Source organism: Xenopus laevis, chromosome 2S (genome assembly GCF_017654675.1).
Source record: "Xenopus laevis strain J_2021 chromosome 2S, Xenopus_laevis_v10.1, whole genome shotgun sequence".
In the NCBI taxonomy this organism is placed as follows: Eukaryota; Metazoa; Chordata; class Amphibia; order Anura; family Pipidae; genus Xenopus; species Xenopus laevis.
Genome location: NC_054374.1, coordinates 8,481,336 through 8,540,232, shown reverse-complemented (window position 1 = coordinate 8,540,232; position 58,897 = coordinate 8,481,336). Strand labels below are relative to the sequence as shown.

At 39.9% G+C, this 58,897-nt stretch overlaps 4 protein-coding genes across 5 annotated transcripts; all 4 read left to right on the top strand.

Moving 5' to 3' along the window:
• The first annotated feature begins 478 nt into the window (after positions 1-478).
• On the top strand, positions 479-29,413 carry LOC121400394 (acrosin-like). Of its 2 annotated transcripts, none has more exons than XM_041583348.1 (5): positions 479-733; positions 18,586-18,784; positions 19,575-19,843; positions 27,873-28,018; positions 28,280-29,413. In XM_041583348.1, exons 1-5 carry the CDS (start codon positions 706-708, stop codon positions 28,802-28,804), a joined length of 1,167 nt encoding a protein of 388 aa, XP_041439282.1. In that variant the 5' UTR covers positions 479-705; the 3' UTR covers positions 28,805-29,413. The 2 variants fall into 2 exon arrangements, with proteins under 2 accessions (XP_041439282.1, XP_041439281.1); XM_041583347.1 differs by lacking the exon at positions 479-733 and adding an exon at positions 18,120-18,370.
• Positions 29,414-30,655: 1,242 nt separating this feature from the next.
• LOC121400376 (acrosin-like) lies at positions 30,656-33,747 on the top strand. The gene is made up of 4 exons (XM_041583287.1): positions 30,656-31,329; positions 31,538-31,736; positions 32,527-32,795; positions 33,698-33,747. The coding sequence occupies exons 1-4, from the start codon at positions 31,245-31,247 to the stop codon at positions 33,745-33,747; spliced, it is 603 nt and encodes a 200-aa protein (XP_041439221.1). The 5' UTR covers positions 30,656-31,244.
• A 1,978-nt stretch (positions 33,748-35,725) lies between these two features.
• On the top strand, positions 35,726-36,978 carry LOC121400392 (acrosin-like). The gene is made up of 2 exons (XM_041583346.1): positions 35,726-36,119; positions 36,560-36,978. Exons 1-2 carry the CDS (start codon positions 35,822-35,824, stop codon positions 36,754-36,756), a joined length of 495 nt encoding a protein of 164 aa, XP_041439280.1. The 5' UTR covers positions 35,726-35,821; the 3' UTR covers positions 36,757-36,978.
• Positions 36,979-39,340: 2,362 nt separating this feature from the next.
• LOC121400391 (acrosin-like) lies at positions 39,341-43,312 on the top strand. Its single transcript, XM_041583345.1, has 5 exons — positions 39,341-40,015; positions 40,224-40,422; positions 41,212-41,480; positions 41,921-42,066; positions 42,330-43,312. The coding sequence occupies exons 1-5, from the start codon at positions 39,931-39,933 to the stop codon at positions 42,834-42,836; spliced, it is 1,206 nt and encodes a 401-aa protein (XP_041439279.1). The 5' UTR covers positions 39,341-39,930; the 3' UTR covers positions 42,837-43,312.
• Positions 43,313-58,897: the final 15,585 nt, after the last annotated feature.

Genomic DNA, 58,897 nt, shown 5'->3' with positions numbered 1-58,897 from the left:
TGCCCCCATGGCTACACAGCAGCTTGTGTATATAAACTATAGTAGTACTTATCTGTTATCTACTGTGTTTCCTGTGCTTGAATGCCTGCCCCCATGGCTACACAGCAGTTTGTTTATATAAACTATAGTAGTACTTATCTGTTATCTACTGTGTATCGTGTGCTTGAATGGCTGCCCCCATGGCTACACATCAGCTTTTTTAGATAAATTATAGTAGTACTTATCTGTTATCTACTGTGTATCCTGTGCTTGAATGGCTGCCCCCATGGCTACACAGCAGCTTGTTTATATAAACTATAGTAGTACTTATCTGTTATCTACTGTGTTTCCTGTGCTTGAATGCCTGCCCCCATGGCTACACAGCAGTTTGTTTATATAAACTATAGTAGTACTTATCTGTTATCTACTGTGTATCCTGTGCTTGAATGGCTGCCCCCATGGCTACACAGCAGCTTGTTTATATAAACTATAGTAGTGTTTCTGAAGCAAACACACCAGTTTTACCAGTGCAGACCAACACTACATTATATTGTCCTTTCTTTAAAGCACTTTCATATTTTGGTTTAACTGTTCCTTTAATGTTACCCCTGTAGTGCATCAGCTTGCTTATTATCCAATGGGAGTACAGCCTATCCATCCATCTGTGCAGTTAGAAGTCATTGCTGCCTCATACTGTCCCAAAGACAAACTGCCCAACCTCTGGCAATGAAGGAGGTCTCTGTATTTATGGAATGTAAGTTATGGATATTGCACTTACTTTATAGTTCTTTAGTAGCAGTGGGAAGGGTGTAGGTATGGTAACAAGAGGAACCTTTTAATCCACAGATGTGTGTACAGTAGTCACATGTGGGCAATGTTTATCAAGTTGTGTTAAAGTGAGGTTTGCCCTGACCCCTGTCTTTAAAGGAGAACTAAAGCCTATCTAGTAGAAGTAGGTAGAAATGTACATTATGTTTTGTGCTTCTGTTCCAGCCCAAGGCAACCACAGCCCTTTAGCAGTAAAGATCTGTCTCCAAAGATGCCCCCCAGCCCACAATATAAGGCTGATTAGTAAATAATACACATAATTACTACATGGCAGCACAGAAACCAGTGCAATTAGCATCAGAATTGAATAATCAGCAAACCTGTAGCATCAGCTTATATTACAGCCAGGGAAGCTCATTTTCTGCTGGATAATTAGTGACGAGCCCTAAGCTTAGCTTCTCAACAGCCAATCAGAGCCCACTGAGCATGTGAGTGTCACAGACACTTTCCAAGATGGTGACCCCCTGTGACAAGTTTGAAGTCCTGGATCATTGCTGCTATTGACAAGCTCAAACTTTAGCCTCGTGCAATAAGTTCTGTAGATAAAATCTGGCATTTTTAGCCTTATTCATTTTTAGGGTTTAGTTCTCCTCCAAGCACTAGAACTGCTATTTTCCCAACGTCCAATCTCTGTTTATCCAACCCACCTGGGATTGGGACAGTCGACGAGATTACATTTTAACAAAGGCAACAAGAAATGTTCTTTAATGGGTGTTAATACTGACCTTGAGAAGAAAATTCTATTTTTTTACAACTCAAAAAGTCAATTGTCTGATGGTTATTTTTGGATAGAATCTTGGTTTTTCAATCTTGGTTTTTCCGTGTTTGTGTCTAATACTAAGTAGGTGGATTAACATGCAAGTGTTCTTGCAAAGCAGATTCAGAAGTAGTTAAATCCAAGTCTTTACTAGGACGTGTCAGTGCCACTAGTGTTGTATATACGATGCTCTGCTGGGTTGGAAAGTATCACTGCGTATTGCAAAAGAAAATATAGTTGTTTCAGGCCCCAGGGTAATTAATTGTAAGTTAAAGGTGAACAGTCCTTAAAGGGGAAAAAATAAAATCCAATTTTTACTTTCATTAATGAAGAAGAAATCTATCTCCAATATACTTTAATTAAAAGATGTGTACGGTTTTAACAAAAACCTTTCTGTATGCAGTGAAATTCCCCCTTCATTTACTGCTGTGGATAGGAATTGTCAGACGGCCCCTAACTGCTCTGCAGGGAAACAATCATACTCATGAACAGCAGGGGGAGCCCCCGCCTTACTTCCCAGCCATGCAGAACTCAAGCAGCTTTGTTTGTTTCCCTGTAGAGCAGTCGGCGACTGTGTAGAGATTTGTATTGGATTTTATTTTTGCCTTTACATCCCCTTTAGTGTTTCCAACTCCAGCTGCAGGGACAAAGATCATGGAACCAGATAAACTGGAATTCTAATTGAAGGGTTATTTATATAAAAAATATAATAAAAAAATACCCAAGGCTGAGGGGATCACTTCACTTTATGAGATGGTACAGCCCCAAACATTGGGCCATTTTCTAATATGCATATGCGTATCGCGTAACTTTTTGTCACAAAACAAGGAATTAAAAAATGTTGTCCCCTTCTCACCCCTAATTTGCATATGCAAATTTGGATTTGGTTCGGTATTTGGCCAAATCTTTCACAAAAGATTCAGGGGTTTGGCCAAATCCAAAAAAGTGGATTCGGTGCATCCCTAAAAATTAGAAAAAAAAGTTGTCTCTGTCCAAAGATTTATGGAACTATCTGTATATTACTGTTTTTATTGAGGTCTGAAGAGCAGAATATTTTATTGGATTGTGATACTGACACTAAGGGGCAGAATTATTAAGGGTCGAATTGAAAAATCTGATTTTTTTTTTTTTATAACCAAAACTTTCAAATTATCCAAACTTGATTCGAATTTTTAAAGAGCCAGAGTTAATTTGACTATTCGCCACCTAAAACCTGTCGAGTTCATGTATAAGTCAATGGGAGAGATCCAGGGACAAATTTGGACGTTACTAGCCTTCCTGACATTCAAGTTTTTTTCAGATCGAGTTTAGTCTAATTCGATTTGAGTTTGTCTGTAAAATTTGTGCGTGTTTTAGATATTCGGTTTTTTTATTAAATAACACCCCAATCAAATTTTTAGTATATTCAAATTTATTACAGTTAAAAAATTCACATTAATTAGAAATTTGGCCTTTAATAAGGGTCATGATGAAGGTTGAGGTCAAATCCTAGTAACTTGACGAAAGAAAATGTAATTTCCTTGGAATGGGAACATTAGATCATTTCTACAAAAACATTTGGAAATTCAGAGTGCCCGAGAGCCATTCAAACCAAAATCCGTATGCAGTACTCCACTAGAGTAATTTTTGGTTCTTTATCAATTCTCTCAAGCAATAACATTTCCTATCTAATGGAGAGGAAATAAATGCAAGAAATGCTTCCCGTGCAAATGAGTAAAATTGAGAAAAGTCTTCCTCCCATAGATCAGATATTTTAGATAAATAGCAATCGTTCTTGTATATTTTCTAGATATTCCGGTTTATCAAATGTGAGCCGAGTACAATGTTCATGTAACCAAGACTTAAACCTCATCACCTCAGTTAGACACTCTCTCTCATTAAATGAATGTGCATATTTTTTATATTTTACATGGTTTTATTACTCTGGGAACGTCTTTATTATAATGGAATGGATTTTCCAAGATGAGTCCCATGTCCATTTGTAGGAGAGTAGGGTTCATAAAGGGGTTGGCAGACCTTGGCCCATGTCTAATTGGGTGTGATACTGTCAGGCTACATACCAACTTGCTGTGATGTATGTAACCCCCTATATCAATATACAATTTCCTCGGCACCCCACATACTTTATTTAGGTGCATTCAACTCCTTGGGCTACTTCCAAACCCGTCATCATATTCGATATCCCATAGGGAGGAAGCACACCAATACTTTCGGCAATGACTTTACAATCATATGAAAAAGTTTGGGAACCCCTCTCAGCCTGCATAATAATTTACTCCACTTTCAACAAAAAGATAACAGTGGTATGTCTTTCATTCCCGAGGAACATCTGAGTACTGGGGTGTTTTCTGAACAAAATTTTTTATTGAAGCAGTATTTATTTGAATGCATGTTACTGCTCAATATTTATTACTGACAACACCAAATTGGTTGGATTGGCTCATTAAAATAATCCAAGGCAGGTGTGTCCAGTCATGAGAAAAGGTATTTAAGGTGGCCAATTGCAAGTTGTGCTTCTGTTTGACTCTCCTCTGAAGAGCGACAGCATGGGATCCTCAAAGCAACTCTCAAAAGATCTGAAAACAAAGATTGTTTAGTTTCATGGTTTAGGGGAAGACTGGAAAAAGCTGCAGAAGTTTAAACTATCAGTTTCAACTGTAAGGAATGTAATGAGGAAATGGAAGGCCACAGGCACAGTTGCTGTAAAACCCAGGTCTGGAGGCCAAGAAAAATACAGGAGTGGCATATGCAGAGGATTGTGAGAATGGTTATAGACAACCCAAAGATCACCTCCAAAGACCTGCAAGAACATCTTGCTGCAGATGGTGTATCTGTGCATCGTTCTACAATTCAGTGCAATTTGCACAAAGAACATCTGTATGGCAGGGGGATGAGAAAGAAGCCATTTCTGCAGTCACAGAAAACACAGTCGCTTGTTGTATGCAAAAGCTCATTTAGACAAGCCACAGTCATTTTGGAACAAAGTGCTTTGGATCTGATGAGACAAAAATTTAGTTATTTGGTCATAACAAAAAGCACTTTGCATTGCGGAAGAAGAACACCACGTTCCAAGAAAAACACCTACTGTCACATTTGGTGGAGGTCTCATCATGCTGTGGGGCTGTGTGACTAGTTCAGGGACTGGGGCCCTTGTTAAAGTCGAGGGTCTGATAAATTCAACCCAATATCAACAAATTCTTCAGGATAATGTTCAAGCATCAGTCACAAAGTTGAAGTTACACTGCAGGGGTTGGATATTCCAACAAGACAATGACCCGAAACACACTTGGAAATTTACAAAGACATTTATGCAGAGGGACAAGTACAATATTCAGAAATGGCCGTCACAGTCCCCCAACTTGAATATCATGGAAAATCTATGGGATGATTTGAAGCAGACTGTCCATGCTCGGCAGCCAACAAATTTAACTGAACTGGAGAGATTTTGTATGGACGAATGGTCAATAATACCCACATCCAGAATCCAGACACTCATCAAAGGCTAAAGGAGGCGTCTAGAGGCTGTTACATTTGCAAAAGAAGCTCAACTAAGTATTGATGTAATATCTCTGTTGGGGAGCCCAAATTTATGCACCTGTCTAATGTTATGATGCATATTGCATATTTTCTGTTAATCCAATAAACTTTGTCACTGCTGAAATGTTATATATGAAATGGAAGTTGCTACTTTGAAAGCTCAGCCAATGATAAACAAAACTCCAAAGAATTGAAAGAGGTTCCCAAACTTTTTCATATGACTTTCAATTGTTTATTCAGCAGAATGTGGCACAAGCATTTGGGGCTCAACCTCTTCTTCAGGTGCAATATATATCCAATAAACACAATTGTATTAAAAATGTATTGCACTTGAAGAAGGGATTGATCCCCAAAAGCTTTTTCCACATTCTGCTGAATAAATGATTTAAAGGCATTGCCGAAGGTATTGGTGTGCTTCCTCCCTATGTATGTAACCCTGTCTCTTATGGAGGATGCTGGGATTTTGTACTTGAGCACAGCGAGAGGGCTGCATATCCAACATCCCAGCCCTGTAGCGATTCTTCCATTTCACTGTCAAATATGTTGCTGAACTTTCACTTTCCATGTGTCGGAGCTGGGAATTGATCCATTTATCAGAACCGCCAATCCGCTTTTAGTCAAAACAGAGACTATGGAAAGGATCCCCAAGTCTTACCGGTTTATTGAACTACAACTTCCAACATCCCTTGTCATGCAGCGGTTACAAGAGTCCTGCAGCGGGTCGGGTACCCACGGGTTACTTGCAAAAACATGTGGTATCCTGCGGGTTGCAGGTAGAAGGTTGGATATGCAAATTAGGAGTGGGAAGGGGAAAACATTTTTTACTTCCTTGTTTTGTAACAAAAAGTCATGTGATTTCCCTTCCCATCCCTAATTTGCATATGCAAATTGGGATTTGGCTGGGCAGAAGGATTCTGCCAAATTCTACTGAAAAAGGCTGAATCCTGGATTCAGTGCATCCCTAGTATAGACGCGGGTTTGTGGATCGAGGGTTTTCTCAATAGCGAGTTTTACTCCTTTTTTTCTGATCAATGATGTCGCTTCCGGTTTACAATGACCGCACTTCCTGTTTTACTCCTTTTTTTTTCTGATCAAGCCTACTTCTAATGATGTCACTTCCGGTTTACAATGACAGCACTTCCTGTTTCTTGATGGTCAGCTGGGCGCGGATAAGTTACTTGCGGGTCCAATCGGGTAATTATGCAGGTCCGGGTTGCGGGTCACGAGTCGGGTTCGGGTTTAACAAATTGGTTCCACGCAGGACTCTAGCGCTTAAGTCTCCATTTCTGAACTATTGATGTGATTATGTTACAATACCGACTTGGTGCACTTTTCATGACCCCTCACCTGCACCGTATTTATCAAATGAGAGTTTTTATTATTTAAATTTGTATATTTTTTTTTTTTTAAAGATTAAACATGGCATCAGACTTTGCTTGTAAAAACACTGCTTTCAGTTTATTCAGGTACTGAAATGAACAAGGCGCCTCCTTTAATAGTTTCCAGAAGAGGAGGCGAGATCAGGTGCCTGTGGGTGGAGCACATACTCCTTGAATGTAATTTCCTTTCAAATCAGCATGTACTGTAGACACATTGTATTTGTATATGTGGTTAGAGTCTAGAGTGTATAAATGAGAAATTCTATGTTTGTGTTCTGAAAGCATTGGGAATAAATTTCAAGAAATGTGTTCTTCTCAGGCTGGTCTTTATCCTAAAATCCATTTGATGCTTTATAATATTCGCTTTCCTCTGGGGACAGATGCATTGAAGCCATGTAATTGGCAGTTTCTATTCACCAAGTGACTACATTAAAGGTGAACTAAACCCTTAAGTTGAAAACCCCTACCCTACATAGACCCCCTTCCACCCAACCTAGTTGTAGTTACGCCGGGCAAATGCCCCATAATCTTAACTTACCCCTCCGTGCAGATTCAGTGCAGCGGAGTTCATGGCGCCATCTTATCCTCGGAATGAGACCTCTGTATCGGCGCATGCTCAGTTGGAGCAATTTTCTGTTTCGCGACAAATTCGTATATGCCAAAACTCACAAATATTGCCGAAGCGCCGGTCTCATTCCGAAGTTTACTGAAGCGGCTGAAGATGGCGCCCGTGAACTTCACTGGACTCGACAATTCGCCGGCATCAAAATTGGCACCTATCAAAGTCAATGGGTGTCTATTAATCGTTGCCGATGTCTAAATTGTCGCAGCAAATTCGCGCCTGGCATATAAATTTGCCCATCACTAATCTGTAAGGCTACAAATATATCGTTATTGTTACTTTTTATTACTCATCTTTATATTCAGGCCTCTGCTATTCATATTCCAGTCTCTTATTCAAATCAATGCACTGGACCCTGGCAATCACATTGCTGAAACTGCAAACTGGAGAGCAGCTGAATAACTCAAACGACAAATAATAAAAAATTAAAACTTATTAAAGATTGTCTCGGAATGTCACACTCCACATCATACTAAATGTTAATTTAAAGGTGAACAATTTTTAAAGGGAATTTAATGATGATTTTTATGATATTTTTATTTCTAGATTACACTGTTTACATTGCAAATATTTCACTCTACAATATCTCCTTCTCAATGTAACTGAATCTGTCTCAGTGGGACCTGGATTTTACTATTGAGTGATGCGTCCCGTTCGATATCTGGCCAAAATTCGGCCAGATGCTAAACAGGCGGGTTAGAAAATCCCGTCGGATCGCAGCCGTATCTTTTCACTGTCCCGTGATCTGACCAGCCGTTTCGCCTCCATTCTGATCCGATCGTTGGGCCCATCAGCCAGATATCGCCACTTTAATGTGGGCTTATCGGGAAGAGATCCGGTTGTTTGTGGACAACGCCAAATGAGTGAATGGCCACCTTTAGATCTACCAGGCAGCTGCTATCTGGTTACCTTCCCATTGTTTTGTTGTTTGGCTGCTGGCAGGGGAAAAGGAGGGGGGTGATATAATTCCAACTTGCAGTAAAGAGTGACTGAAGTGTATCAGAGCACAAGTCACATGACTGTGGGCAGCTGGGAAACTGACAATATGTCTATCCCCGTATCAGATTTCAAAATAAAATATAAAAAATCTGTTTGCTCTTTTGAGAAATGGATTTCAGTGCAGAATTCTGCTGGAGCAGGTGCATTTTTAAAAAAACATTTTTTTTCCCATGACAGTATCCCTTTAAGAGATCTAATGTCCTTGCCATATATTCAGAATGTTTTACCGTTACTCACATTACTTGCATTCATTTTGTTGTTTCAATTTACAATCACCCCATTCGTTGCGGTGTCAGACAGATTGGATTTGGGGCATTGTGTCTCCAAGAACATATTATTCTCTAGGAACATATTATTCTCTTTACAACTAGGAATGTTTTCAGACACCTTGATGGTCAGTGAACTCTCCAGTTGTCCCTCTGTATTTGATCCCCCTGACAATGTACCAGTTTGGATGCACCCGTGAGGCTGTTGTTCACTCAGGGTGCAAGTATTTAGCATCGCCTCTGGGTTGCCTGTTTGACCATGTTACCTGCATCTCTTATACCGTTTACTGACTTGTACAATTCTGCAAATACTTCCCCTACTGGGTCCCTTGGCTCAAATTTCTGGGAGGGCAAAATCCCTGGACCTGGGGTTTTTAGAAGCTCCCGACCAGTGTGCAAAATATTCCCAGGAGAGGGGTACACAGAAACCTTTGCTTTGTGACTGTTTTTTTAGAATAACATTTCCAGGCCATTCTCCTGCTCCTCACTGCTATTCAACTCGGTGGATTCTTTCAGGAGATTTGCCACTTCCTGCTCATCGAGGGCAGTTTTAGAGCATTTCCATCCAGTCAATGTCTTTTCTATACTTTGCATAGACATGGCCTGAAAGAAAGTTATTATTAGAATAGTGTGCATCACACAGAGCTGTGTATCCTGTGCTTGAATGTCTGCCCCCATGGCTACACAGCAGCTTGTTTATATAAACTATAGTAGTACTTATCTGTTATCTACTGTGTATCCTGTGCTTGAATGGCTGCCCCCATGGCTAGACAGCAGCTTGTTTATATAAACTATAGTAGTACTTATCTGTTATCTACTGTGTATCCTGTGCTTGAATGTCTGCCCCCATGGCTACACAGCAGCTTGTTTATATAAACTATAGTAGCACTTATCTGTTATCTACTGTGTATCCTGTGCTTGAATGGCTGCCCCCATGGCTAGACAGCAGCTTGTTTATATAAACTATAGTAGTACTTATCTGTTATCTACTGTGTATCATGTGCTTGAATGGCTGCCCCCATGGCTAGACAGCAGCTTGTTTATATAAACTATAGTAGTACTTATCTGTTATCTACTGTGTATCCTGTGCTTGAATGGCTGCCCCCATCGCTACACAGCAGCTTGTTTATATAAACTATAGTAGTACTTATCTGTTATCTACTGTGTATCCTGTGCTTGAATGGCTGCCCCCATCGCTACACAGCAGCTTGTTTATATAAACTATAGTAGTACTTATCTGTTATCTACTGTGTATCCTGTGCTTGAATGGCTGCCCCCATGGCTACACAGCAGCTTGTTTATATAAACTATAGTAGTACTTATCTGTTATCTACTGTGTATCCTGTGCTTGAATGGCTGCCCCCATGGCTAGACAGCAGCTTGTTTATATAAACTATAGTAGTACTTATCTGTTATCTACTGTGTATCCTGTGCTTGAATGTCTGCCCCCATGGCTACACAGCAGCTTGTTTATATAAACTATAGTAGCACTTATCTGTTATCTACTGTGTATCCTGTGCTTGAATGGCTGCCCCCATGGCTAGACAGCAGCTTGTTTATATAAACTATAGTAGTACTTATCTGTTATCTACTGTGTATCATGTGCTTGAATGGCTGCCCCCATGGCTAGACAGCAGCTTGTTTATATAAACTATAGTAGTACTTATCTGTTATCTACTGTGTATCCTGTGCTTGAATGGCTGCCCCCATGGCTAGACAGCAGCTTGTTTATATAAACTATAGTAGTACTTATCTGTTATCTACTGTGTATCCTGTGCTTGAATGGCTGCCCCCATCGCTACACAGCAGCTTGTTTATATAAACTATAGTAGTACTTATCTGTTATCTACTGTGTATCCTGTGCTTGAATGGCTGCCCCCATGGCTACACAGCAGCTTGTTTATATAAACTATAGTAGTACTTATCTGTTATCTACTGTGTATCCTGTGCTTGAATGGCTGCCCCCATGGCTAGACAGCAGCTTGTTTATATAAACTATAGTAGTACTTATCTGTTATCTACTGTGTATCCTGTGCTTGAATGGCTGCCCTCATGGCTACACCGCAGCTTGTTTATATAAACTATAGTAGTACTTATCTGTTATCTACTGCGTATCCTGTGCTTGAATGGCTGCCCCCATGGCTAAACAGCAGCTTGTTTATATAAACTATAGTAGTACTTATCTGTTATCTACTGTGTATCCTGTGCTTGAATGGCTGCCCCCATGGCTACACAGCAGCTTGTTTATATAAACTATAGTAGCACTTATCTGTTATCTACTGTGTATTCTGTGCTTGAATGGCTGCCCCCATGGCTATACAGCAGCTTGTTTATATAAACTATAGTAGTACTTATCTGTTATCTACTGTGTATCCTGTGCTTGAATGGCTGCCCCCATGGCTAGACAGCAGCTTGTTTATATAAACTATAGTAGTACTTATCTGTTATCTACTGTGTATCCTGTGCTTGAATGTCTGCCCCCATGGCTACACAGCAGCTTGTTTATATAAACTATAGTAGCACTTATCTGTTATCTACTGTGTATCCTGTGCTTGAATGGCTGCCCCATGGCTAGACAGCAGCTTGTTTATATAAACTATAGTAGTACTTATCTGTTATCTACTGTGTATCCTGTGCTTGAATGGCTGCCCCCATGGCTAGACAGCAGCTTGTTTATATAAACTATAGTAGTACTTATCTGTTATCTACTGTGTATCCTGTGCTTGAATGGCTGCCCCCATCGCTACACAGCAGCTTGTTTATATAAACTATAGTAGTACTTATCTGTTATCTACTGTGTATCCTGTGCTTGAATGGCTGCCCCCATCGCTACACAGCAGCTTGTTTATATAAACTATAGTAGTACTTATCTGTTATCTACTGTGTATCCTGTGCTTGAATGGCTGCCCCCATGGCTACACAGCAGCTTGTTTATATAACTATAGTAGTACTTATCTGTTATCTACTGTGTATCCTGTGCTTGAATGGCTGCCCCCATGGCTACACAACAGCTTGTTTATATAAACTATAGTAGTAATTATCTGTTATCTACTGCGTATCCTGTGCTTGAATGGCTGCCCCCATGGCTACACAGCAGCTTGTTTATATAAACTATAGTAGTACTTATCTGTTATCTACTGTGTATCCTGTGCTTGAATGGCTGCCCCCATGGCTACACAACAGCTTGTTTATATAAACTATAGTAGTACTTATCTGTTATCTACTGTGTATCCTGTGCTTGAATGGCTGCCCCCATGGCTACACAGCAGCTTGTTTATATAAACTATAGTAGTTGTACCAGTGCAGGGCAACAGACTATTATAGTTACACTTTCAGTTGTTGGTGTTACTGTTCCTTTAATGTAAATATCAGCAAGGACAACATCCCTATATAGGTCAGACTAAGAGTTATATGGAGGTGTATATAAGTATTGCACCACTAGACAGATCTGATAAATGCCACTTCCTATGATATTGGATCTCAATTTGATATTCTCTCTGTATTACATAACATATATATATATATAACATGGTGATGTAACAATTGTTATAATTACACGTCAGTCACGTCATGCGCTTCCCTCCCAGTTACTGCCGCTCATGAGATCACATTACCCACAGCTGAAGGTTTCCGGGAGTTGTAGCACAAATACAACTGACTATATTGTTTATTTAAACATCACTAATATACGAATTGCCGCTTTGAGCCTTTCTGTATTGCCTGGAGCTCCCGTCTGCTTTAGCTCTTCCAACCCGACACAGCTAAACTACATCCAAAGTTCTTTAGAGGATGCTGGGAACCACAGTAAAGCTGCAATTGAGAGGCCTCACGGCCACCGTATCCTTCAAACACTACTCTCCTCCAGCCCTTCCTAGCAAGTTTACATTTTTAAATATCGCGCTACTTCCGAATAAGAACGGAGTCGTGATTGGCTGACAACAACCACGTGCTGAATTGTTATTATCGGCGCCCTCTAGTGTTCGAGAGGAGAACGTTCGCTTCCAACTGACGTTGCGTAACGTCTTATGTGCGCCAAACTAGTACTCCCGCCTTTATTCCCTCAGAAGCTCAGTCAGCGCTCGGTGGCGCCTAGTTTTGCTGCATCTCTAAATAATGTGCTTAACATGGAATCTATTATACTAGTGATATTCACTGTATAAATATACTGCTGCATATATGTACTTGAACATCTTCTTGACGGTACAATTCAATGAGGGGAGTTCAGGTTTAACCAACTTTACCTCAGAGCAGTGACCTGCAGTCAGAGAGGCCGCCAATATTAATCTTGGGGGGGGGGGAAGACAAAGATTCTGGAAAGCTTTCATTTAGATGTACTTAAAGCACCTTTTAATTAACTTTTAGTATCTTACAGAATGGCTAATTCAATTGGCCTTTATTGTTTTTTATACTTTTTGAATGATTTGTCTTTTTCTTCTGACTTTCCAACTTTCAAATGGGGGTCACTGACCCCATCTAAAAATTAAATTTTCTGTAAGGCTACAAAGGTATTGTTCTTGCTACTTTTTATTGCTCTTTCTATTCAGGTCTCTCCCGTCTCTTATTCAAATCATGGTTGCTAGGGGGATTTGGACCATAGCAACCAGTACTTAAAATGCAAATTGAAGAGCTGCGAATAAAAAGCTAAATAACTCAAAAACTTTAAATAATAAAAAACAGCTTCAAGGAAGTTTTTTTTCAAACTGGAAGTGTTTTTTCTTTTTGTAGCCTTACAGAGTGTTTGCTTTTTAGAAGGGGTCAGCGATGCCCAATTGAAAGCTGCAAAGAGTCAGAAGAAAAAAGCAAATAACTATTAAACTACAAAAAATAAATAATGAAATCCCATTGAAAAGTTGCTTAGAATTGGCTACTCTATAACATACTAAGAGTTACCTTAAAGGTGAACCACGCCTTTAAAGGATGAAGTTAAGTAATTATAGAAAATCCATTATCCAGAAAACCCCAGGTCCTGAGCATTCTGGACAGCTCTCATGCCCTTTTATATAAAAGTTCTAATCTCTGGCTTTATGCCACTTAATTCCACAAGTTTTTGCAAAATGCAAAAAAAACTTTTTTTAAAATTTGTTTCTATTCAGCCTCAGCAAAAAAAAAGGATATCACATGATTGCAAGGGGCAAGTGAATTCAATATCCAAACGCAGATTCATTCATTTTATTTAAGCATTTTTCCAGTCTGTTATTTACACCTCTGGCCCAGTTCGTAGTGCCGGGGAGCCTTGCAACCTGACATTTTAAAATAGATCTATTTAGGTGATTACTGTAGTTTGAAGAAACAAATCTTTTTTTTTTTTTTTTCAACTTAAAATTTTTATTGGATAAAGGTGCATACATATCGTAGTTATACAAACAATATGAATTGAAAATGAACACTGTATAACAGTTTAGTATATTTCAAGGAGATAAATTACATTCAGAAACAAAAGGAGAAGTTATCCATTTTTCTTTTAGAGCAGAGAATCATACATTAAGTAGTGGAAGGAGTAGAATATAGGTAATTCCTACATATCCTCAAGTTAACCAACAATCCACTGAAGATTGCATGGCAAGTTGTGTAATGATGGGAAGAAGCAGGGGAAGAAGCCAAAGAACAATCAAATCCGGGTGTGTCTATATAAGGAGGTCAAAGTCTACTGTTTAGGTTTAGGCCCTTTTTTTCAGAAAGCCCGACAGTGTACACATCCCATTTTGACCACACTTTCTCCCATTTACATCTGTTACCCCTAATGTTGGCCGTCATATATTCCATCTCTCTCATATCCTTCACCCTATAGATAACATCTTCTATTTTTGGCGGGGAGGCCGATTTCCAAAGGGCTGTAATAGCCAATCTGGTAGCAGTTAGAATAAAATTTGTAAGTCTTTGTTCTGCAAAGGTGATATCTGGGAATGGCCTGCCCACCAAAGTAGTATAGATGTCAAGATGGACGTTTTTAGAAAGAACATTCGTTAGTAGCTCCTCTACTTTGTGCCATAGTGATGTTAATTTGGGGCACTCCCACATTATATGTTGCTGCGTTCCTCTAAGACCACAACCTCTCCAACACAACGAGGAAGTGCCTGGAAAAATACGGCTAAGCTTAGCTGGAGTGTCGTACCAAAAGAACAATGATTTATAGATGCTTTCTTTCTGTCTGACACATGTTGCACTTCTGTTTGCATTTTCCCAAATTTCGGACCAAACTTCCATAGGGAGAGGATCGGAAGTGATTTCCTCCCATTTTAACATATAAGGATGCTTGGGGAAAGGGCTGGCTGAAATAGTCATAATATTATTGTATAAAGTAGAGATCAAGGCTTTCCTAGGTAGACCTTTTAAGCATAACCTCTCAAATTGGGTTAGGGAGGGGGATGATGTGCCTCGGGGAAGGCCTTGGCCGATGAAATAAAGTATTTGTACCAATTCATACATCCTATTTGGTGGGATAGAGAACTTAATCTTAAGTTCCTCAAGAGTTCGTTGCTTGAGAGTTAGGGGATTTAAAAAATCATAAGTTCTGGATAGATCCTGTGCACCCCAGTAGTTTCTAAAGTGCATCAAAAGACCAGGAGGGAAGGCAGCATTTCCTAAGAAAGGAGTGACCAGTGAGTGGGGGTTGGCTAGACGATATTTTGCCTTGCATAGCTTCCATATCCTCAGAGTAAATGACATTGGAGAGAGGAGTGGACCAAGTTTTCTATCCTTTGGGACCCAGAGAAGTGAGCCAGGATGTATTGGAGTAATCCATAGCGCCTCTATATAAGCCCATTTACTCGTGTGATTATATGTGGTCCACCCAGGTATATGTCTTAAGTGAGACGCCTCATAGTAGGCCCTCAAGGATGGGACCGAGAGACCCCCTTGTGATTTACTAGTGGTCATAAGTGTGCCAGCTAATCTATGTCTGCGTTTTCCCCATATAAACTTAAAGATAGATGTCTGAAGATCTCTAAGAACTAAACGGGGAACCGCTATCGGGAGGGTCTCGAACAGATACAAGAGCTTTGGAAGAATCGACATCTTGATCACTGTTATGCGACCCAACCATGATATAGTATATGAATTCCACTTAAGGAGGGATGCCTTGATCGTTTGTATCAATGGGGGAAAGTTGACCTGATACAATTGACTATATGTTTTAGTTAGGTGAACGCCTAAATATTTTAAGGAGTGAGTTTTCCATTTGTACGGGAACGAAGCTTCTAAAGCCTCTTTGATCGGTCTAGGTATATTCAATGGGAGCGCTTCTGTTTTATCTATGTTTAATTTATATCCTGAAAGATGGCCGTATTGTACCAGAAGTTTATGTAGGTTTGGCAAGGAGACAACTGGGTTTGTCAGGGTAAGGAGAATACCAGAAAAACATCAGAGCAGTGGAAGAGAAGACAATTCAGTAACCGACTGAGCTTTGAGACACTGGCAAATTCACTAAGCTCTGAAAATCTGCCAGCGACAGCAACACTTCGCCAGGCGTAGATTCGCCAGGACAATTCACTAAGATTCGCTAATTCACTAAAATCCGAAGTTGCGTCCAGGGCGGCGAACGCTGCCGAAGTTGTGCTAGCGTTGGCTAATTTGCATACGGCGGGAAGTTAAAGTTGAATGGACGTATATGTTGCAGCAAATACATTACACTACACAAGTCCAGGAAACCTTAATAAAATAAAATAGAGTTGTTATATTGCCCTACACATGAGCCCACTGTATAGTTTATGTGGTATATGTTAGAAAATGTAGGGGGGAAGCCGGTTACCCCCAAAAAAATTTACGGTTAAAAAGCTGGTTACCCTAAAAAAAAAAGAGGCACCAGCGTTTTTTGGGACTTAGAAAAATTTTCAACTAAATTTTTTGGAACTCCTATCTACTCTACTGCACTTCTCCTGGTCTGAGGTGGCGAAGGCAAGTCTGTCGCAGGTAACGTTCAGTAAAATCCGCATCTTCGTGAATTTGCGGAGTTACGTCCATTCGCCAGAGCGCAAATTCACCTGGCGTTAGGGAGCAAAGTATCACTAAAGTCTATCTCCTTCGCTAGCGAAGTTACGCTGTCGATCGCTAGTAAATCGGCGAAGTACCGAAATTATTTCACACTGGCGAATTTTCGCCCTTTAGTAAATTTGCACCACAAACTGGGGTGTAGGTGGTTTTCTCAGAAGCTGCCAGAGTCCAACTGTCAGTCATTCCCAAGCCATATTCCGCCATTAATATTGAATAATTTTACTTGCATTATCTCTATTATTCTTTATTATTTTGCCTTCTCTTTGATAAAGTCAGACGCAGAATAGGCAGCAATGGCACCAACAAGCCTTTTAGACAATTCTATTTGAAATATGGGTGCAACAAGTTTGTTGGGGGTCAGTGAGTGCAGTTGTCCTTGATTTTCCAACTCATTTTATGCAAATGAATAAGGGTCTATGTGAAGAATGTCTTGGAAAGTCACATCTGGCCTACGAGCCTTCAGTTGGACAGCCCTGTTTAAATAATAACTACACCTTAAAATATTCGAGCAGTGAAATATCTCCAGAAATAATTACTGTCTAGTTGTCCCTAGAGAATGCAGTTCATGATACTATTCAACTAGCAACTTCCCCATTTACTGTAAATCATTTAAAGGAGAATTTAACTCTAAGGTAAAAAACCCCTACCCTACATCGACCCCCTTATCTTCTCCCCGCAGCCTTAGGGGCATATTTAAGAGTCACATTTCAAAATGAAAAAACGTTGAAATTCGAATTCAAAAAGACCAACCGAAATTAAGTCTGGTTTTTTTTTTTGGAAAACAGGTCAGTTTTCGATCAAATAAGTCCGTATTTGGCCGCATCGTACGAAACAAAAGAAATATCTCATTCGATCGAATTCGATTCAAAGTTTTTCCCAAAAAAAACTTCAGTTTGACTCCAGGTAGGGTTTAGGAGGTCCCCATAGGCTTAAACAGCTCAGCAAGTTTTAGATGGCGAATGGTCGAAGTTGAATTTTTGAAGAGACAGTACATGATAAATTTCGATATTCGAATTATGGAATTTTTTTTCAAATTTTAAATCGAATTTGGACTATTCCCTAGTCGAAGTACACAAAAAAATAGCTTGAAATTCGAATTTTTTTAATTCGAAAATTCACCTCGACCTCTGATAAATCTGCCCCTAAGTATCACCCCAGGCAAATGCCCCTAACATTTTACTTACCCCTTGGTGCAGTTTCAGGCAGGCTAGGGGGAGAATGGAGTGGGTCTGTGTAGGCTAGGGGGTAGGGGAAAACCCTAGGTCCAGAGCATTCTGGATAATAGGTCCCATACCTGTACTGCCTGCCTACACCAAAATAGTAACTATGTACACATAAAAATTTATACTTTTGTGTGCAGTTTTTAAAAACTGTGTGTTCAGGTCAGAATTAATACAAAATTTAGTTTTTTCACTCAAAAGTCTTGTTTTTGTGCGAGCGCACAATCGGACTGCTTAGAGAAAGGTTATAAAAGTTATACAATGAAAATGATGATCAAAAGAAATATGTTACATGGCTTCTGGTGAGAATTACATTTGGGGGTGCAACTAAATGATAAGGACACATATGTTGGAAACAAGTTTATTTTTCATTATTTCCATTGTTACAGCTTTTATTGTCATGTCATTGTTTCAGATAATATCACTTTGTGCAGTATAGTTTATACAGTCATGCAGCTGCTTTATATTTCTTTAAGTGTAATTGACCAGTTTTTCCAAGGTTACAGCTTTCATTGTCATGTCATCCGTTCCAGTAACAACTTTGTGTTTCCATGACTACAGCTTTCATTGTGATGTCATCAGTTCCAGTAACAACTAGAACAATGAAGTGTTTGATATTATGTTATGGTTTCCATGGTTACAGCTTTGTGATGTCATCGTTTGAATTAACATCTTCTTGTGCAGTGCAGTGTTTGTCATTAGTGTAGAAATGGCAGGAGCAGAGATGGAGCTGCTTCTGTTTTTTCTAACTATTTTTCATCTTTTTCAACAATTTGAAACCTCTAATCGAATAAGTATGTATTCCTGAGACTGACCTTTGTTCTAACCTTTGTATATATGTTTCTCTTAAGTATTTTTTCTATTCCGTAATAAAAAGTGTAAAAGTGTAATCTTGTATATACTGTATGTATTTTGTACAGTGTAGGGTTTGTATTTGGGTTATTCACTAGAAAACTGCATGTTCCCAATTTCTGTCCACTTTTCTAATTTCTCTCTTTCCATCCATCAGTTTGTGGAAACCGACCTTTGTATGAAAGTTTTTACTGGTCCCAGGAAGTAAATGGAGTGAGTACAGCACAAGGAAAATGGCCCTGGTTAGTCAGTATCCAGCAAAAGGAAGGAGATAGATATGAACACATCTGTGCAGGGATCATCCTCAACACACAGTGGGTTGTGACTGCTGCCCACTGCTTCAACAATCTGAATGGGTAAGAAACTCTTCCTTTTCTTTATTAATATTGAGATGATCGTGCAATGGAATTCCTACAAGTCCAAACTGCAGGCTGTTGTCTCTATAGCAAATTATTACAAATCAATTCTGATGTAGTAAATCTACAGAACACTTTGCAAACACATAGGGGCAGATTTATCAAGGGTTGAATTTCAAAGTAATCGGAGTTTATTTTTGAACTCCCATAACTTCGAAATTCGAATAAAAAAGACCAAACTAAATTTATTTAAAAAATCATTTTTTTCCTGCGGGTGAATAGGCTGTTTTCAATCATTCGAATCAAAGTAAGATCATATTCGATCGAATTGGATTTGAAGTATTTTCAACAAAAAAAAATCTTTGATTTTTCAAAGTCCACCAATTGACTCCAAATAGGTTCTAGGAGGTCCACCATAGGCTAAAACACCAATTCAGCAGGTTTTAGATGGTGAATGGCCAAACTTTTAAAGAGACAGTACAATCAATTACGATTTGATTCGAATTTGGACTATTCCCTAATCGAAGTACACAAAAATAGCTCGAAATTCTAATTTTTTACTTTGAATTTTCAATTTGACCCTTGATAAATCTGCCCCTGTACTGCATCAAATGCTATTTCTGTTTAATTTTACTTGAGAACCACGTGGTTTATGGAATTATTAAGAGTTTAGACTATTCTAGGGGCTACAGGGTTGATTTTGTTCCTAAAGAGGATTGATTGGTAGAGCTTATGCCTTAGAACAAATGAAGGGCTGATTGATGAGATATCCTTTTATTTCTTATTCTAGTGAGAACACAGCGAGCACGTTGCGGCTAGTGTTTGGAATACGGACCGTAACGGCAGACATACCCCAGAATTTGGTCCGTAAACTTCAGAAGATCATTCGGCACGAAGAATATAATCCGCAGAATGCGCACAATGATATTGCCTTGATACAAGTGGACAAACCTATTGAATTCAACAGCGAGTCTCAAGTCGCTTGTATTCCCATGCCGTCTGCTCAACTTCAGCACTTTACAGAGTGTTACATTGCAGGATGGGGTAGTCATGATGAATGTAAGGCTTCAATTCTATTCTTACTATATTGAATTTATCATTGTATTATAACGAATGGATCAGTGTTGGCTTGACATTAGTGAAATCCTTAGATAAACACAGGACCGGATTTTGTCTGTGGGTGCCCCAAGATCGGCATCATCCACCACCCACGCTACAAATCTGGGTCTGGAGAAACATCAGATTTCACAGATATTTCAGTCACTTGCATATTATGCGCCATCATTAACCCTTTCCCTGCCAGCCGTTTTGTCCTAGATGCGAACATCTACTGCCAAGCAGTTTTTAGATATTTTGCACTCTTTCACTTTTAGGCCCCTTCCTGGGGCGGTCTTTTAGTTTACCCAGGAAAACAATATATTGTTTTTTTCAGGACAACCTGAACTTTCAAAATATGCAAGAATTTTGGTGTAATTCTACTTCTGTAAAAAAATATAGGCTTCTAAGTGTCCAATAAAATGAAAAAAATCATGTTTCACAAAGAACAATCACATATATCAGAAACATTATTTACTTTATGTATGAGAACACAGCTGATTTGGAAAGGTCTATGTCTCCTGAACGCGGCAATACCAAATATATATAGTTTTATGGAGATTTCTCACTTGTATAGATCAAAATCTAAAAGCAGTACACTAGCAAATGTCCAAAGCACCGCTCCCCAAACGGCATACTTCTGATTTCAAGGCCAAACATTCCACTAACAGTAGGTTTACCCTAGAAAACTACCCATTATTAGAAAGAACAGATTCTGGTGAATCAAAAATGGGTAAACATATCGTTGTACTCCAAACTACCAAGTTGCAATTGTTTCCTAAAGTTATAATGTTTTATAGAAATTGGTGAATTTTTTGAAAAATGACCTCAAAGCTTCCAATCTACAGAATCGTATCTCCCACACATCATTAGGTATCAATGTAAAACACCCCAAATATGAAAGCCTGGGGTCCACTGAACAGTTTGATGCGAAATATGTATAGGTGTACCCAAGCACGTGACATATAGGGGCCCTAAAATGTAGACACCTCATTTGAGCTATCAGTTCTGTAATTCCAGATACTGCAAAATCAACACATTTGCATCGTTTTGGGGCGGGGTAAAAGTAAAAAAAATAAGTTCATCCCAGAAAACCATATATTTTCGGAAAGTACACATTCCCACGAATCTAAATTGGGTATGCATGTCTTTGTACTACAAAGTACCAAGCCGCAAACGATTCCTAAATTTGGTGATTTTGGCAACATTTCCAAAAATCACCTCAAAATTTCTACCCTGCAGCATCGTATTACCCACATACTTTTAGGTATCAAGAGAAATCACCCCAAATATGAAAGCCTAGGGTCCTCTGAACAGTTTGATGCCCAATATGTATAGGTGTACCCAAGCACGTGGCATACAGGGGCCCCAAAAGGAAGACCCCCATATGGTCTGTCATTTCAGGTACTGCAAAATCAACACATATACATCGTTTTGGGGGGGGTCAAAAGTAGAAAAAAGTGGGTTCACCCCAGAAAACCATATATTTTCGGAAAGTACACATTCCCACGAATCTAAATTGGGTATGCATGTGTTTGTACTCCAAAGTACAAAGCCGCAAACCATTCCTAAATTTGGTGATTTTGATGATATTTCCAAAAATCACCTCAAAATTTCTACCCTGCAGCATCGTATTACCCACATACTTTTAGGTATCAAGCAAAATCACCCCAAATATGAAAGCCTAGGGTCCTCTGAACAGTTTGATGCCCAATATGTATAGGTGTACCCAAGCACGTGGCATACAGGGGCCCCAAAAGGAAGACGCCCATATGGTCTGTCATTTCAGGTACAGCAAAATCAACACATTTACATCGTTTTGGGGGGGTCAAAAGTAGAAAAAAGTAAGTTCACCCCAGAAAACCATATATTTTCAGAAAGTACACATTCACACGAATCTAAATTGGGTATGCATGTCTTTGTACTACAAAGTACAAAGCCGCAAACCATTCCTAAATTTGGTGATTTTGATGATATTTCCAAAAATCACCTCAAAATTTCTACCCTGCAGCATCGTATTACCCACATACTTTTAGGTATCAAGCAAAATCACCCCAAATATGAAAGCCTAGGGTCCTCTGAACAGTTTGATGCCCAATATGTATAGGTGTACCCAAGCACGTGGCATACAGGGGCCCCAAAAGGAAGACCCCCATATGGTCTGTCATTTCAGGTACTGCAAAATCAACACATATACATCGTTTTGGGGGGGTCAAAAGTAGAAAAAAGTGGGTTCACCCCAGAAAACCATATATTTTCGGAAAGTACACATTCCCACGAATCTAAATTGGGTATGCATGTGTTTGTACTCCAAAGTACAAAGCCGCAAACCATTCCTAAATTTGGTGATTTTGATGATATTTCCAAAAATCACCTCAAAATTTCTACCCTGCAGCATCGTATTACCCACATACTTTTAGGTATCAAGCAAAATCACCCCAAATATGAAAGCCTAGGGTCCTCTGAACAGTTTGATGCCCAATATGTATAGGTGTACCCAAGCACGTGGCATAAAGGGGCCCCAAAAGGAAGACCCCCATATGGTCTGTCATTTCAGGTACTGCAAAATCAACACATATACATCGTTTTGGGGGGGTCAAAAGTAGAAAAAAGTGGGTTCACCCCAGAAAACCATATATTTTCGGAAAGTACACATTCCCACGAATCTAAATTGGGTATGCATGTGTTTGTACTCCAAAGTACAAAGCCGCAAACCATTCCTAAATTTGGTGATTTTGATGATATTTCCAAAAATCACCTAAAAATTTCTACCCTGCAGCATCGTATTACCCACATACTTTTAGGTATCAAGCAAAATCACCCCAAATATGAAAGCCTAGGGTCCTCTGAACAGTTTGATGCCCAATATGTATAGGTGTACCCAAGCACGTGGCATACAGGGGCCCCAAAAGGAAGACCCCCATATGGTCTGTCATTTCAGGTACAGCAAAATCAACACATTTACATCGTTTTGGGGGGGTCAAAAGTAGAAAAAAGTGGGTTCACCCCAGAAAACCATATATTTTCGGAAAGTACACATTCCCACGAATCTAAATTGGGTATGCATGTCTTTGTACTCCAAAGTACAAAGCTGCAAACCATTCCTAAATTTGGTGATTTTGGTGATATTTCCAAAAATCACCTCAAAATTTCTACCCTGCAGCATCGTATTACCCACATACTTTTAGGTATCAAGAGATATCACCCCAAATATGAAAGCCTAGGGTCCTCTGAACAGTTTGATGCCCAATATGTATAGGTGTACCCAAGCACGTGGCATACAGGGGCCCCAAAAGGAAGGCCCCCATATGGTCTGTCATTTCAGGTACTGCAAAATCAACACATTTACATCGTTTTGGGGGGGGTCAAAAGTAGAAAAAAGTGGGTTCACCCCAGAAAACCATATATTTTCGGAAAGTACACATTCCCATGAATCTAAATTGGGTATGCATGTGTTTGTACTCCAAAGTACCAAGCCGCAAATCATTCCTAAATTTGGTGATTTTGGTGATACTTCCAAAAATCACCTCAAAATTTCTACCCTGCAGCATCGTATTACCCACATACTTTTAGGTATCAAGCAAAATCACCCCAAATATGAAAGCCTAGGGTCCTCTGAACAGTTTGATGCCCAATATGTATAGGTGTACCCAAGCATGTGGCATACAGGGGCCCCAAAAGGAAGACCCCCATATGGTCTGTCATTTCAGGTACAGCAAAATCACCACATTTACATCGTTTTGGGGGGGTCAAAAGTAGAAAAAAGTAAATTCACCCCAGAAAACCATATATTTTCGGAAAGTACACATTCCCACGAATCTAAATTGGGTATGCATGTCTTTGTACTCCAAAGTACAAAGCTGCAAACCATTCCTAAATTTGGTGATTTTGGTGATATTTCCAAAAATCACCTCAAAATTTCTACCCTGCAGCATCGTATTACCCACATACTTTTAGGTATCAAGAGATATCACCCCAAATATGAAAGCCTAGGGTCCTCTGAACAGTTTGATGCCCAATATGTATAGGTGTACCCAAGCACGTGGCATACAGGGGCCCCAAAAGGAAGGCCCCCATATGGTCTGTCATTTCAGGTACTGCAAAATCAACACATTTACATCGTTTTGGGGGGGGTCAAAAGTAGGAAAAAGTGGGTTCACCCCAGAAAACCATATATTTTCGGAAAGTACACATTCCCATGAATCTAAATTGGGTATGCATGTGTTTGTACTCCAAAGTACCAAGCCGCAAATCATTCCTAAATTTGGTGATTTTGGTGATACTTCCAAAAATCACCTCAAAATTTCTACCCTGCAGCATCGTATTACCCACATACTTTTAGGTATCAAGAGATATCACCCCAAATATGAAAGCCTAGGGTCCTCTGAACAGTTTGATGCCCAATATGTATAGGTGTACCCAAGCACGTGGCAGACAGGGGCCCCAAAAGGAAGACCCCCATTTGGTCTGTCATTTCAGATACTGCAAAATCAACACATTTACATTGTTTGGGGGGGGGGGGGACAAAGGTAGAAAAAAGTACGTTCACCCCAGAAAACCATATATTTTCGTAAAGTACACATTCCCCTGAATCCAAATTGGGTATGCATGTCTTTCTACTCCAAAGTACCAAGCCACAAACCATTTCTAAATGTGGTGATTTTGGTGACATTTCCAAAAATCACCTCAAAATTTCCACCCTGCAGCATCGTATTACCCACATACTTTTAGGTATCAAGACAAATCACCCCAAATATGAAAGCCTAGGGTCCTCTGAACAGTTTTATGCCAAACATGTATAGGTGTACCCAAACACGTGGCATATAGGGGCCCTAAAATGAAGACCCCCCCCCCCATATGGTCTGTCATTTCAGGTACTGCAAAATCAACACATTTACCTCGTTTTGGGGGGGGGCAAAAGTAGAAAAAAGTAAGTTCACCCAAGAAAACCATATATTTTCGGAAAGTACACATTCCCACGAATCTAAATTGGGTATGCATGTCTTTGTACTCCAAAGTACAATGCCGCAAATCATTCCTAAATTTGGTGATTTTGGTGACATTTCCAAAAATCACCTCAAAATTTCCAACCTGCAGCATCATATTTCCCACATACTTTTAGGTATCAAGATAAATCACCCCAAATATGAAAGCCTAGGGTCCTCTGAACAGTTTGATGCCCAATATGTATAGGTGTACCCAAGCACGTGGCATATAGGGGCCCCAAAAGGAAGACCCCCATATGGTCTGTCGATTCAGATACTGCAAAATCAACACATTTACATCGTTTTGAGGGGGGCAAATGTAGGAAAAATTAAGTTCACTCCAGAAAACCATATATTTTCGGAAAGTACACATTCCCACGAATCTAAATTGGGTATGCATGTGTTTGTACTACAAAGTACGAAGCCGAAAACCATTCCTAAATTTGGTGATTTTGGTGACATTTCCAAAAATCACCTCAAAATTTCTACCCTGCAGCATCGTATTACCCACATACTTTTAGGTATCAAGAGAAATCACCCCAAATATGAAAGCCTAGGGTCCTCTGAACAGTTTGATGCACAATATGTATAGGTGTACCCAAGCACGTGGCATATAGAGGCCCGAAAAGGAAGAACCCCATATGGTCTTTCATTTTAGGTACTGTAAAATCAACACATTTACATCGTTTTGGGGGGGGCAAAGGCAGAAAAAAGTAATTTCAACCCAGAAAACCATATATTTTCGGAAAGTACACATTCCCACGAATCTAAATTGGGTATGGATGTCTTTGTACTCCAAAGTACCAAGCCGCAAACCATTCCTAAATTTGATGATTTTGGCGACATTTCCAAAAATCACCTCAAAATTTCTACCCTGCAGCATCGTATAACCCACATACTTTTAGGTATCAAGAGATATCACCCCAAATATGAAAGCCTAGGGTCCTCTGAACAGTTTGATGCCCAATATGTATAGGTGTACCCAAGCACGTGGCATATAGGGCCCCAAAAGGAAGACCCCCATATGGTCTGTCATTTCAGGTACTGCAAAATCAACACATTTACATAGTTTTGGGGGGGGGGGCAAAGGTAGAAAAAAGTATGTTCGCCCCAGAAAACCATATATTTTTGGAAATTACACATTCCCGCGAATCCAAATTGGGTATGCATGTCTTTGTACTCCAAAGTACCAAGTCGCAAGCCTTTCCTAAATTTGGCGATAAAAGCAACGGTTTTTACATTTCTGAAAATCGCCTAAAAATATTGCAATTGGCCGCATTTATCTCACCCAACTTCTTACATACAATTGTAAAACACCATAAATACTGATGCCAAGGGTCTACTGAACAGTTTTATGCCCAATATGCATTGATATACCAAGGCAGCTGGCATGTGCGGACCCCAAATGTAAATAGTGAATATGAGTTTTCTCTGCTGCCGATTCGCCTTCTGTAAACATAGACCATTGACTTCATATTATGTGCCTCAAGACCCTCCTAACAGCAAAGACCCCCCAAAACCATATGTTTTTGGAAAGTACACATTCTGACGAAAACAACCAAGATAAAGACGTCTTTCTACAGCAAAGTACCAAACTGCAAAACTTTTATAAACATAGAGATTTTTACATTTCTGAAAATCGCCTAAAAATGTTGAAGTATGCCACATTTATCTCACACAATGTTTTACGTACAAAGAAAAATCACCCCAAATATGGACATCAGAGGTCTACTGAATAGTTTGATGCCCAATATGCATAGATTTACCAAAGTATATGGTGTGTACGGCCCCAAATGAAAAATGTGCATATGAATTTTCACACTGGCCAACTAAGCTACTGAAAAGAGAACCCCAACTGTGCGTTATGTGCCGTAAGACCCCCAAACTGTAAAAAGACCCCAGAAAACCATATATTTTTGGAAAGCATATATTCTGACGGATCAATCTAAGTAAAATAATATACCAAAGCACCAAACAGCAAAACTATACTAAAGATACATAAGGAACAGTAATCCAGGGATAAAATTGCAATAAAACCACAAAAATTGTGCAAATCAATGAAATAACAAAATAACTGCACCGACAGCGTAATTAGTGGCCGAAATCGATTATCCAATAGTCATGCTGCTGAAATAAACAGTTTTTATGGGTAAAAAAAACACAAATTGGTGAAATGAAAAAGTAAAAAAAATAAAATGTGTATACATGTGTGTACACTTCCAAGAATTGTGTGACAGTGTATAAGTGTGTATAAGTGTGTATATAAGTCCATATAAGTGTATATAAATGCATATAAGTGCATATAAGTGGAAAATGAAAAATTAAAAAAAACGTTTTTTTTTTGTTTTTTTTTTACTACTAAAATATGTGTGTATGTGTGTATAATGTAGGTAGGTGTATGCAAGTGTGTAAAATAAAGGGCACTTACCGTTTTTGGCTGATCTAAGAGCTGGAGAAGAGAGATCTGCAGATTCACAGCAAGCAGGAAGTGTGTGGGCGTCGCTGGAACACGAGGTGAGCAGGAGGAAGCAGTGCAGCAAGGCAGACACGCGATTTGCTGTGTCTGCCTCTTTTAGGTCGGCCCTGCGACAATCCAGTCGCAGGACCGACATGACAGCCCCCCAGCCTCGTTGCCCAGGGGGCTGTCAATGCTGCTAAACCTCTGCAGAGGCGGCTAAAGCCGCTGATGCAGAGTACAGCATGTAAAACTGCAAGCACGTACAATGTACGTGCTTGGCAGTTAAAGCCCTTGCCTGCCAGAACGTACGGTGTACGTGCTTGGCAGGCAAAGGGTTAATCGCTATGACTTATCAATCCACTCGTGCAATTGTCAATATTATGATTTTCTAATACAATGTCTAGCTAAGGTTCCATAAAGGAAATCTAGTTTATATTTGATAGACACGTTTAGCCCAGTTGTAATTTACAAGCACAGAACATGTACTTATTACTTTACATACAGAATACAAAGATCATTCATTTAATTTACTTTATACGATTATCTGCAGCTGCGGAACCAGTGAGAATCATGCAGGAAGCAAAGGTTGAGCAAATTGATGCCAAAGTCTGCAATGGCACCAAATGGTATAAAGGAAGATTAGGAGATTCTAACCTGTGTGCCAGCCAGAAGGCAGGGGCCACTTACAGCTGCCAGGTATGTGTTATTATATTGTGCATATCATCTGCTGGGATGATTGTTTCCTAGGGATGAGGGCTTTTTATCATTACAATTTACCAACTTCAATATTAATCGTTTTAATTGTATATAGTGCAATTGCATTGACCATAACTAAAGCTAAAATGTGCAAGGACCATTATTATTATTATTGTTAGTATAATACATCACAGTGGGATGAAGTTATGTTTTTGTTCAGTGAAATTAATATTCATATTTATTTTTCTCTTTCTATTTTAGGGTGACAGTGCAGGACCCCTGATGTGCAAAGGAAGCAAAGCCCAACACTTCTCTGTGGTTGGGATAGCAAGTTGGGGATCAGGCTGCGGTGGAACTTATTCCCCTGGAGTTTACACCTCTGTGCAGAAATTATTACCATGGATAATTGATAAGGTCATCAGTGAGGAAAGAAAAAGCAGTCCTATAGTAATGAAATCCAATATGAATGGAATTGTTCCCTATGAAGACCCTCAAGATGATGTAACAAAGGAAGCTGAGACAGTTCCAACCATTCAAGGCTACAAACCTGTTAAGAATCGTAGAAAACGCTTTGCCCTCCAGAAGCCTCAACAGAGTCCATCATTTCCCATGGAGCGTGTAGAGCCTGACCTTAAAGTGGAATCGTCCCACCAGGAAGTTCAGCCAAGTGAACACAAGAATGGGCTAAAGCAAATCATTAGTGTGGCCCGACAGTTTATGAAATCGGTGGTTCGTTCCTTGAAATACCTGAATTCTAAAATCTCAAAACGCAGAGAGTTACAATGAATTCAGCATAAAGTCAAGCTAAATCTTGCAATTGGGGCATCCAGTGGTGTAACTGTAAGGGGAGCAGACCCCGTCTCCTTCAAAGAGATGGAGCCCTGTAAATCCTGCTCTGACTTGAGCCCCCCATTCCTATATGTTTCCCGCGATTCCCCATTTCCACCTCCCTGTGCATTTACGTATATTGATGTTGCACAGGGGGGAGAGGAACGTGGGGCCTGTGGGTATATTTAGCCCATAGGTGTGGGTGGTGGGTGGGCCCGCGGGTGATGGGGGAGTTACACCTCTGGGTGCACTGCTAACTTAAAGCAACATAGCTTTATACAGACTCAAGGAAAATTATGATGGTTGATACTGAGAATCCCTATATGTCCCCCCCATATAACTTCTCAACTGTCCCCCCCCCCAAAAAATCTTGTTTTATATTAAAAAAATCAATAAATGGTTTGATTCTGAATAGAACATTCAAGTGATTGGTTGTTATTGTATGGCAGTTACCATTGCTACACTTTTCCCCAAAAACTTTGATATGTAGTTTATCAGTGTAGCGCTATAGTAAATTGTGTGTTATTTACACCACTATTGAGCTCCACTCCCACTAAATGTGCACCGGATGAGACCTGTAATCTTAGGGAGTGAGCCCTCGCAACGGTGTGGAGGCAGGGTGTAGTGTAACTGTAACTGGATTCAGGGTATAATTGGGCGCCAGTGGTTCTTATAACTTAAACATGAACTGGTTTATTGAACATACACAATCCTCAGTGGAGTATACAATAGAGCATGACAGGATTTAGCATCACATTGAATAGGCAATACTCACAGCACCATATGGTCAGTATTAATCCCCACAGGCAAGAGGACAAGCTCAGCAGCAATAAAGGTACAACCAGCTTTCAGCCTTTTCCCTAAGTGGAACCTGAGGGGAATCTATCTACCCTGTTCCTATACACTTAGTCCCTACTTCTGGGCTATTAGTACCCGGGATCTTAATCCCTCTGACTCTCCTCGTCGGAGCCTGGAGCTGCTCAACTAAATAACCTGTCTGTCTGTCACTCCTAGAGTGACCTATAATGGTGAGTAGCCTATTCTTACTAATCCTAAAATACTCAGATTCCACACAGACTCAGCCTGTTAGCTCAGGCTAGAGCCAGCACAAAATGGACACAGAGAAGCATGGCTTCAGAGCAGAAAGAGCAAACAGTACCCCTCCCAACTGTATTTTAGGACCCAAATAGGTGTCCATAACATTGAGGGACTGCCTGCACAAAATACTAGGGGGTGGCTATTTTACACATCCCTACATCAGTATGGCCCCATGTTGCCAAAGTCTGACCAACACGCAATTTTGTTTCAAGTTTCATACAATGGTATCTATAGCCTGGTCATTTTCCTAAAAATATCTACTAAATATTGAGGGATCCGCTGATGTAGTACTTTGACTTACGCCTTTAGCTCCAAGTGGAGAGAGACCGTTAACAAACTATTTCATATGTTGTTTTCAATCCAAAAACCCCAAGCAGAGCTGATAATACAGGTATGAGATCCATTATCTGGAATCCTGTTATCTAGAAAGCTCCAATTTACAGAAAGACCATCTACCATAGACTCCATTTTATCCAAATAATCCAAATATTTTAAAATAATTCCCCTTTTCTCTGTAATAATAAAACAGTAGCTTGTACTTGATCTCAACTAACATATAATTAATCTTTATTGGAAGCAAAACCAGCCTATTGGGTTTATATTTATATATAAATGTTTACATGATTTTCTAGTAGACTTAAGGTAAGAAGATCTAAATTATGGAATGATCCTTTATCTGGAAAACCCCAGGTCCAGAGCATTCTGGATAACAGGTCCCATACCTGTACTGCCTGCCTACACCAAAATAGTAACTATGTGCACATACAAATTCTTTTGTGGGAACATTTTATACTTTTGTGTGCAGTTTTTAAAAACTGTGTGCTCAGGTCAGAATTAATACAAAATTTAGTTTATTCACTCAAAATTCTTGTTTTTGTGCGAGCGCACGATCGGACTGCTTAGAGGGGTGCAACTAAATGATAAGGACACATATGTTGGAAACGAGTTTATTTTTCATTATTTCCATAGTTACAGCTTTTATTGTCATGCCATTGTTTCAGATAATATCACTTTGTGCAGTATAGTTTATACAGTCATGCAGCTGCTTTATAATTCTTTAAGTGTAATTGACCAGTTTTGTGTTTCCATGGTTACAGCTTTCATTGTGATGTCATCCGTTCCAGTAACAACTTTGTGTTTCCATGGCTACAGCTTTCATTGTGATGTCATCAGTTCTAGTAACAACTAGAACAATGAAGTGTTTGATATTATGGAATGGTTTCCATGGTTACAGCTTTGTGATTTCATTAGCTAAAGTAACATCTTCTTGTGCAGTGCAGTGTTTGTCATTAGTGTAGAAATGGCAGGAGCAGAGATGGAGCTGCTTTTGTTTTTTCTAACTATTTTTCATCTTTTTCAACAATTTGAAACCTCTAATCGAATAAGTATGTATTCCTGAGACTGACCTTTGTTCTAACCTTTGTATATATGTTTCTCTTAGATATTTTTTCTATTCTGTAATAAAAAGTGTAATCTTGTATATACTGTATGTATTTTGTACAGTGTAGGGTTTGTATTTGGGTTATTCACTATAAAAACTGCATGTTCCCAATTTCTGTCCACTTTTCTAATTTCTCTCTTTCCATCCATCAGTTTGTGGAAACCGACCTTTGTATGAAAGTTTTTACTGGTCCCAGGAAGTAAATGGAGTGAGTACAGCACAAGGAAAATGGCCCTGGTTAGTCAGTATCCAGCAAAAGGAAGGAGATAGATATGAACACATCTGTGCAGGGATCATCCTCAACACACAGTGGGTTGTGACTGCTGCCCACTGCTTCAACAATCTGAATGGGTAAGAAACTCTTCCTTTTCTTTATTAATATTGAGATGATCGTGCAATGGAATTCCTACAAGTCCAAACTGCAGGCTGTTGTCTCTATAGCAAATTATTACAAATCAATTCTGATGTAGTAAATCTACAGAACACTTTGCAAACACATAGGGGCAGATTTATCAAGGGTTGAATTTCGAAGTAATCGGAGTTTATTTTTGAACTCCCATAACTTCGAAATTCGAATAAAAAAGACCAAACTAAATTTATTTAAAAAATCATTTTTTTCCTGCGGGTGAATAGGCTGTTTTCAATCATTCGAATCAAAGTAAGATCATATTCGATCGAATTGGATTTGAAGTATTTTCAACAAAAAAAAATCTTTGATTTTTCAAAGTCCACCAATTGACTCCAAATAGGTTCTAGGAGGTCCACCATAGGCTAAAACACCAATTCAGCAGGTTTTAGATGGTGAATGGCCAAACTTTTAAAGAGACAGTACAATCAATTACGATTTGATTCGAATTTGGACTATTCCCTAATCGAAGTACACAAAAATAGCTCGAAATTCTAATTTTTTACTTTGAATTTTCAATTTGACCCTTGATAAATCTGCCCCTGTACTGCATCAAATGCTATTTCTGTTTAATTTTACTTGAGAACCACGTGGTTTATGGAATTATTAAGAGTTTAGACTATTCTAGGGGCTACAGGGTTGATTTTGTTCCTAAAGAGGATTGATTGGTAGAGCTTATGCCTTAGAACAAATGAAGGGCTGATTGATGAGATATCCTTTTATTTCTTATTCTAGTGAGAACACAGCGAGCACGTTGCGGCTAGTGTTTGGAATACGGACCGTAACGGCAGACATACCCCAGAATTTGGTCCGTAAATTTCAGAAGATCATTCGGCACGAAGAATATAATCCGCAGAATGCGCACAACGATATCGCCTTGATACAAGTGGACAAACCTATTGAATTCAACAGCGAGTCTCAAGTCGCTTGTATTCCCATGCCGTCTGCTCAACTTCAGCACTTTACAGAGTGTTACATTGCAGGATGGGGTAGTCATGATGAATGTAAGGCTTCAATTCTATTCTTACTATATTGAATTTATCATTGTATTATAACGAATGGATCAGTGTTGGCTTGACATTAGTGAAATCCTTAGATAAACACAGGACCGGATTTTGTCTGTGGGTGCCCCAAGATCGGCATCATCCACCACCCACGCTACAAATCTGGGTCTGGAGAAACATCAGATTTCACAGATATTTCAGTCACTTGCATATTATGCGCCATCATTAATTTTTTTTTTGTTTTTTTTTTACTACTAAAATATGTGTGGTATGTGTGTATAATGTAGGTAGGTGTATGCAAGTGTGTAAATAAAGGGCACTTACCGTTTTGGCTGATCTAAGAGCTGGAGAAGAGAGATCTGCAGATTCACAGCAAGCAGGAAGTGTCGTGGGCGTCGCTGGAACACGAGGTAGCAGGAGGAGCAGTGCAGCAAGGCAGACACGCGATTTGCTGTGTCTGCCTCTTTAGGTCGGCCCTGCGACAATCCAGTCGCAGGACCGACATGACAGCCCCCCAGCCTCGTTGCCCAGGGGCTGTCAATGCTGCTAAACCTCTGCAGAGGCGGCTAAAGCCGCTTGATGCAGAGTACAGCATGTAAAACTGCAAGCACGTACAATGTACGTGCTTGGCAGTTAAAGCCCTTGCCTGCCAGAACGTACGGGTACGGTGCTTGGCAGGCAAAGGGGTTAATCGCTATGACTTATCAATCCACTCGTGCAATTGTCAATATTATGATTTCTAATACAATGTCTAGCTAAGGTTCCATAAAGGAAATCTAGTTTATATTTGATAGACACGTTTAGCCCAGTTGTAATTTACAAGCACAGAACATGTACTTATTACTTTACATACAGAATACCAAAGATCATTCATTTAATTTACTTTATACGATTATCTGCAGCTGCGGAACCAGTGAGAATCATGCAGGAAGCAAAGGTTGAGCAAATTTGATGCCAAAGTCTGCCAATGGCACCAAATGGTATAAAGGAAGATTAGGAGATTCTAACCTGTGTGCCAGCCAGAAGGCAGGGGCCACTTACAGCTGCCAGGTATGTGTTATTATATTGTGCATATCATCTGCTGGATGATTGTTTCCTAGGGATGAGGGCTTTTTATCATTACAATTTACCAACTTCAATATTAATCGTTTTAATTGTATTATAGTGCAATTGCATTGACCATAACTAAGCTAAAATGTGCAAGGACCATTATTATTATTATTGTTAGTATAATACATCACAGTGGGATGAAGTTATGTTTTTGTTCAGTGAAATTAATATTCATATTTATTTTCTCTTTCTATTTAGGGGTGACAGTGCAGGACCCCTGATGTGCAAAGGAAGCAAAGCCCAAACACTTCTCTGTGGTTGGGATAGCAAGTTGGGGATTCAGGCTGCGGTGGAACTTATTCCCCTGGAGTTTACACCTCTGTTGCAGAAATTATTACCATGGATAATTGATAAGGTCATCAGTGAGGAAAGAAAAAGCAGTCCTATAGTAATGAAATCCAATATGAATGGAATTGTTCCCTATGAAGACCCTCAAGATGATGTAACAAAGGAAGCTGAGACAGTTCCAACCATTCAAGGCTACAAACCTGTTAAGAATCGTAGAAAACGCTTTGCCCTCCAGAAGCCTCAACAGAGTCCATCATTTCCCATGGAGCGTGTAGAGCCTGACCTTAAAGTGGAATCGTCCCACCAGGAAGTTCAGCCAAGTGAAACACAAGAATGGGCTAAAGCAAATCATTAGTGTGGCCCGACAGTTTATGAAATCGGTGGTTCGTTCCTTGAAATACCTGAATTTCTAAAATCTCAAAACGCAGAGAGTTACAATGAATTCAGCATAAGTCAAGCTAAATCTTGCAATTGGGGCATCCAGTGGTGTAACTGTTAAGGGAGCAGACCCCGTCTCCTTCAAAGAGATGGAGCCCTGTAAATCCTGCTCTGACTTGAGCCCCCCCATTCCTATATGTTTTCCCGCGATTCCCCATTTCCACCTCCCTGTGCATTTACGTATATTGATGTTGCACAGGGGGAGAGGAACGTGGGCCTGTGGGTATATTTAGCCCATAGGTGTGGGTGGTGGGTGGGGCCCGCGGGTGATGGGGGAGTTACACCTCTGGGTGCACTGCTAACTTAAAGCAACATAGCTTTATACAGACTCAAGGAAAATTATGATGGTTGATACTGAGAATCCCTATATGTCCCCCCATATAACTTCTCAACTGTCCCCCCCCCCCAAAAAATCTTGTTTTATATTAAAAAAATCAATAAATGGTTTGATTCTGAATAGAACATTCAAGTGATTGGTTGTTATTGTATGCAGTTACCATTGCTACACTTTTCCCCAAAAAACTTTGATATGTAGTTTATCAGTGTAGCGCTATAGTAAATTGTGTGTTATTTACACCACTATTGAGCTCCACTCCCACTAAATGTGCACCGGATGAGACCTGTAATCTTAGGGCTCCCATAACTTCGAAATTCGAATAAAAAAGACCAAACTAAATTTATTTAAAAAATCATTTTTTTCCTGCGGGTGAATAGGCTGTTTTCAATCATTCGAATCAAAGTAAGATCATATTCGATCGAATTGGATTTGAAGTATTTTCAACAAAAAAAATCTTTGATTTTTCAAAGTCCACCAATTGACTCCAAATAGGTTCTAGGAGGTCCACCATAGGCTAAAACACCAATTCAGCAGGTTTTAGATGGTGAATGGCCAAACTTTTAAAGAGACAGTACAATCAATTACGATTTGATTCGAATTTGGACTATTCCCTAATCGAAGTACACAAAAATAGCTCGAAATTCTAATTTTTTCCTTTGAATTTTCAATTTGACCCTTGATAAATCTGCCCCTGTACTGCATCAAATGCTATTTCTGTTTAATTTACTTGAGAACCACGTGGTTTATGGATTATTAAGAGTTTAGACTATTCTAGGGGCTACAGGGTTGATTTTGTTCCTAAAGAGGATTGATTGGTAGAGCTTATGCCTTAGAACAAATGAAGGGCTGATTGATGAGATATCCTTTTATTTCTTATTCTAGTGAGAACACAGCGAGCACGTTGCGGCTAGTGTTTGGAATACGGACCGTAACGGCAGACATACCCCAGAATTTGGTCCGTAAACTTCAGAAGATCATTCGGCACGAAGAATATAATCCGCAGAATGCGCACAACGATATCGCCTTGATACAAGTGGACAAACCTATTGAATTCAACAGCGAGTCTCAAGTCGCTTGTATTCCCATGCCGTCTGCTCAACTTCAGCACTTTACAGAGTGTTACATTGCAGGATGGGGTAGTCATGATGAATGTAAGGCTTCAATTCTATTCTTACTATATTGAATTTATCATTGTATTATAACGAATGGATCAGTGTTGGCTTGACATTAGTGAAATCCTTAGATAAACACAGGACCGGATTTTGTCTGTGGGTGCCCCAAGATCGGCATCATCCACCACCCACGCTACAAATCTGGGTCTGGAGAAACATCAGATTTCACAGATATTTCAGTCACTTGCATATTATGCGCCATCATTAATCGCTATGACTTATCAATCCACTCGTGCAATTGTCAATATTATGATTTTCTAATACAATGTCTAGCTAAGGTTCCATAAAGGAAATCTAGTTTATATTTGATAGACACGTTTAGCCCAGTTGTAATTTACAAGCACAGAACATGTACTTATTACTTTACATACAGAATACAAAGATCATTCATTTAATTTACTTTATACGATTATCTGCAGCTGCGGAACCAGTGAGAATCATGCAGGAAGCAAAGGTTGAGCAAATTGATGCCAAAGTCTGCAATGGCACCAAATGGTATAAAGGAAGATTAGGAGATTCTAACCTGTGTGCCAGCCAGAAGGCAGGGGCCACTTACAGCTGCCAGGTATGTGTTATTATATTGTGCATATCATCTGCTGGGATGATTGTTTCCTAGGGATGAGTGCTTTTTATCATTACAATTTACCAACTTCAATATTAATCGTTTTAATTGTATATAGTGCAATTGCATTGACCATAACTAAAGCTAAAATGTGCAAGGACCATTATTATTATTATTGTTAGTATAATACATCACAGTGGGATGAAGTTATGTTTTTGTTCAGTGAAATTAATATTCATATTTATTTTTCTCTTTCTATTTTAGGGTGACAGTGCAGGACCCCCTGATGTGCAAAGGAAGCAAAGCCCAACACTTCTCTGTGGTTGGGATAGCAAGTTGGGGATCAGGCTGCGGTGGAACTTATTCCCCTGGAGTTTACACCTCTGTGCAGAAATTATTACCATGGATAATTGATAAGGTCATCAGTGAGGAAAGAAAAAGCAGTCCTATAGTAATGAAATCCAATATGAATGGAATTGTTCCCTATGAAGACCCTCAAGATGATGTAACAAAGGAACCTGAGACAGTTCCAACCATTCAAGGCTACAAACCTGTTAAGAATCGTAGAAAACGCTTTGCCCTCCAGAAGCCTCAACAGAGTCCATCATTTCCCATGGAGCGTGTAGAGCCTGACCTTAAAGTGGAATCGTCCCACCAGGAAGTTCAGCCAAGTGAACGCAAGAATGGGCTAAAGCAAATCATTAGTGTGGCCCGACAGTTTATGAAATCGGTGGTTCGTTCCTTGAAATACTTGAATTCTAAAATCTCATAACGCAGAGAGTTACAATGAATTCAGCATAAAGTCAAGCTAAATCTTGCAATTGGGGCATCCAGTGGTGTAACTGTAAGGGGAGCAGACCCCGTCTCCTTCAAAGAGATGGAGCCCTGTAAATCCTGCTCTGACTTGAGCCCCCCATTCCTATATGTTTCCCGCGATTCCCCATTTCCACCTCCCTGTGCATTTACGTATATTGATGTTGCACAGGGGGGAGAGGAACGTGGGGCCTGTGGGTATATTTAGCCCATAGGTGTGGGTGGTGGGTGGGCCGCGGGTGATGGGGGAGTTACACCTCTGGGTGCACTGCTAACTTAAAGCAACATAGCTTTATACAGACTCAAGGAAAATTATGATGGTTGATACTGAGAATCCCTATATGTCCCCCCCATATAACTTCTCAACTGTCCCCCCCCCCAAAAAATCTTGTTTTATATTAAAAAATCAATAAATGGTTTGATTCTGAATAGAACATTCAAGTGATTGGTTGTTATTGTATGGCAGTTACCATTGCTACACTTTTCCCCAAAAACTTTGATATGTAGTTTATCAGTGTAGCGCTATAGTAAATTGTGTGTTATTTACACCACTATTGAGCTCCACTCCCACTAAATGTGCACCGGATGAGACCTGTAATCTTAGGGAGTGAGCCCTCGCAACGGTGTGGAGGCAGGGTGTAGTGTAACTGTAACTGGATTCAGGGTATAATTGGGCGCCAGTGGTTCTTATAACTTAAACATGAACTGGTTTATTGAACATACACAATCCTCAGTGGAGTATACAATAGAGCATGACAGGATTTAGCATCACATTGAATAGGCAATACTCACAGCACCATATGGTCAGTATTAATCCCCACAGGCAAGAGGACAAGCTCAGCAGCAATAAAGGTACAACCAGCTTTCAGCCTTTTCCCTAAGTGGAACCTGAGGGGAATCTATCTACCCTGTTCCTATACACTTAGTCCCTACTTCTGGGCTATTAGTACCCGGGATCTTAATCCCTCTGACTCTCCTCGTCGGAGCCTGGAGCTGCTCAACTAAATAACCTGTCTGTCTGTCACTCCTAGAGTGACCTATAATGGTGAGTAGCCTATTCTTACTAATCCTAAAATACTCAGATTCCACACAGACTCAGCCTGTTAGCTCAGGCTAGAGCCAGCACAAAATGGACACAGAGAAGCATGGCTTCAGAGCAGAAAGAGCAAACAGTAGCCCTCCCAACTGTATTTTAGGACCCAAATAGGTGTCCATAACATTGAGGGACTGCCTGCACAAAATACTAGGGGGTGGCTATTTTACACATCCCTACATCAGTATGGCCCCATGTTGCCAAAGTCTGACCAACACGCAATTTTGTTTCAAGTTTCATACAATGGTATCTATAGCCTGGTCATTTTCCTAAAAATTTCTGCTAAATATTGAGGGATCCGCTGATGTAGTACTTTGACTTACGCCTTTAGCTCCAAGTGGAGAGAGACCGTTAACAAACTATTTCATATGTTGTTTTCAATCCAAAAACCCCAAGCAGAGCTGATAATACAGGTATGAGATCCATTATCTGGAATCCTGTTATCTAGAAAGCTCCAATTTACAGAAAGACCATCTACCATAGACTCCATTTTATCCAAATAATCCAAATATTTTAAAATAATTCCCCTTTTCTCTGTAATAATAAAACAGTAGCTTGTACTTGATCTCAACTAACATATAATTAATCTTTATTGGAAGCAAAACCAGCCTATTGGGTTTATATTTATATATAAATGTTTACATGATTTTCTAGTAGACTTAAGGTAAGAAGATCTAAATTATGGAATGATCCTTTATCTGGAAAACCCCAGGTCCAGAGCATTCTGGATAACAGGTCCCATACCTGTACTGCCTGCCTACACCAAAATAGTAACTATGTGCACATACAAATTCTTTTGTGGGAACATTTTATACTTTTGTGTGCAGTTTTTAAAAACTGTGTGCTCAGGTCAGAATTAATACAAAATTTAGTTTATTCACTCAAAATTCTTGTTTTTGTGCGAGCGCACGATCGGACTGCTTAGAGGGGTGCAACTAAATGATAAGGACACATATGTTGGAAACGAGTTTATTTTTCATTATTTCCATAGTTACAGCTTTTATTGTCATGCCATTGTTTCAGATAATATCACTTTGTGCAGTATAGTTTATACAGTCATGCAGCTGCTTTATAATTCTTTAAGTGTAATTGACCAGTTTTGTGTTTCCATGGTTACAGCTTTCATTGTGATGTCATCCGTTCCAGTAACAACTTTGTGTTTCCATGGCTACAGCTTTCATTGTGATGTCATCAGTTCTAGTAACAACTAGAACAATGAAGTGTTTGATATTATGGAATGGTTTCCATGGTTACAGCTTTGTGATGTCATTAGCTAAAGTAACATCTTCTTGTGCAGTGCAGTGTTTGTCATTAGTGTAGAAATGGCAGGAGCAGAGATGGAGCTGCTTTTGTTTTTTCTAACTATTTTTCATCTTTTTCAACAATTTGAAACCTCTAATCGAATAAGTATGTATTCCTGAGACTGACCTTTGTTCTAACCTTTGTATATATGTTTCTCTTAGATATTTTTTCTATTCTGTAATAAAAAGTGTAATCTTGTATATACTGTATGTATTTTGTACAGTGTAGGGTTTGTATTTGGGTTATTCACTATAAAAACTGCATGTTCCCAATTTCTGTCCACTTTTCTAATTTCTCTCTTTCCATCCATCAGTTTGTGGAAACCGACCTTTGTATGAAAGTTTTTACTGGTCCCAGGAAGTAAATGGAGTGAGTACAGCACAAGGAAAATGGCCCTGGTTAGTCAGTATCCAGCAAAAGGAAGGAGATAGATATGAACACATCTGTGCAGGGATCATCCTCAACACACAGTGGGTTGTGACTGCTGCCCACTGCTTCAACAATCTGAATGGGTAAGAAACTCTTCCTTTTCTTTATTAATATTGAGACGATCGTGCAATGGAATTCCTACAAGTCCAAACTGCAGGCTGTTGTCTCTATAGCAAATTATTACAAATCAATTCTGATGTAGTAAATCTACAGAACACTTTGCAAACACATAGGGGCAGATTTATCAAGGGTTGAATTTCGAAGTAATCGGAGTTTATTTTTGAACTCCCATAACTTTGAAATTCGAATAAAAAAGACCAAACTAAATTTATTTAAAAAATCATTTTTTTCCTGCGGGTGAATAGGCTGTTTTCAATCATTCGAATCAAAGTAAGATCATATTCGATCGAATTGGATTGAAGTATTTTCAACAAAAAAAAATCTTTGATTTTTCAAAGTCCACCAATTGACTCCAAATAGGTTCTAGGAGGTCCACCATAGGCTAAAACACCAATTCAGCAGGTTTTAGATGGTGAATGGCCAAACTTTTAAAGAGACAGTACAATCAATTACGATTTGATTCGAATTTGGACTATTCCCTAATCGAAGTACACAAAAATAGCTCGAAATTCTGATTTTTTACTTTGAATTTTCAATTTGACCCTTGATAAATCTGCCCCTGTACTGCATCAAATGCTATTTCTGTTTAATTTTACTTGAGAACCACGTGGTTTATGGAATTATTAAGAGTTTAGACTATTCTAGGGGCTACAGGGTTGATTTTGTTCCTAAAGAGGATTGATTGGTAGAGCTTATGCCTTAGAACAAATGAAGGGCTGATTGATGAGATATCCTTTTATTTCTTATTCTAGTGAGAACACAGCGAGCACGTTGCGGCTAGTGTTTGGAATACGGACCGTAACGGCAGACATACCCCAGAATTTGGTCCGTAAACTTCAGAAGATCATTCGGCACGAAGAATATAATCCGCAGAATGCGCACAACGATATCGCCTTGATACAAGTGGACAAACCTATTGAATTCAACAGCGAGTCTCAAGTCGCTTGTATTCCCATGCCGTCTGCTCAACTTCAGCACTTTACAGAGTGTTACATTGCAGGATGGGGTAGTCATGATGAATGTAAGGCTTCAATTCTATTCTTACTATATTGAATTTATCATTGTATTATAACGAATGGATCAGTGTTGGCTTGACATTAGTGAAATCCTTAGATAAACACAGGACCGGATTTTGTCTGTGGGTGCCCCAAGATCGGCATCATCCACCACCCACGCTACAAATCTGGGTCTGGAGAAACATCAGATTTCACAGATATTTCAGTCACTTGCATATTATGCGCCATCATTAATCGCTATGACTTATCAATCCACTCGTGCAATTGTCAGTATTATAATTTTCAAATACAATGTCGAGCTAAGGTTCCATAAAGGAAATCTAGTTTATATTTGATAGACACGTTTAGCCCAGTTGTAATTTACAAGCACAGAACATGTACTTATTACTTTACATACAGAATACAAAGATCATTCATTTAATTTACTTTATACGATTATCTGCAGCTGCGGAACCAGTGAGAATCATGCAGGAAGCAAAGGTTGAGCAAATTGATGCCAAAGTCTGCAATGGCACCAAATGGTATAAAGGAAGATTAGGAGATTCTAACCTGTGTGCCAGCCAGAAGGCAGGGGCCACTTACAGCTGCCAGGTATGTGTTATTATATTGTGCATATCATCTGCTGGGATGATTGTTTTCCTAGGGATGAGGGCTTTTTATCATTACAATTTTACCAACTTCAATATTAATCGTTTTAATTGTATATAGTGCAATTGCATTGACCATAACTAAAGCTAAAATGTGCAAGGACCATTATTATTATTATTGTTAGTATAATACATCACAGTGGGATGAAGTTATGTTTTTGTTCAGTGAAATTAATATTCATATTTATTTTTCTCTTTCTATTTTAGGGTGACAGTGCAGGTCCCCTGATGTGCAAAGGCAGCAAAGCCCAACACTTCTCTGTGGTTGGGATAGCAAGTTGGGGATCAGGCTGCGGTGGAACTTATTCCCCTGGAGTTTACACCTCTGTGCAGAAATTATTACCATGGATAATTGATAAGGTCATCAGTGAGGAAAGAAAAAGCAATCCTATAGTAATGAAATCCAATATGAATGGAATTGTTCCCTATGAAGACCCTCAAGATGATGTAACAAAGGAACCTGAGACAGTTCCAACCATTCAAGGCTACAAACCTGTTAAGAATCGTAGAAAACGCTTTGCCCTCCATAAGCCTCAACAGAGTCCATCATTTCCCATGGAGCGTGTAGAGCCTGACCTTAAAGTGGAATCGCCCCACCAGGAAGTTCAGCCAAGTGAACGCAAGAATGGGCTAAAGCAAATCATTAGTGTGGCCCGACAGTTTATGAAATCGGTGGTTCGTTCCTTGAAATACCTGAATTCTAAAATCTCATAACGCAGAGAGTTACAATGAATTCAATGAATTCAAGCTAAATCTTGCAATTGGGGCATCCAGTGGTGTAACTGTAAGGGGTGCAGACCCCGTCTCCTTCAAAGAGATGGAGCCCTGTAAATCCTGCTCTGACTTGAGCCCCCCATTCCTATATGTTTCCCGCGATTCCCCATTTCCACCTCCCTGTGCATTTACATATATTGATGTTGCACAGGGGGGAGAGGAACGTGGGGCCTGTGGGTATATTTAGCCCATAGGTGTGGGTGGTGGGTGGGCCCGCGGGTGATGGGGGAGTTACACCACTGGGTGCACTGCTAACTTAAAGCAACATAGCTTTATACAGACCCAAGGAATATTATGATGGTTGATACTGAGAATCCCTATATGTCCCCCCCATATAACTTCTCAACTGTCCCCCCCCCAAATCTTGTTTTATATTAAAAAAATCAATAAATGTTTTGATTCTGAATAGAACATTCAAGTGATTGGTTGTTATTGTATGGCAGTTACCATTGCTACACTTTTCCACAAAAACTATGATATGTAGTTTATCAGTATGGCCCCATGTTGCCAAAGTCTGACCAACACGCAATTTTGTTTCAAGTTTCATACAATGGTATCTATAGCCTGGTCATTTTCCTAAAAATTTCTGCTAAATATTGAGGGATCCGCTGATGTAGTACTTTGACTTACGCCTTTAGCTCCAAGTGGAGAGAGACCGTTAACAAACTATTTCATATGTTGTTTTGAACATTTTTAGTATTTGAATTTAAAGTAAGATATTGGCTTTTCTTTGTTTTATAATCCCCTATATATTCAAATGTTTATTTTTAAAATTTAATAAAAACAATTGGAGAAGTCAAGTAAATATGGAAGGAATAACTCTGGAATAGAATGACACCAGCTTTTCAGCTGTTTTCTGGGTGAATTTTTTTAGAAAGAGGGTGCTGGAGTGTCTTAACTTTATGGGTTTTTTTTTTGTGTCTGACAGCACTGTGTCCTGCTCTTGAATTGTTAAATTAGCTCAAGGTGCTGAGTGCAACATGTATCAGGCACATGCATGGGCATAAGGGGTGTCTTTTGCTATTATAAATGAGCCCTTTAATGTAGATATGTTTTAAATTCTTCATCCTTAACAAAATGTAATGGCACTTTCTCTTTCTCTCATTGCAAATATGCAGTGTTTATAACTTGGCTCCTGAAAATGATAACTAACACACCCATATTTGTCTTTCTTTTCAAATTCTTCTTATTAGATTTTATAATTAAACAAGTTGACTGGCAGCATTTAAATCCTTGATGGACTTGAGCTGTAGTAAGAAAGTAGGAGCTATTAAAAAAGGCAACACTTATTTTGGAGGCTCAAACAAAGCTTAGCCATTCGAAAATATCAAAGTTTGGATAAAACCATTTCATTGGTTGATCGGTTTAAACATCGGTTACCCAAGTGCTAAGGAAAAGTTATTCACCAGCAAAGGCTTCACCAAATATAGCACCACTGCGGCAGCCATTAATTCCCTACCACTACGCTAATTCGCTAAAATGTAAACTTGATGGAGAACCTTCTATTGTATCAGTCTGTCCCTTATTGAAATTGAGAAGCTGTAGGCCGTCTGTTGCCTCTTCCCACAGCTCTTGGTTCAGGTCAGGAATAGCCTGTGTCCATAGGAGGGAGGCTCTACCAAAGATGCTTTAATAATTAGGAGAACACAAAGCCCAATGCCATGTCCTACACACCTGTCTAGATTCGAGTATGTGGCTCAATAATCTGACATAGTTAATGTATTTTGTGGCAGTATCAGGTGGAATATCAGATCTAGTGCTGAATGGTCTACAATTCCACCGTAAAAGAGTTCTGCTCAGTAATGGTGATGGGGGGCAATGTGAGAACAATGAGGCCAGGTGAGGGGGAAGAGCTCAAAGGAACTGTCACTGGTTTGAGTTATGTGGATCATTGCTTGGTGTACTCTGCAATAAATTCCCTGTTTGTTACCTGTGGTCTATGTTCTGTTTGTGGTGCTCAGGGCTGTGTCATACACTTTCGCACATTGGCTTATAGGATAGATTATTTAGGGGACTACACACTGTTTGAAGCACTTTTTGGGGCAATCTGAGGCACAATAACCCCTGACATCAATTTCCTAGTGCAAATAACAACAATAAACATAATGTGGTACATTCTAAACCAATGTTTAGGGTTATCAAGCTCACCACAAGGCTTGCAGCCTAACAAGTTAAGAACAACATAATATAGTGACATATAATCACCTATAGAGTGTCAGCGTATTAACCCTCTGATATGTCATTCACTTAACTGCCACAGGGGGGTAGTATTGAGCTTCTTTGTTGTGCCCATTCCATGGTGTGCAGATTATAAAGACACTGGGAGATTTCTGATACTGAACTTGATGCTTAGACATATCAGTGCAACTGCGCATGCGCCGAAAGTCCTTAAGTAAAGACTTAGGGGCAATTACCCGGAGTTTACATCTAGGGTGGGGGGCAGTAGGTGGGGGCTATGTAGGGTAGGGGTTTTATTATCAAGGGGTTTGGTTCTCCTTTAAAGGAGAAGGAACTTCGTTTAGCACTTGGCGGTGTCAAATGTTAGGCAAGTGATTGTATTGACTTACCTGAAACCCCGGGCCGGTGCTCGTATCAGCAGAAAACTGCACGGGGGCAGATGCATGCGCAGTAGAACGAAATAACCAACTTTTTAGTAAAAGTTCAGCTTTTCACTCTAATGCGCTGAGACTGAGGAGGATGAGGAGGATGTAGCTTCATCTTATCAGTTCACCAGGTTTAACCTGGCGATTCAGACTCTGGCGAAAAGGGTGATGTAGTGGAATGTAGAGTAATGATCATTTGCCTGAACGAAAAGGTGTGAAACATCGATATCGTTGACCTCCTTCACTAACCAATTGTCCTCTGCGCCTGTTAGTAAATTGGTGATGTCCCTGCGGATTGTCTTTTTGGTGAATTTTCGCTAGCGATGGCCACTTCGCCGCCCTTAATAAATTTGCCCCCATGTTTCATAATTCGTGTCATCCCACCACCATCCACACATGGAGAGAATACCTCAAGTTGAAACATATGTGTTTACATGTACAGTATGTTTAATATAACCCTTGTATCCGTTTTAATTCATATACTGACCATACACTGCTACAATATACATTGAGAATATAATATTTATTCCCATCAACCTACCTCTGGAATATCCATCATCCACCTCAATTTCTGATCTCTCCAGTTCCAGTCAAACATCAGGTATTTAATGGAATCTACGCTCAGTCCGTCTGTGGGAAAAACCATGTGGGAGATAGGGGAATATCATTTTTAAACTAATGCTCAATTAAAGGGATACCTGAAACCTGAAAATTACATAGTAACATAGTAAGTATGGTTGAAAAAAGACACACGTCCATCAAGTTCAACCTTTTAGTTTTTTTTTTTCTGCCTATCTGCCAGTTGATCCAGAGGAAGGCAAAAAACCCCTCTAAAGCCTCTCCAATTTTCCTCAGAGGGGGAAAATTCCTTCCTGACTCCAAAATGGCAATGGGACCAGTCCCTGGATCAACTTGTACTATGAGCTATCTCCCATATCCCTGTATTCCCTCACTTGCTAAACACCATCCAACCCCTTCTTAAAGCTATCTAATGTATCAGCCTGTACCACTGATTCAGGGAGACAATTACACATCTTCACAGCTCTCATTGTAACAAACCCCTTCCCAATATTTAGGCGGAACCTCTTTTCTTCTAATCGGAATGGGTGACCTTGTGTCAGCTGGAAAGACCTACTGGTAAATAAATTAGGGATGCACCGAATCCAGGATTCGATTCGGGATTCGGCCAGGATTCGGTCTTTTTCAGCAGGATTCGGATTCGGCCGAATCCTTCTGCCTGGCCGAACCGAATCCGAATCCTAATTTGCATATGCAAATTAGGGGCGGGAGGGAAATTGCGTGACTTTTTGTCAGAAAACAAGGAAGTAAAAAATGTTTTCCCCTTCCCACCCCTAATTTGCATATGCAAATTAGGGTTCAGATTCGGTTCGGTATTCGGCCGAATCTTTCGTGAAGGATTCGGGGGTTCGGCCGAATCCAAAAAAGTGGATTCGGTGCATCCCTAAAATAAATCATTAGAGAGATTATTATATGATCCCCTTATATATTTATACATAGTTATCATATTTCCCCTTAAGCGCCTCTTCTCCAGCGTGAACATCTCCAATTTGGCCAGTCTTTCCTCATAGCTAAGATTTTCCCTTTACCAGCTTAGTTGCCCTTCTCTGTACCCTCTCTAATACAATAATGTCCTGTTTGAGTGATGGAGACCAAAACTGTACGGCATATTCTAGATGGGGCCTTACCAGTGCTCTATACAGTGGGACCCCCTCCTCCCGTGACTCTCTGTCCCATTTAATACAACTCAAAACCTTATTTGCCCTTGATGCTGCTGACTGGCATTGCTTGCTACAGCCAAGCTTATCATCTACAAGGACTCCAAGCTCCGTCTCCATAATGGATTTGCCTAGTGCAGTCCCACAAACGTCATTGTACAAAACAGATTTTTTAATATTAAAAAAGTGACCTTGAATTGCGGCATCAAGAAATACATTTAATTACACATCTTCCTTCATTAATGTGTAGGAAAAGTACAGGTATGGAATCCGTTATTCGGAAACCCATTATCCAGAAAGTTCCGAATTATAGAAACTCCCATGAACTCCATTTTATCCAAATAATCCGAATTTTAAAAAATGATTTCCTTTTTCTCTGTAATAATAAAACAGTAGCTCGTACTTGATCTCAACTAAGATATAATTAATTATAAGATCTAATTAATGACTTAAGGTATGAAGATCCAAATTATGGACAGATCCATTATGTGGAAAACCCCAGGTCCCGAGCCTTCTGGATAACTGGTCCCATACCTGTATAGGGCTAGGTTCTGATTGGCTGTGCCACAAGAGGAGTTAATACAACCCTTTAATTTCTCTTTAAGAATAAATCAGATTTTTGGGGAATTTACTGGCGGGATATTATTAGACGAGTTCTGTGGAGGTTGTGGTGGCACAGATGCTTCTATGGGGCTGCAGTAGAATTGCCAGCACTAAATAAATCAGATGGAAACCATTAAGTACACTTTAAAATGATATTAAAGGTAATTGATCAAATGAAGGTAAAGCCGGGAATGAAGGCCAGAACAGCAGAGGCATTTATCACCAGGTCACAATTTAATTTTGTTTTCTTAATTTAAGAAAGTTTTAAAAACACCATTTTGCACGTTTTGAAGTTTAGCGTGTGATTATTTGTCACAGTCACTGATATTAAACTGTATTATTTGCCATGTGCACAATGTGTAAGCGATTTAAAATGATCACACAATGTATTTAAGGCTTTGCTGGAACACAGCTAATTTGCTTCACAGTATAAACAGACAGTGCTATCTTTCTATTATCTGAATATTCCAGTTATTTAGAAACAACTGGGAGAGTGAGTAGCAAAAACTAGTTCTGGATTCATCATCATCATCATCTTTTGTTGATATTGGTTGCCTCGTCTCCCACCACACACACATACTGAATACCTACAAAAAATGTCGCCATAAGAAAAAAAGCCCATTGACTTTAATGCATTAGGACAAAAAAAGCAGTTTTCTCCTAATAGGAGCACCAGAGTATCAGATAAGTAAATACAATCACATGGGGGTGCCTAACTTTTGGCACCCCCAAGTATAACAAACTTTCCTTCTCCTTCAACTGATAAAAAAAAATAAAAGAGAAGCAACTTACTGTATAAGCAATATATTTCTTTAAATAAGTAAATCAGTAAATAAAGTAGTTATTACTTTGACCAGCATAAGATTATAACATTATGATCCAACATTACATCAGATTTCCACAAGACTTTATAAGCAATATAAAATGGTCCCTTTGTCACTCATAGTAACATATGGGAAGATTATCTATCACTCACAAATTCAGTACAACAAACAAGGGAACGTTGTGCTCACCATTAAATTTTTAAACCATTAGGCTGGGGTGCAATGAGGCTGTGACCCCAAAATTCATATAGACAAATACTCTGCCCTTAACCCATTATCAATATATTTAAGATATTGAGACATTATTCCCTGTGTTAAATGTATAATGAAGCAGTATAATTCTTAATCAGATGAAAGTTAGTGTAGGACTGGCCAGACCAGGGATGACTCTATTTTGCAATATATGGACAAACAATCCCTGTTTTTTTAAAGGGGAGACATTTATGTAGCTTAAAGGAGAAAGAAAGGCTAAAAGTAAGTAAGCTTTATCAGAAAGGTCTATATAAATACACCAGTAAACCCTCAAAGTAATGTTGCTCTGAGTCCTCTGTCAAAAGAAACAGCACATTTCTTTCCTTCTATTGTGTACTCATGGGCTTCTGTATCAGACTTCCTGTTTTCAGCATAAACCTCCAGGGCTTGGGCTTGAGCATGCTCAGTTTGCTCCTCTCTCCACTTTCCCCCTCTTCCTCCTCCCCTCCCTGCTGTAACCTGAGCCCAGAGCAATGAGCGAGCAGGGAGAGACTCAGGCAGGAAGTGATGTCACACCAAGCTAATATGGCAGCTGCTATCCTAAACAAACAGAGAGCTTATAGAGGTGTTTGGTAAAGCATTCTGCAGAATAAATATTGCACTATTGTGGCTAATCTATTGGCAATAAACTACTTCGGTAGCTTTCCTTCTCCTTTAAGGCACAAACTGTCTCAATGTCTTAAATATATTGATAATGGGTTGAGTACAGCGGACCTCTTGTATTTGTCTGGATAGCAGACTCTGATGCCCATGAAATGGAATAATCCATCAGATGTAAAAGAGACAAGAAACAAGGCTACTATTTAGATTTCTATTCATAACAGACACTGTTTACTGCCTGACCCTGCAGAGATCAGATCTGACTGGTGTCCACAGTAGAACTGCCCAGGGCCAAGCAGCTCTGAAATAATAAGATGTTGCCAAGCAAACTAGGTCATGTCATTCCAACCAACAACAATAACAGATCCGCTTAGGGGCAAGACTGGAAATAAATGCAATAGAATAGAAGCATCTTTCTTGCAGACTGTAAATACAGAATAAATATTATGAGAGAATATTACTGGAGAGGGGTCGATGGAGGCAGCACATTGAGCAGAAACAAATGCATGGAGGTTCCCATTCTTGGTTCACACCGAGTGCAAGCAAACAAATGCTGAAAGACAAGGCTCAGCTTATACTGAGATTTCACCGCAAAGAAAAATGTATGTGGTTTTCAACACTGTGATTGTTACATTTGTGTGGTTTTCAGCCTGTAGAAAGAGTTATTCTGGAAACATGAGAACTAAATGACTTACAGTTGGATCACACCCAGCATGAGGGTTTCATTCCTTGAATAATTCCCAACTGGCCTCATTAGAATTTGTTGCTTTCTAGAGCAATTAAGACGGTATAGTGAGATGAGGCTTCTGCCATACCTGGTATCTGTACTCCCTCCAGTTCAATCACAGACCGTTTGGTGCCTAAGTGCTCTAGCACCAGTTTCTGCATGTCCTCTGGTGTGCCCGCTGATGGTGCATGTTGAGCAAGAACATCAGAAATGGTCTTCTACAATGAGAGGAAACAACACAATTTATATACAGTAGATGTAGGCATGAGAGGAGAGGAATGCCAGTATTTTTACGTGGCATCAGTGTTTTAAAGGCGATTCTGAGCAGTTTGTCGCAGTGAGTTCATGGGTCAGGCAGTAACAGATATTTTACAGATTCTGCAAGTTCTGAAGTGCTAAGGGCCCTCTTGTGGTTATGGCATTGGTCAGTGTAATCTATGCTTTGCACCTTGCCCCAAAAGGAGCTGGCCATACATGAATAAATCATTGCTTGGTTTGGCCTCCAGTGCAGTTTATCACATTGGACTGATCCAAATGTCAGTGATTGGATTATATGGGGGCCCTACAGAGATCCATTTGGGTAGAACCACATTAACACACTGATTCAGTCCTTGCCCTAATGGATTATTAAACCTGATAAATATCTGGCCAATCTTCTGACAGATATTGGTCAGGCAGGCTGATAGGAGGGCACACAATATGGGCATTTATAGGCCTGTGTATGGGCAGCTTTAGACATAGAGGCCATTGTTTCCTCACCAGGTGTTTGTGTATCCATACTATTTACATGTAGCTCCTACAGATCTATCTACCCCTGATTCCCAACAGCCCCCAGACCAGGGATCCCCAACCTTTTTTACCCTTGAGCCACATTCAAATGTAAAAAGAGTTGGGGAGCAACACTAGTATGAAAAGGTCCCTTAGGGTGCCAAATAAGGGCTGTGATTGGCTATTTGGTAGGCCCTATGTGTACTGGCAGCCTACCGGAGGCTCTACTTGGCACTATACTTAGTTTTTACGCAATTTAAACTTGCTTCCAAGCCTGGAATTCAAAAAGAAGCCCCTGCTTTGAGGACACTGAGAGCAACATGTTGCTCGTGAGCTACTGGTTGGGGATCACTGCCCTAGACATTACAATTATTAGTAGAACGGTACAACCCTACACCAACAGAAGCCAAAAGATTCTCTGCTTTTTTTTCTACTGAAACACAAGTTTATTAATGTATGTTTTCTTTCTTTTTTCCCTAATCCTGCGGCTGGGGGCTGAAAGTTAAGTGTTAGATTATGCAAGTCATTTTGCACTCATGTGCTCCCGGCCAGGATTTACTGTGACCTTTCTGAGTAAATCCCTGGGACTTTCAGCTGAGGAGAGATATATTAGTTCAGCACATCTGAACTCTCACCACACGCAAGCAACAGACACCGCAAAAATCACTTGGCTCTCACTTGGCTCTCTTTCTCCAGAAAAGAAGCCACATAAAGGAAAACTATACCCCTCAAACAATGTAGGTCTCTATAAAAAGATATTGCATAAAACAGCTCATATGTAAAACCCTGCTTCATGTAAATAAACCATTTTCATGATAATATACTTTTTTAGTAGTATGTGCCACTGGGTAATCATAAATAGAAAATTTCCAAAACATATTTCAGCAGCACTCCGGTTCAGTGAAAATATAATCTATTTGTGCGACAAGTGAAGCAACGTTTTGGGCATAACCAGCCCTTTATCAAGTGTATCTTTATATTTCTGTTTATGCACATAAATAGAAAATTGCCATTTTAAAAAATCCCTGGGATCGTAGGATTCACGGTGCACACAAACACCTGTTACAGTTAGAGCTGCAGTATTTCTGGTCAGGTGATCTCTTCCTGTTACAGTTAGAGCTGCAGTATTTCTGGTCAGGTGATCTCTGAGGCAGCACACAGACCATCACGAAATGGTGGCTCAAGGCAAGTGACATAAAAGGGCAATATTTACTTTTTTTACTTATATACATATATACAGGTTTGGGACCTGTTATCCAGAAAGCTCGGGACCTGTGGTTGTCCGGACAAGAGATGTTTCTGTAATTTGGATCTTCATACCTTAAGTCTACTAATAAATCATGTTAACATTAAATAAACCTAATAGGCTGGTTTTGCCTCCAATAAGGATTAATTATATCTTAGTTGGGATCAAGTACAAGCTACTGTTTTATTATTACACAGAAAAAGGAAATTGTTTTTAAAAAATTGGATTATCTGATTATAATAGAGTCTATGGGAGACAGCCTTTCCATAATTCTGAGCTTTCTGGATAACAGGTTCCCGGATAACGGATCCCATACCTGTACTGGTTTAGTAAGATTCTTTAACATGCCACTTAATTTGATATAAACGTATAAATCTCAAGTATTCATTTTGGGGGTATAGTTTTCCTTTAAACCAGGCATCTCTTAGTTGCTGCCCTTTTACTGAACTATAAATCCCAGCACCACCTAACAGCTGCATGATATGCCTTATGCAGGGATTATTGCCCTCAGAGGTGTTTAGGGTCTCCTGAGGCAGCAGAACCAATGCACTAGAAGAGCTGAAAAATTGAGATTCAGCCTGCTCATGTTTGCCACAAAATTCCCATTGCAGTCACAGTTAGATTTCAGGTTCCTCCAGCATGGCCCTCTCCAAGCAGGGCATTTACAACATATTTCCTTTTTATGAATAATAAAACAGTACCTTGTACTGGATCCAAATTAAGATAAAATGAATCCTTATTGGAGGCAAAATAATCCTATTGAATTTAATTAATGTTGAAATTATTTTTTCGGTAGACGGATCTGGGGTATTTAGGTTTTTCCCCTGTGTCCCACCAGCCCAGTCCATTCCCTGCCCAGACCCCTAAAGGTGCCCTATGGAGGTATTAATACAAATGATTATGATGATTACGGGCCCATAGGACATGAAACACAGAGGCCAAACTGAGATGCGTTAACTTTCTGTGGCGCCTGTGGTATATTTTGACTGTCTATAGCCCCATGTTTACAATATACGGCTCCCAGTGCTGCGGGGATGGGGCAACTGGGCCACTGATTCCAAGTGTTGAGTGTGTCTACATTTGGTTTCCTAAGTGCCCATACTCTTTAGATTGAAGAATACAGATGTTTTTAGTATATGTGAAATTACATTAATTTATATAGGGTCCCAGACTACTTGTAAAGCCCTGTATTCCCACACATATCTAAATCCAGTCCTTGGCTCCTAATTTGGTACTCAAGCCGTAACTCAACACAAGCAAATTGGACATGTTTAGAATAAATACAAATACCTATTGGTTCTTAAATACAATATTTATTGTCTGCACTATTTTTTAAAAAAATTTTTTTGCATGGGGCCTCCAACCAATAGCCAGAGTGACCTTCCCTAAAGCCTTGGCTCTGCGCTGTCATGTAAGATGACATATGAAGCAGTTTTTATATGAGGAACCCTGCGAAACGCTGCCTGAAATAACTGTTACATAGATGCCGTGATGGCTCTAACAGCTTCCTAATTAAGCTCCTCGTAGGAAAATCACATATACTGTTGCCTTGGGGATTCCAGATGGGAAATGAGTACAACTTCATTCATTTCGGCATTCCAGTGATATGGGCCAGACACCTTCATGTCACCTTGGGAACATGTACATGTGCGTTATGTGACATCATGGAATATGTTCAAGGTTAAAACAAATATCCATTTAAGACCACCATTGCAGAACTTTGTGCTTTATTGATCAAAATGTGTGTCCCTTGATGCCACACTCAAAGTGCTTTTTTGATTTATATTTTTTTACACTTTGCCAATGATCCTTATATCCCTGTTTATATATAAAGCTGTGCAGTGGTTCTGGGAGTTGTCGTTATCAATAGCAACAAGGCTGTAGGTTGAAGAGTAATATTTGAAATACTGAAGAGGCCACAGAGTTCGCTGACCAGATTCCCTGGTGGAACACATTGTCTGGTTTAATGTTCACTAATAGAGCTCAGTTTCTGGAGTTCTATAATTTGCTGCAGACAAACCTAAAAAGCTCCTATATTATGTATACAGCATGATGGACGGGTAAAAGGAGAATTTATATAACCTTGGACTTCCACCCAAACCCCACAATGCTGCTCTGTCGACAGGTACATACTAATAAAATGCAAAGTAGTGCAGTAGAGTTAGCCCAGCTCTCTGGTAGCTAAAAGCAGTTGAATCCAATCTTTTTGTGACGTCAGCTATGCATGCTTTTGGTTGGTGATCACCATTGGAGATATGGGAAAAGGAGTTCCAGCTGCCAGAGATAGTGGGCCCCTGCCTCCATTATAAGCAAAACCCAAGGCTACAGCATACAATGGCATTCTTGACAATTATATGATTTACATAGCAGGTGCCCCTAGGCCCTCTGCCATTCATCGCCCCGTCCCCTCTCATTCCCCCCGTATTGGTGCACAGGAAATTTTAAAAACAATTGTATCTCCTGCGAACCCTCAGTGCTTCCAAAAAAAAAAAGCTTTGGGTCTTTTCGCTGCTTCAGGACTTCAACTTCGGCTCATTTCGTAGCTTCAGGTGTTTTTGCAGCTTCTGGACTTCAACTTCGGTTACTTTCGAGGCTTTGGGTCTTTTCCAGACTTCGACTCTTTGGCTCTTCAGGCCACAAGTACAGCATGGTTTCAACGCTGTCAAGGAGGGCCAGGCTGTTTTGAAAAGTGCATCACAACCAGGCCCCCTTTTAGACCCAGAACAGCAGTTCCCCCTGTGCCCCCCTGGTGGTGGCCCTGGCAAGCACCATATCTCTCCTAAACACAACCAATATCCCAATACTCAATGGAGTGACAGTGCTGAGCAAACTTTCAGCAGTTCCAGGTTTTATGATTGTAACAGAGACCCAAACTCTGGATGGAATGACTTGCATTTCCTTGCACTCCATCTCTGTGGCATATTAATTGCTGGCTCTGCATGAAAGGAAATTACAGATATATATGTTGCTGTTCTATATCTGTATGAAAAATCTGGATCCATGAGAGAAAGAATTAAGCTGTTTTTTTTTACGTTTTAATATTCTCCAGCACCAACGCATTGAAAGTCCGATGAATTTTGCCTTATGGCCGTTTCCATAACTTTGCAGTTTTACACATGACATGCAATTGGTCTGCCCGGCTGATGGACCATTGGCCCTGCAATGGGTTTCTATGACCCCATGGAATTTTTACAAAATTCTTGGCATGAGATCTTTTTCATAACTGACCCATAATGTGGCTGAAACAAGACAGCGCATCATTCTAATGCAATCAGGAGAAACATTTCTTCCTTGGTGGTCATTGCTGGAAGCTGTGTTATAAAGGGCCGTTAAAATGTTTGGATTCTCAAAGCATGACCAGCATTTATTCTACAAAGCACAGCAGCATTCACTGTAAAATTTCCTTACTTTCTTTTGGCTGGACAAACAAACCCTTTTGATACAAAGTAAACATTAAACAGGTTACCATTAAACTCCTTTATATGTATTCAAGAAGATTGCTGTTTATATATAGAAAACGTTTCACTCCTTGCCTAGGAAACCTCACAGTGAGGCTGAAGGTCCGCAGGCAGTCTGATATAAAGGAATACACGCAAGTGTTCCGCTCTGTCTCCAATATTAGACACAAGATATTAACAGAACTTGACAGTCCTTTTTATAAGATGATTTTCTTAACAAAACTGTCTGGACATAAGGCACGTATGGAGCACTTATGCCTGTGGGCCAGCAAGGTTGTGTTTGTGATTTTGTGCCATGACTTTTTATATAGCTGATTATTTCTGAGTGGCAGATTTGTTTTTGGATTCATTTTGTGTGTAGCCTTGTCTGTGTCTTTTTTTTTAAGACTTACTATTACCAGAGCAATTTCAAGAACAAGACCTTTGTATTTATGTTAACTTCCTGCTTTGGGATAGAACCACCAATAAAACCCCTGCAAATTTGTAAGAGGAACATAATACTTTTAAGAAAATATGATATATGTTTTATCCAAGGCTGGGCATACACATGAAGATCAGAATGTACAGATATTTACCCAATTTGGCCACCACTGAGAGTCAGATATTGGTTGAGCATAACTTTCCATACACAGGCTGATAAATAAATCAACTTTATGTCCAACTTATAGTCCAAAATATAGTTGTAGCAGCATACACAGACTAAGTCAGCAGCTTATTGGCTGGTGTATGGGGGTCCCTCCGATGGGCTTCCTCGACAATATCTGGCCAAAAAGCGGTTTGTTGACCCCCTTCATTCCCTTCATTGTGATCTGATAATTGGGCCCTAGGGCCCAAGATAGGGTCAGACTAATATCGCCCACTCAAACTGGACATATTGGGGCAAGATCCACTCTTTTTGAGATGTCACCGATATGCACATGTATGGATTAATATATATCATAATATATAATATAAAACCTTGTTTTTAGAGCAGTATCTCTTGTGGTTTTTTGGTTGACCAGAAACATAAAATCTGCAGTGCTGGCACAATGGTGCATATAGTTACTTTTGGGGCCCACAGGCTGAGAACATTAATGAGACTCAGTTAGGGGGCTGGACCCCAGGTAAATTGGGAAATGGATGGCTGTTGTGTTACAGATTCCTTACTAGGGACGCATCAAATCCACTATTTTGGATTCGGCTGGACCCCCGAATCCTTCGCCAAAGATTCGGCCGAATACCGAACCGAATTTGAATTTGCATATGCAAATTAAGGGTGGGAAGGGGAAAACATTTTTTACTTCCTCGTTTTGTGACAAAAAGTCACACAATTTCCCTCCCCGCCCCTAATTTGCATATGCAAATTAGGATTCGGATTCAATTCAGCCAGGCAGAAGGATTCGGCCGAATCCGAATCCTGCTGAAAAAGGCCGAATCCCGAACCGAATGCTGGATTTGGTGCATCCCTAATTCCTACCCAGTCCTCCATGTGACCTATGCAAGCTAACTGAAACTGTCATCTAACCTAAAATTTGGGTTTCTGCTCCCACGTTTCTATTTTCAGTCCTCTCTATACCTCTGTTTGCATGACCTTTACAAAACAGATGCCTTCATACTGTAGCCTCAGTGGTAACATCTTAATAAATATTAAAGGGGAACTATCGCGAAAATGAAAATTTAATACCAGCTTAAGCATACTGAAATAAGAAACTTTCTAGACATAATCATTGAAAATGATGTACCGTTTCTAAAATAATTTTATCTTCACTGTCCCTCTCTCAGCATCTGTTTCTCTTCGTTCTGTCTTCATGCAGTAGTTGGGTGTCAGATGAATGATCCAATATATCTTAAAGGGGGTCTCTTTTTGCCTATAAGATGTATTACAACTCACTCTATTAAAATCACCAGACATCATAGGGGAATCAAAGAGTGAAGTTAGAGGTCGCCACAGTCCTCTAGACTGAAATTCCGCCACTCTCCATTAATTTCTATGGGATTTTTAAGAGTATTTATCAATGGGTGAAAGTTAAATTCATAGAAATTTATGGAGAGTGGCGGAATTTCACTCTAGAGGACTGTGGTGACCTCTAACTTCACTCTTTGAAAAATATACCGCCCTGTCTCTCTACATGCAGAATTTGTGCAAAAGTTATTTGAGTGACCTCTAATTCATCAGCTAGGAAAGGAAGCCCCCCCTATAAAAGATATTGTAAAGGTACCTGTGCGGCGGGGTCGTCCGCCGCGCCATCGGCGGGGACGCCCGCCGCACCTTCCTTCCTCTTAGCCGCGCCATCGTGTTTTCGCTGGCACCGGCTCCTCCATAGGGCACGCGCGGCGTGCCTCCTTCCAGTTAAAGGGGCAGGCGCACTGACGTCATACGTCGGCACGCAAAGGCGCGAAATTCAAACTGTATATAAAGCCCATCATGTCCACAGCACCTTGCCCGTGATAGGATTGTATTCCTGGTGCTCCTGAGCCTTGTGCTATTTTGTCTGCTTCGTTCTGAACCTGCTTGATTCCTGTTTTGACCCCTGCCTGGCTATTTTGACTATTCTGACTTCTGGATCCTGACCTTGCCTGTTTACGACAACTCTTCCTGTTAACCCCTTGATTGACAACCCGGTTTGACCCTTGCCTGCCTGACGATTCTGATATCCGCCTGCCTCGACCCAGCCTGTCTGACCATCCTTCTGCCTAATCCTTTTGTACCGTGACCTTCGGCCCAAAAAGACTTTGCTAACAGCCGTGCCCCTTCACCAGCCAGAAAATCTCGCCTTGGACCCCTCTTTAAGTCCAGGTGGCACCCAAGTAAGCTGAGGGCTCCTCCCGAAGCCCAACGGTGGTCACACTACTGGTGAAGCCGAGCCGAGACCAGGGTGCTTGGCATTTGTTCTGGTATTGGGTGCCGGCCGTGACAGATATATTAGAATTTTGCCTAGAAGATGTACTAGAGCTCACTAAATTCACCAGACATCATGTCTCTCTACATGCAGGATTTTTTAAAGAATTTTTAATTAATTGTATTTAGAAGGTTTCTTATTTCAGTATGATGAAGCTTATATTAAATTTTTATTTTTACAATATATTTTTTTATCTTTATTTTTGTAGTTTTTTTTTGTCATTTGCTACAAAAGAAAGCCCCCCCCATAAGATATATTGAATGTAACTGTCAGTGAATATCTGACACCCAACTGCTGCATGAAGA

Excerpts from the sequence above, each read along its gene's own strand:
- LOC121400394 (XM_041583347.1), top strand. The coding sequence starts at position 18,286 with ATGGCAGGAGCAGAGATGGAGCTGCTTCTGTTTTTTCTAACTATTTTT. Across the intron at positions 18,371-18,585 it reads TGAAACCTCTAATCGAATAA|TTTGTGGAAACCGACCTTTG; the intron begins GTATGTATTCCT and ends TCCATCCATCAG. Across the intron at positions 28,019-28,279 it reads GGGCCACTTACAGCTGCCAG|GGTGACAGTGCAGGACCCCT; the intron begins GTATGTGTTATT and ends TTTCTATTTTAG.
- LOC121400391 (XM_041583345.1), top strand. The coding sequence starts at position 39,931 with ATGGCAGGAGCAGAGATGGAGCTGCTTTTGTTTTTTCTAACTATTTTT. Across the intron at positions 40,423-41,211 it reads TGCTTCAACAATCTGAATGG|TGAGAACACAGCGAGCACGT; the intron begins GTAAGAAACTCT and ends TTCTTATTCTAG. Across the intron at positions 42,067-42,329 it reads GGGCCACTTACAGCTGCCAG|GGTGACAGTGCAGGTCCCCT; the intron begins GTATGTGTTATT and ends TTTCTATTTTAG.
- LOC121400376 (XM_041583287.1), top strand. The coding sequence starts at position 31,245 with ATGGCAGGAGCAGAGATGGAGCTGCTTTTGTTTTTTCTAACTATTTTT. Across the intron at positions 31,330-31,537 it reads TGAAACCTCTAATCGAATAA|TTTGTGGAAACCGACCTTTG; the intron begins GTATGTATTCCT and ends TCCATCCATCAG. Across the intron at positions 31,737-32,526 it reads TGCTTCAACAATCTGAATGG|TGAGAACACAGCGAGCACGT; the intron begins GTAAGAAACTCT and ends TTCTTATTCTAG.
- LOC121400392 (XM_041583346.1), top strand. The coding sequence starts at position 35,822 with ATGAGATATCCTTTTATTTCTTATTCTAGTGAGAACACAGCGAGCACG. Across the intron at positions 36,120-36,559 it reads ATGGGGTAGTCATGATGAAT|CTGCGGAACCAGTGAGAATC; the intron begins GTAAGGCTTCAA and ends GATTATCTGCAG.